The sequence below is a fragment of the Lycium barbarum genome, chromosome 2 (assembly GCF_019175385.1).
Source record: "Lycium barbarum isolate Lr01 chromosome 2, ASM1917538v2, whole genome shotgun sequence".
NCBI classification, from domain to species: domain Eukaryota; kingdom Viridiplantae; phylum Streptophyta; class Magnoliopsida; order Solanales; family Solanaceae; genus Lycium; species Lycium barbarum.
This window is the reverse complement of record NC_083338.1, coordinates 35,866,741-35,938,829: the sequence shown is the minus strand read 5'-3', so window position 1 is coordinate 35,938,829 and position 72,089 is coordinate 35,866,741. Positions and strand designations below refer to the sequence as shown.

Genomic DNA, 72,089 nt, shown 5'->3' with positions numbered 1-72,089 from the left:
GGCACGATTGATTTTATATGTTGTCATCATTCATTGACATTATGCATTGCACACATTCTCATATTTCATGATACTCTGATATGAATACTTAGTGACTTATTCATGGTTGTGAACCCGTATCTCTCTGTTATTAGTTATTGACTTGTGAAGAGGAAGGAATTGATATTGATCTTGATATTGGGATATGTCTCCATGTGTGGCAAGGTTATCATTAATATACACTTGTTGGAATTGATATCATGCGTCGTCATATAATAGGATCGAGTTGCGCGCCACAACACACACACACATATATATACATATACATATACATATACATATATATACATATACATATACATATATATACATATACATATACATATATAGATATATATAGATATATATGTATATGTATATGTATATATATGTATATGTATATGTATATATATGTATATCTATATGTATATGTATATATATGTATATATATATATATATATATATATATATATATATATATATATATATATATATATATATATATATATATATATATATATATATATATATATTCCAAACACTAACTTAGATTGGGCTGTGCGCTGCAGCAGGGACACTAACTTCGCCGGTCCCCCATAGGTCATAACTGTCAGAGCGTAGGCATCATCCGCCAGAAGCGTGTGTGTATCATTGCATTGCATTCATATTTCATTCACTCATATAGACTGATATCTAGTTGTGGTTATTTATTGTAATGTACGGTGGTCGTGAACATTGACTTCTTGGTTGGTTAGTGATTTAAAATCGTCGTGTGCCTGATTATTAAATATTTGGGCTTTGATGGATTCAAGGAGTAGAGCTTTCTCCTAGGTTGAGGCTTGAGGTTACGAGGTAACATTGTTGCCAGTGCTAGTGTTTAGGGTTATTCTAAGGAATTATGAAAAAACATGGCAAAACTTGTGTTTAGGTGCTTCACCATAGGCTATGATTCAGTTATTGATCCCTATGTGCTTGATTATTATTCTTGGACTGTGTGGCATGTATTCCTGATTGTGAGCATGTCTATTCTACAGTCTCTTTCTTTATATATGTTAACTAACTGTTGTCGGCCTATGATGCCTCTAACTGTTGTCGGCCTATGATGCCTACTCAGTACGTGTTGTTTGTACTGATGCTATCATGCTACACTCCTTTCAGGGTGTAGAGTTTGAGACAGATTCCGCTTCTACTTCCGAGGTTGATTTCTGAGGCTTGGCCTGCTAGTATTGAGGATGAGCATCTGACGAGTTGCTGCCCAGAGACTTCTCTATCACTATCTTTATTTTCTTCCATTCTGACAGATGTGTTTAGCATTTGAGACTTGTATTTTCTAGACATTAAATAATTGCTCTTGTCTGAGTTAGACCTTAAATTCCACACTTGTGATTATTTATGATTCAGACGCTTACTTATTCATCTCTAGCTACTTAATTGTAGTTGAATGTATGAATTGATATAAGAGTTTGCCTACCGAGGTGGGAATGGTTGGTGCCCGCGTGACTTCGTGATTTTGGGTCGTGATAGGGAATATCTTCAGGAAAGACTTTTGGAAACTCCTTAACGATTGGTACGGACTTGAGAGTTGGGAGCTGGGCGTCTGCATCCCTGACTCAGACTAGATGATAGAAATACCCCTTAGGGATCATCTTTCTCGACTGCATCATCCTTCCATTAAAAAACTAAATGATCGGGAAACTCTAAACTTACGATCTTGGTTCTACAACCCACTGTGGCATAACATGATGCCAACCAATCCATGCCCATGATTACATCGAAGACTACCATTTCCAATTCTACTAAGTCAACTACTGTTCTATGGTAATAGACTCTAATGGGACAACCCCTATATGCACATCTTGCTATAACTAACTCTCGAACTGGGTGGACAGCTTAAAATGCCCATGAAACTTTTCTGATTCTATACCAGTTTTCTTAGCAATAAACTAGGTTACATAAGATAGGGTGGATCCGGGATCCATGAGAGCGTAAACATAAAAGGTGAAAACTGTTAGCATACCTGTGACAACATCTACATGAGCCTCTATATCCTGACGACCGGTAAGTGCATACAAGTCTCTGCCTATACTAATGGACTTTGCTACACCACACCGTGCTTCGGCTTTAGAATTGCGAGGAGCTGCTGAATTTATGGATTGAGCCACATTACCTCCAGTGTTCTATTTTGCGGATGGACAATTCCTCAAAGAGTAACCCTAGTGACTGCACCCAAAGTAACTATCCTTTCCCGAACAACACACTTCTGATTGCCTCTTACCACATGTGTTGCAAATAGAGTGTTGGAAACCCCTGTGGCCCACACTGACCTAGGACAACAAGCCTGTTGCTCTGAAATTATGGCTATTCTTATTAAACTTGGACCTTGAAACTAAGGAAATGGCTGTAGAAGGATCAAGTCTCGATGAACTATTCTTGAAGAACCGACGATTTCAACCTCCCGAAGATCCTCCTTTATTGAAGTTACCCACAAACTTAGCTCTTTTATTAAATTCCCTGTCTTTCTTTTCCTGCAATGCTTCTTCTTCCTTCATTCTGTCCTTATTACCTTTTACAAAAGCAACCATCTTGGTAATAGTCATGTCTTTATTCTGGGCATCCATATTAGCATCACCATACAATTCGGGTATAAAACCCAACACAAATCGCCTAACTTTGGTCCTCATATCGGGGACCATCTGCGGAGCATACTTGGCCAAATAAATAAATTTGAGGTATTACTCATTCACACTCATATTATTTTGCCTGAACCTCTCAAATTCGAAGGTCTATGCCTCTCTTACCTTTAGCGGCTAGAAGTGGCCAGTGAAAGCATCAACAAATTCATCCCAAGTTGTAGAAGACGCACCTTCCCGTCACCTTCCCCTCAGGACTGTTCCCCCGCCTCATAGCATATGTTAGCATGCTACAATTGATAAGTTTCCAACTCTACTACCTCTAACTCAGTAGCATGAATAACACGACAAAACCTTTTGAAGCCCATTAATGAAATTCTACGCATCCTCCACCTTATTAGATTTTGTAAACAATAGAGGCATCATATGCAAGAATTCCTGGGTTTTGGAATCCGACGACCCTCCATAAGTACATGCACTTGAAGCTGTTCCCTGACATTGAGCTTGCGTGGCAACAATTTGGGTGAGCAGCTGGATAGCTCCCCTAACATCCATGTTAGTGGAACTGGGAGAAACTGGAGTACAAACCTCTGTAGTCCTTTCAGTAATAGGTGGGGCTACAGTCGGAGGCATTGATTCCGGCACAATTCGCTGAGCACTGGTGCGAACTCCCTGAGTTTTAGAGTCCACTTCTAGGGCAGCATCAATAGTAGCCCTTTGGCTAGCGGCTGGCAATCTCTTGGTGTACTTACTTTTTATAAGTATTTTCTGAAATACGTAAAACGCACAACATAGAAGAATTCTTGAAAGTACTGCTCTAACTGCATAATCTAGATTATGAAAGAAGTGAGACAATCCTGAATGTTTTGGTGGTAAACTATTTACATATGTGGTGTGCACACATACGTAAAAGTGACCTAACTAGACATGGCTTCATAGACTCCCTAGGACACTTGAACTGCTAGTTGATATGAAGTTTTGTCACGCCCCGAAACCATGACATAGGCATAACACGACACTCGGTGCCTGACTACATTTGATCGAGCGAATCAACAGCCTAGCTGAATCAGCAAGAAGTATATATTGATGCGGAACATAACATATAAACAAACTGAGATAATGAAATGACTAACTGATAAATCATAAATGCGGAATGCTTATATAAGTCTGAAACATGACAATGTAGCTAACATGGCTCACATAAAAGCCTGCTAAATATTGACTTACTGCAACTCTAGTCCATGAAGCCTCTGAAGAGTACTAAAGGTACTGATTGTTTACCAGGATAAGGCCATCGGCACAGCGATAATGATTGTTCCATAATGTAATCGGAGGTTTGGGACTCACTAAGCAACTAATATGAGAATCCTATTGAGCAGATCCGTCGTCCTGTAAATCATTACTTGCATAGTGAGATGTAGGCCTCGGGAAAAAGGGACATCAGTACATTTGAATTGCACTAGTATGTAAAACTAATTGACAGAATAAATTGGTATGGGGTGCTTCGTGAAAAGGGCATCCCAAATCAATAAACCGCTAATGTACTAAAACTGAAACTGAAACTGAAGCTAAACATACTGATAGTTGAACTGAACAAGGGAAGTAAAGTCATAACTACTTCCTATTCTGAATATGGAATCACCAGTTTCACTAAATTAATAATCTGTGGCCTCAAGCCTAATATAAGCGCACAAATCTATGGCCTGGGTCCCAAGTATATGTATACATAAATTGTGGCCTCAGACCCAAATACAGGTGTTGAACATTCAACAATTTATAAGAAGGAACTAAGAATCATACTATAATACATAAAACTAGAATACTGAATATTACTATGCTGAGAAACGTATTCATGAATTCATTATGGAGTTTAAACCATTAACAGTCCATAGGTACTGATGGGATAACAAACAAGATTCTATTTTGATTACATTCTGAGTTCACGACATTTGGAATGGAAATCATGAACGAATTATGGAAGTTTATCATTTAGAGAATAGAATTTATGAAGCTTTGAATGAAACTACCGCTTAACTCTATTTCTGAGGCAATTCATAATAGTCGTAAAAGAAACATGTCGTGGGGAGAATCGTTAACATTCCTGTTACACTCCAAAAAATTTCGCGCTACCTAGATTATAGACAACTTATTACGAACTCAGAGAAGGGTAAAGTCATACAAGGATTAGGGATGAAGATTATATGATCTGAGTATAAGAAGATATAAATATGTATGACATTTGGAGACCATATAGGGTGAATCAGTTCATACGTTACTTGATGAAAAGCCCACGTTACTGTAAGCTAAGTGGAGCCCACAAGCCGGGGTTTTATAAAGGACACATGAAAAATTATATGAGTAGTACATGGGAAGTTGAGCAAGTCTTAAGAAGGACCCTTAAGCCAAATATGGGCATAAGCCCTCCAAAGGGATGATTTAAGGAAATGTTTTCGGATGATTTGACTTGAAGAGGCCAAAACGTCATTATAAATTTGGATTTTGGAAACACACAAAAAATGAAAGTTGTAGATAATTGAAATATATTTCCAATCATAGGTCGTGGGCTCTCATACAATATTGGCATCAGACGTTATGCGTGTTTTAAGATCGGCTGTCAGGGCAGGAAATTAACCCTGCGCGAACCCGCCAGAAGGTGGTTCGAACGTGCAGGGCAGGACCCTGTGACTCAGCTCGAACGTGCCACGTGGCAGCGCGATCGCGCTGAGCAAATTTTAAGTCGGTCCAGACAAAACCTGGACCGTTATATAAAGGGGCTACCCTCTCATTTCTTTAGCTCAAACACACCCAAACTCCCTCTAATCTTCTAGAAATTTGCCCAACATTCCAAAATCAAATTTTTAGCCTACATCAGGTATAATTCCTAAATTCCGGTCCAGACGGCGTAGAGTTACTACTACAAAATCATATAGCGGCGCGTTGTGGCTTAAGCTCAAGGTGGAGAAGTGAAGATATAACGATATTATCGAGATAAAGGCATGAATCTCTTGTTATTAAAGTGAATCTTGGTTTATTTACAGAGATGGAGCTGTTAAATAGTTATAAAATAATTCTATGGTGGAAATATGGGAAAAACAACATATGGGATGTTTATGAAGTATTTTGGTATTGGAAATATTATGGTTAATGTTGGTATTGTTGTTGTTGTGGTTGTTGGTTGCTGAGTTGGGATTCCGGATTAGGCATATAAATAGAGGAGATGCTGTCGAAGTTTCAGAAGATTTTAGGAAGACTTATTTGAAGGCATAGGATAAGTATATAACAACGGGCCTAATCATAGTATGAATGGTCTTATATGTAGACTTGTGGGATCGGACGGATAAGCATAGGTAGTTGGAGGTTGAACAGGTATGTTAAGACTTGTCCCCTTCTTTCAAAGGCATGATTCCTCTGTTTGATTCCATAAATGTTTCCATAACCTCCCTATTTCTAAAATTTAGAAGTTCATGATTCAAGGCATGACTCCTTTTTTGATAATCCATAAATGTTTTCCAAAATGTCCATATTTTTTTCCAAACTAGAGATTTATGATTTGGTAAGCTCTGGTAACAACAATGAGGGACATGTTTTTATCATGATGACGATAATGCCAAAGATGAGAATATTTCTATGATGATTATGATGAGAATGATTTAATGTTTAAAGGTTCCAAGCTTATGGTTTCAATGTGAATATGAGAATGTTGAGCTATTTCTTGATTTCTAAAATTTTATTCATGGATGATGACTCTATTTCTAAAGATTCCAAAGTATATGAACTGACGCTTTGTGAGATTTATGATCTTATTCTATGCTTCCCCTTAATGTTATTCTTCATTGATAGTCTCACCTCATAATGCTAGTTCCTTCAAGGTGAGACATGACGATCATTATTATTCCATAATATAATCAGAGGTTATCGACCTTACGTCACTTCGATAGAGTTCTAGCTTTCTTTGGGCTCTCATGCATATATATATATATATATATATATATATATATATATATATATATATATATATATATATATATATATATATATATATATATATATATATATATATATATATATATATATATATATATATATATATATATATATATATATATACATATATGGGGTCATGGGAAAAGGGCGAGGCGTTATATACGCATAGCCACCTGATCAGTTGGTATATTATGATATCGTCCCGGATGCGGGATACCCGGACGCGGGATATATGGTTAAATTGATTGGGCCGTTCGTTCCTCGACACTATAATATATTTATGGATCGGGTTGCACGTTCCGCAACAATAGTATATACGTATATGTGGATCGAGCTGCACGTTCCGCAGGAATAATTGTTACACCTCGGAAATTTCCCGTTGGTACGCAAGTAAATGAACTAATGATGTGTGCGAGGAGTGCGAGTGTATAATGTTTCATGGGAAATGTATGTAAAGGGATGTGGATGATTAGAATGAAAAGTCGAGAAATGAGAAAAAAATTAAAAGTTGGCAAAACTGCCCAGTGGTCGTATATTGCAAAATACGGACCGTAAAGTGCAATACGGTCCGTAAACTGCCAGGTCGTAAACTGGCATGCCAAACTTCAACTTTCTGCCAGCTGAGGAAAAGGTATAATACGACCTGGTGGACGGACCGTAAAGTGATTTACGGCCCGTAAACCATGGTCATAAATCACCATGCATGCAGGCCAAAGTCTCTGGTCCTGCTTAAGCTTAAAGACGACCACGAGGGACGGTCCGTAAAGTGGAATACGGACCGTAAACCTCCATGGACGACCACTGTTCACCCAGCACAGATTTTCCAATTCATTAAATATGAGGATCAAGACTTGTCTTATTTCATTTCCACATTACACCACTTCTCTCTAAAACATCTCTCTACATTTATTATATGAGTTTTCAAGGATTATAAGCCATCAATAACATTAAGACAAGTAAATCAAGGGTAAGGGAATCATCAAGGATCATCCAAGTCAAGAAATCCAAATGGAGAAAAACTAGGGTTTTGCTCAAAGAGGAGTATTATCAACCAAAGCTTGTTCCTGCAACTTCTAAGGTACGATTCATGATTTTTACAAGATGTTTAAGGTATTGCAGAGTTAAAATACATGGATTGTATAAAATGTGGTCAACTAGGTCATGAATGATGAATAGTGACATTTTGAGAAATAGTTTGAATTGAGTTATGAATGTTGTTGTGTTGTGATATGAATGTGTTATAAATGGTATTAAGATCATGAACTAAACACTTTAGACGAATGGACGAAGTTGGGTGTTATGACCATGAGTGTGGGTGAATTAGAGGAAAATTGAGGAATCTAGATAATGTGGGTAATGTGAATGATTAATGGCCATTGTTATGATATTAATGAAGGTATAAACGCTAGCTTTGGAAGGGAACGTGCAAGTGTAGAATAGTTCGACGGAAAGGTATGTAAGGCTAACCCTTCTTTCATAAGGCATGTTCTTGGCCAAATTCCTAATTCCTCTATATCAGTATGTTGTCTTCACATGGTTGACATTCCGAGCTCATAAGCTCACGACCCTTGATATGTACTATGATTATACTATGTTCCTCGTATGACGAGTAAGTCTATAATGTAAATGTAACGATAATGAGGAGGATAGTAATGATGATGAGAGTAAAATGAGACTAGAGATGCTTACGAGCTATGATATATGTATATGTATGCTTATAAAGGGCTATGATAAGACCCCGAGCTTATGATGCCGGGTAAGACTATATGTATATAACTATGTATAAAGTATGTATATGATTACGTAACGCGCGCGCACTTCTGCAGAAGGTACGGATAACCTTGATGCCTTGGTAGGTCCAGGTATGCATGATCTTGAGCCTTGGTTGGCCAAGTATATATATAAAACACCGATCCTATAAGGTCGGGTATGCTATGTCAATGCTATGTATATGAAATGACTATGTATATAATATGAATATGAATGTGATAAGACTATGTATAAGAATACGAATAAGGACATGTATACGAATATGAGCACAAGTATGGTACGAGTATTATTATGGGATACGAACGACGATGTATGCAATTAAGCGACATGATGATGATGATATTACTATCTCCCCTCCTATTCTATTTCATATGATATCTATTATGCTTCTATATTGATGTTGATCATGCTTTACATACTCAGTACATTCTTCGTACTGACGTCCTTTTGTTTGTGGACGCTGCGTCATACCCGCAGGTGCACAGGGAGACAGACTTGATCCATAGCTGCTTATTCAGTGATTGCATAGCAGAGGTCCATTTCTTTCGGAGCCGTAGATTTTGGGTACTTATTCTTTTGTGTATATAACTATGGGCATAACGGGGTCCTGTCCCGCTCATACGATATGTCATACTCTTAGATGCTCGTAGTCATGTGTATGTGGGTAGAGATGTTAGGCCATGTCGACCCATGTTTTGTATATCTTTTGTTGGCCTCGTCGGCCTTGTACTTATGATGTGGCATAGATGCCTATGATATGTTAAATGATGATGATCGTCTAATGGGATCAATATGATTAACGATAAGAAAAGCACGAATTGACTTATGGTTCACCTAGATGTTATGTTATGTACGATACGGGGGTGCTCGAGTGGGGTAGCCTCGGGTGCTCGTCGCGGCCCCCTAGCCGGGTCGTGACAATAATATATATCTATCTATGAATCGGGCTGCACATTTCACAGCACTATTATGACATATACGTATGATAAAGATTTTATGAAAAGCTAAGCATGCATGATATCCGTCTTAGGAGGCTATCATATGTATAGGTTATTCCCTTATCTCATGTTATCCTCCATATTGTTTCCTTTTGTTATTCTTAATGTTTGGTATCTCTTACTATGTTACTATTCATATCTTACATACTCAGTACTCCTTTCGTACTGACGTTCTTTCTTGTGGACGCTGCATTCATGCCCGTAGGATCAGGCAGCCAGCTGAGCGAGCCCTACCAGTAGGGCCTCTTTCCAGTTCCAGCCAGCAAGCTCTAATTGGACCGGAGCTACACCCCTTTGGTATGCTATTCTGTTATGTACATATTTGGGTATGGCAGGGCCTTGTCCTGTCTCTTCTACAGTCTGTATCTTATAGAGGTCTATAGACAGTGATAGGTAGTCATAATGTTATGCACCCTCGTCGGCGCTTATTTTGTTGTAGAGTATATATAGTGGCCAAATCAGTTTACGCTGTTACTCTCAGTATTTATATTTGTATGTATGCGTTGGCCGTGAGTTCTAGAGACGGTGTTTCTGGTGTTGATCATTCAGGAGACAGTACATCTCACTTATGGATTGTATATGGGCCCAGGTTAATCAGTGAAAAGTAAATGCAAGCAGGAGTGCTTGGCCAGTAGTGGTCGGGCACTCGTCACGGCTCATCGGTTGGGTTGTGACAAAAGTGGTATCAGAGCAGTTCGTCCTAGGGATTGTCTACAGACCGTGTCCGGTAGAGTCCTGTTTATAGGTGTGAAGCCGGCCACACTTATAAATAGGAGGCTGCAGGGCATTTAGGAATCATTAACCTTTCTTTCTATCTTAGATCGTGCAATAGAGCCAGAGTCTAGGAGAGATCGTTTCTGACCCCTTTTTCCTGTAGGTAAGTACACACTGACGAAAGATAACGAGATCAGCCTCAGACAGTGGTGGTGCTAAGAAGGCCCCCAGAGTAGATCCAGGACCCCAGGCTCCAGGACTGTGCAGGAGGAGCCGCAGTTATTCCATTGAGACTGATCCCTCGGAGGACCTAGCGACGATTGCTCCAGAGTTTTTGACTTCCAAAGAGGAGGACCCCTTAGGGGACAATTATGACACGGACCCGTTTGTCGGTTCGTCTGGGACACCGGAGGAAGAGATCCCCTAGATCATACTAGTTGCTCCTGTGGTAGAGCACTACGTTAGACCAGCTACCCCAGTGAGTGTTACGGAATACTCTAGCCCTCTATCCTGGCCGTAGGTAAAGCAAGAGTTGCCCGACTAGCCATATCCCTCGGACTCAGATGAGAGAGATGATGAAGGCCAGACGAGCACAGATGATGGGTACACAATGACAAAGAGCACACTTCACTTGATAGTCCACCAGATTAGACTAAGGACCGATCAACTATAAGTATATGAGACTTTATTGGAATTTCCTATGTATGTGCAGTTGCTGTAGATTATTACTTAATAGCGGCGAGCGGAAATCCTAAGGGACCGAGATAATTAAGTATTTATAAGTAACTATAATCAAGGTGCTTTCGCCACCATTGGGAATCTTGGAAATTTTGGGATGGAAAGTAGTCATACATACAAATGAAAGGTGAATATTGAGGATTAAAAAGGGAAAAATAGTATATGTGTAGTCGGAAAAATAAGATATCTTTTCTAATTAGGAGGGAGATGCATTACGAGAATGTTTTAGAATTTTTCAAAAACTTCAACTTGCTCTAGGTTATGTGATGAAGGTCATGCGGTGAGGTGTATGCGATCATACCAGCACTAACGTATCGGATTTCATCAGAGTTTCAAGGTTAAGCGTGCTGGGGTGAGAGAAATATTAGGATGGGTGACACCTGGGAAGTATACTAAGAGTCCCACAAATGCGAACATAAGAGACGGATGAGAAGCTGGAGTATCTTAAGGGAAATTGGAGTATGTGGAGTGGTTAGAAACCCAAAAAGGTCGCGAATAATGAGGCGGACTAGATCGGCAAAGAGAAGGAAGGCGCATTACCGCTCTAGAATTGGGATAAGTTCGAATAGTATTTGGAAATACTTTGTAAGCGAGGCGTTAGTAAATATATATATAAGTGTATGACATTCCATATATGGCTGCGCCAACCGATATGTGTGTCCCAGCAACCGATGTTGCTATATACTGAAGGCATTAATCAAACAAGGTAATGAAGTTCAAATGGCAAAAGTGAGTCCGAGTTACAACATTTGTACAAATGTTACAAGGTAAGTCGATGTTATTTTACTACTGGTTAGAGTTGAAAAGTCCTAATGCAATAAGATCAGGGAAAAGAAGAAAGTGAGTATATAGAAAGTAAAGAGATTAGAATGCCTTGAGAAAAGGAAAAAGAGAAAAAGAAAAAAAGAGAGGAGTAAGAAACAAGGGTGAGTGAAGCTTCCAAGAGGGACGACGGGCAAGGCAAGGGGCTATTTGGATAAAATTTGAAAGTAGGTATGTGAAAGGAATAGGGTATGGTAGCACGGACAAGAGATGGACGTGCAGGATTATAAGAACAAATATTGGTAAATGGGACTGAAGGGAAGTAACCACGAATAGGAAGGGGAAGTGAGGAAGAATAAGTAGGTTCGGTAACAATGTTAAGGGATTCCCAATTCTTGAGAGGTAATCGAAGAAATAAAGGCACGGCCAAGCAGACATAATCACCTTGGAAAGGGAGAAAGCTCTCCTAAAAGGTGATTTGGAAATAAAACGGATCTGTAACTATAAAAGGATATTCTATGAACCTCAGGGTTGATACTGTAAATAATAAGAGGAGAAGGGCGCTCGAGGAGGAAGGAATCCAAGGAAGGTTAAGGATGAAAGTGGGGAAGGTATGCTAATGGGATGATTGAAGGAAGAGAAGAGCATTTAGGAGTAAAGTAACTGGAAATCTTTAACAACGGGAGTAAGTAGGATACTTTAACAATTTAGTTGTAGGAAACCGATCAATGACCAAGATAAGAACATGGATGATGGGTCGACACAATTGATTAGAAAATTAATGACATGGAACAAGAATTCCTGTAAAGACCAAGAGATTCGATCATAGAGGAAATAGAATGAAATGTAAGGAATGTGCACGGAAGAAAACCTGGCCGTAGCATCAGAAAGATGGATAAAGGCTCGATGAACGAGGATGGAGAGAGTTTAACCTGTAAAAATTCCGTGCTAAGAGCAAGAAGTAGCAGGACTCTAGGAAAAGTTGATGTACAACTACAACGCAAACACATAGTTAAGAAGAATTACGAATAAATGAGCTAAACGGATGAAAGGACTAGTAGTGGATGGAAGGGTATGGAATAGCGATGGGATGATATTGTATAGACATAAATGGAAGGAGAACTCAGGGTAAGGAGAATTTTAGATATGTTATAAATAGAGTTGGGAAGAAGGATGAGAGATAACAGAGTAAGGTATAATTAAACACTTCATAAAGGATGCAGTGAATCCCAATGTCCCTGTTAACTTATCGGTCCAGCAAATCATTATTCATAAAATACAGAGGTATGGAAAGATTGAAAAGAAGGCATCAGAATTAGATCTGACCCTTATAAGTATTCCGATTGAATACAAGATTGAAACTAGCAAAAGATAGATAAGTCAAACCGTACGATAAAGTAACTCCGTCCTTAAGAAGATCGTGAAGAGCGGCAGATAATTATCGAAGACGATGAATACTCGAAGGCTATTGGTGTATAAGGACCTCCTTAAAAAGGGGGGAAGAGCATATGAGACTTGAAGGGAATTATGACATACCCAAGCTCAAGAAGAAGAAAATTAGCTTGAGGCCAAAGTTCGAGGCGTATTGACATATCAAGAAGGTATCAGTAAGAAGCAGAAACAAATTGAAAATAAGTGTGCCATGAGGCAGGTATAGGAAGAAAGTATGGAAAACAACCCAAGAGAGCGCTTCACGCCAACATGAGCTAGGACATTTCTAGACCATGGTTTGAATCCCTCGTATCGGGAAAAATTACGTCACACCTAAGTATGCAGTGACATGTCCTAATTGGTAATAAAGAGAGCAAGAAAGGTTTCCAAGTTAAATTCATAGAGGATGACGAACTCAAAAGATACTTGGGATGACGACAAAAGGGAATTTCAGCGCCGGAAGGGATAACAATTACAGCAAAAGGAACAATGATTGATAGTTTGGCAATTTCTGAAGGAAGGAAGAACGCTTCTCTTATGAATGGAAAGAGAGTCGTACCACCAGATATTAGAAAACATCTCACGGATCACTAATTATACTGAACATGACAGCATATACTATGGAATTATATGAACTCTTAACGTAAAGTTATGCCTAGCTTTAGTTGCAAGAAAGCCAATAAAGAATTACGACTGACGAAGTGGTCGCCGGTACAAGGAAATCGAAGATAAATGTACTGACATTGCAAGAGAGTCATAATGGAGTAAGAATTGTTGTAGTCGTATGCTTCTGGGTGTCACGACACGTCTAGAGGGCCGCGACGAGCGCCCGGTGCTAGCTCACCTGGGCACCCCTTGGCTTACACTTACACTTACATCTAGGTGAGCCACATAATTAAACATACATTTCTATTCATCAGTCATACTAGTCCCATAGGACAACAATGCTTTTATATCATCGTTGGCATCCATACCACGTCAATGCACATGAGCTGACAAGGCTAACAAAATGATATATAAAATATAGGCCGACAAGGCCAGACATACCTAACCACATACACATGTCTACGAGCCTCTAAGGAGAGTATAACATATCACATAAGCGGGACAGGACCCCACTATGCCCATAATTATGTACACAAAAGAATAAGTACCCAAAAGTTATGGCTCCGAATGAAATAGAGCTCTGCTATGTAGTCCCTGAGAATGTAGCTATGGATCAAGTGTGTCTCCCTGTGCACCTGCGGGCATGACGCAGCGTCCCCAAACAAAAGGACGTCAGTACGAAGAATGTACTGAGTATGTAAAGCATGATCAATATCAACATAGAAGAATAATATACAACACAAGGGATAACATAGGATGGGAGATTGTAATGTCATCGACATAAGCACTTACTTACCTCTCGTAGGAACATTCCGTTTCTAATGCATATTTGTGTACATACATCCATATCCGTATCCATAATCATATACGTATCCATTTACGTATCCTTATTCACATTCATATCATGTACATACTCTTATGCGTAATCGTATCATATTCGTATTCCTTCACATATCTATATCATATACATCATCATATCATATAATTGCATTTACATAGCATACCCGACCATGAAGGATCGGTGTTTCATACATACTTGGCCAACCAAGGCTCAAGGTTGCACATACCTGGCCCTACCAAGGCTTCAGGGTTACATCTACCTGGCCCTACCAAGGCGTCAGGGTTATCCGTACCATCTGCAGAGGTGTGCGCGCGTTACATAATCATATACATACTTATTTACATATCCTACCCGGCCTTATAAGCTTGGGGTTCAATAATAGTCATACATAGATACATATACATATACATAATAGCTCATAAGCATCCCTACTATTAATGTCATTATCATCATCGTCATTATTATCGTCATCGATATCATTATCACTATTATCGTCATTCATCACATCTATCTTTATAGGCTTGCTCGTCATATGAGGAACTTAGTACAATCGTAGCATATCAAGAATCGTAAGCTTACTAGCTCGGAAAATCAATTCATTTGAAGGATATCATAGTCTTATAGATGATTTAGACGTTTGGCCAAAGAACCATGCCTTATGAAAGAAGGGTTAGCCTTACATACCTTTCCGTTCAATTATTCTACACTTGTGCGTTCTCCTCAAATGCTAGCGTTTTTACATTCATTAAAGTCATACTATCATTAGAATCGATAGTTAGAATGCATGACTAAAACTAATGAAAATCGGACATCATCTCCTTTATTTATACGACATTCCTCCATAGCGTATATCAACTCTGAAGCGTCAATAACACATTCACAATACTATAACGATAGTCAGTATTCATCCACATTATCCATATTTCTCAATTCACATTCAACTACCCATATCCATGGTCATAACACACAACTATGTTCATTCACATACATTGCCTATCCAATGTTCTTAACATCATTTATAACATATTTATATCACAACACATCAAGAATCATGACTCAATTCAAGCGATCACTCAAAATGACACTATTCCACATTCATGACCCATCTTTCTACATCCTTCTACAATCCAAGTATTTTAACTCTTAAATACCTTAAACAACATAGAAATACCATAAATCATACCTTAGATGTTGTAGGAACGAGCTTTAGTTGATAATACTCCACTTGAGAAAAAACCCTAGTTTATCTCCAATGAGATTTCTTGACTTGAATAATCTTTAATGGGTTTCCTTACACTTGATTCCTAGGTTTATGTTGTTGATCACTAAAAATCCTTAAATTCTTGTGGAATAAATGTAGAGAGATGTTTTAGAGAGAAGGGGTGTCATGTAGAAGTGAAATGAAATATAACTTGGTCCCTTTATTTAATGATCCAAAATTTGTCCCGAGCGTATATACGGACCAACATACGGTCTGTATAATTTATACGGGCCGTATATTTGGTCGTATATTTGGTCCAGAAACGTTTACCATTCTGGGCTGATTATACGGTCCCAAACATACGGACCGTATAATTTATACGGCCTGTATGTTTGGCCGTATAATCCCCAGTGGTTTCGAAGTTCGTTTCGTTGATTTGTTTGATCTCCAATCCTTATGGAACCTTCTTAACACTTGTTAAACATTTCAATACCAATCTAAGGGACGTTATCACTCTTCTCCAAGACATCATTAAAGCCTCGTTAACTCGTTACTCGTATATCCTTTCCAAAACCTATTGTATGCCTCGCCTTCTCTTGGCTAACTTTCTCGTCTAACATTGGATGCCTTTGAAATCTCATTTAGGCTCATCAAATGTCATTTCTTACTCATGGAAATATCGTATACTCGTACTCTTCACTAGTCCATTCGCTTGTGCATCAACGGAAGATTTTCTGAGGTGTAACATTCTCCCCCCCTTAAGAACATTCGTCCTCGAATGTTAAAGTCTGCGGGGATTCTTTAAAAAATTTCGCCAGAGTCTCCCCTATAATATGGCACTACCATCCTGTCACAACAACTCATAATATGGATGCCTCACAGGGCCACAACATAATAGCATTAAAATTTGGCCACACACGACCAAAAAGCATAAAAGGGAAAACATAAGTACCTTATGATCTTGACGTCTCATCTTGTATCTCTTCTAGGGGCTGAAACAAATGTGGGTATCTGGATCGCATACTTTCTTCCACTTCCCATGTCATTTCCTCTCATTTACTGCTTCTCCATAGAACCTTAACTGAGGCCACCTCTTTGTTTCTAAGCCTCCGTACTTGCCTATCTAGTATGGCAATGGGTACCTATTCATAAGTCAACTTCTCTGTCAGTTGTACATCACTTAATGGCACGATCTTCGTAGGATCTCCAACACATTTTCGAAGCATCGAGACTTGGAAAACTGGATGGACTGACTCCAATTCCGGAGGTAGATCTAATTCATAGGCCACTTTGCCTACTCTGCGCACAATCTCATAAGGCCTAATATACCGGGGACTAGGCTTCCCTTTTTTGCCAAATCTCATTACACCCTTCATCGGTGACACTTTCAAGAATACCTAATCTTTCACTTGAAACTCTAAGTCTCTTCGACGATTATCCGCATAGGACTTTTGACGACTTTGAGCTGCTAACAACCGATCTTGTATGAGCTTAACCTTCTCTATGGCTTGTTGGACCAAGTCTGGCCCTATCAATTTAGTCTCTCCTATCTCAAACCACCCAATTGGGGATCTACACTTTCGCCCATATAAAAGCTTCATACGGTGCCATCTGAATGCTAGAATGATAACTATTATTGTAAGCAAATTCAATGAGTGGAAAATGATCATCCCAATTACCTCCAAAATCTATCATACATGCCCGTAACATATCTTCAAGAGTCTGAATGGTATACTCAGCTTGTCCATCAGTCTGCGGATGAAATGTCGTGCTAAGGCTCACTTGGGTCCCTAAACCCTCTTGGAAAGACTTCCAAAAATTAGCTGTAAACTGAGTTCCTCTGTTTGAGATAATAGATGCTGGAACACCATGGAGTCGCACTATCTCTTTAACATAGAGTCTTGCATAATCTTCTGCCACATATGTCGTTCTGACTGGTAAGAAATGAGCTGACTTTGTGAGTCTATCCACAATCACCCATATAGAATCATACTTACGCCGAGAACGCGGTAAGCCTGTAATGAAGTCCATGTTAATTACTTCCCACTTCCAAGTTGGGATTTCTATAGCTTGCAATAATCCACCCGACTTTTGGTGCTCGATTTTCACTTGTTGACAGTTGGGACATTGAGTTGCGAATTCCGCTATATCTTTCTTCATCCCCTTCCACCAATATATAGACTTAAGATCATGATATATTTTCGTCGCACCGGGGTGAACAGAATAGCGGGAATGATAAGCTTCTTTCAATATCTGGTGGCGTAGACCTGCCACATCGGGAACACATAATCTGCCTCGACATCGAAGAACTCCATCTTCTGAAAGCTCAAATAATGACTCCTCCTTCTGAGGGAATGTATCTCTGTAATGCATTAGCATAGGATCTTCGTATTGTCGCTCTTTCATTTCTACTACTAGCGACGAAATTGCTGAATTCTGAATGGTGGTTCCCCTGCTACCTGAGTCAACTACTCGAACTCCTAGGCTGGCTAACTGTTGGAGCTCACGAGTCATTTCTCTCTTCTCTGGTTGTACATCACATAAACTTCCCATCGATCTACGGCTAAGAGCATCAGCCACAACATTTGCCTTTCCGGGGTGATACAAGATATCAACATCATAATCCTTTAGCAATTCCAACCATCGTCGTTGCCGCAAATTTAACTCTTTCTGCTTAAAGATATACTGAAGACTCTTATGATATGTATAAATGTTCACATGGACACCATATAAATAATGTCTCCATATCTTTAACGCATGAACCACTGCGGCCAATTCTAGATCATGGGTTGGGTAATTCTGCAGATGTTTCCGCAATTTCCTTGAAGCATACGCAATCACTTTACCATGTTGCATCAGCACACAACCTAGCCCAATGCCTGAAGCATCGCAATAAACAAAGTATCCTTCCAATCCCTCTGGAAGTGTCAAGACTGGGGCGGAAGTCAATCTATCTTTCAACTCTTGGAAACTACGTTCACAAGCATCTGTCCATTGAAACTTTGCTGATTGCTGGGTCAACTTCGTGAGCGGTGCAGAAATAGAAGGAAAACCCTCAACGAATCTCCTGTAATAACCTGCTAAGCCCAGAAAGCTACGAACCTCTGTAGGAGTTGTGGGCCTTGGCCAAGTCTTCACGGCCTCAATCTTTTGACTATCCACTCGAATATCCTCGGCTGCAACAATATGCCCTAGAAATGTCACTGAATTCAGCCAAAACTCACACTTGGAGAATTTTGCAAACAACTCTCGAGTTCGACGAACTCCAAGGACAGTACGCAAATGATCCGCATGTTCTGCCTCAGATCTAGAATACACCAAGATATCGTTGATAAATACGATTACAAATAAATCCAAGAAGGGCCTGAACACATTGTTCATCAAATCCATAAATACTGCCGGCGCATTAGTCAGCCCAAATGAAATTACCCGGAACTCGAAATGACAATATCTTGTTCTGAAGGCTGTCTTGGGGATATCTTTCTCCCTAACTCTCACTTGATGATACCCGGACCTCAAATCGATCTTTGAAAACCATTTGGCACCTTGCAATTGATAAAATAAAGCATCAATCCTCAGAAGAGGATATTTATTCTTAATCGTCACCTTATTCAATTGCCGATAATCAATACACATTCTCAAGGAGCCATCTTTCTTTCGATCGAACAATACGGGTGCTCCCCACGGGGATGAACTAGGCCTAATAAAGCCTTTTTCAAGCAAGTCTTTCAATTGCTCCTTCAATTCTTTCAATTCTGTCGGAGCCATCCTATAAGGAAGAATAGATATAGGATTAGTGCCTAGCAACACATTAATGGCAAAATCAATCTCCCGCTCGGGAGGAAGGCCTGGAAGCTCTTCCGGGAACACATCCAGAAATTCATTCACCACGGGAACTGACTGAAGAGTTGGCGAATAAGCTTCTACATCTTGAACCCGAACTAGATGATAGATACATCCCTTTGTGATCATCTTCCTTGCTTTTAGATAGGAAATAAACATACCTTTTGGTGATGCCGCATTTCCTTTCCATTCTAGAACTGGTTCTCCCGGAAATTGGAAACGAACCATTTTCATTCTACAATCAACGTTGGCGTAGCAAGAAGCCAACCAATCCATGCCCATAATAACATCAAAATCACCATCTTTAGCTCATGCAAATCAACCATGGTACGACGATCACAAATCATAATTACACAATTTCTATATACTCGGCTAGCTATTATTGATTCACCCACGGGTGTAAGCACATCAAAAGGTTTGATCGACTCCAGTTCGACTATAAATCGACCCGTAATATATGGAGTAACATATGACAATGTGGAGCCCGGATCAATCAAAGCATATACATCATGAGATAATATCGACAATATACCTGTGACCACGTCGGGAGAAGACTCAAGATCTTGGCGTCCAGCCAAAGCATAAACATGGTGCTGAGGACCGCTAGAACTAGGAACTCTCCCTCTGCCTCTACCATGGCCGACTGGCGCATGTGAACCTGGCCCCATAGGGCGTACAAATGCTGAAGATCCGGCTACCGACCCTGAAGGCTGGGTCCTACCTCTACCATGAACTGACGGGCAATCACGCATAATATGGCCTGGTCGACCACATGAATAGCAAACATCTGAACCCAATCGGCATCGACCCCAATGCAACTTCCTACACTGGGAACATCGTGGTACGGGTGGCCTTGCCTGACCCAAATCATCTCTGAACTGAGACCCCGAATTACTCTGACTCGGCCCCGAACGAGTAGATCTATCGAATATCATGCCTGAAAATCGTGGAGGTGCACTAGTCAGAGAATAACCCGAATGCCTAGAAGTCTGCTGCCTGTGCCCGCCTCTGAACTCGCTCATCGAACCCGAACATCTGGCCCTCTTGCCATGTACCCTATCATGCTCACGCTCACTTCTTTGCTGTTGCAGACTTTCTTCTAAGTTCTGAGCATGGGACGGAATGTGTGCAATCTCCATATTGTCCTGAAGGGACGCAGTCAAACACCTATCCATCAAATCTGGCCCTAAGCCCTTCACAAATCGGTGCACCCGATCACCCATATCCGCTACCATTGCCGAAGCATACCTAGCCATGGAATTAAAGCGGAGACTATACTCTAGGGCACTTATGCTACCATGCTTAATGTTCAAAAATTTATTTGATCTAGCTCGCCGAACTTCTGGAGGCATATAATGACGGATAAAAGCACCAACAAACTCTTGCCATACCGGGGGAGGTGCTGTCACGACCCAGCCCCGTAGGCCGTGACTGGTGCCCTAACTGGATACCCATACAGACTTACTTACCAGATCGACATATCAGAAACTTATTCAAATTTAACATACGTTATTTATACGGATACTGAAAAACAGACATCATCTTAAGCGGTCTCCTGTAACAGAAATATCATACCAAAAGCCGGCAGACTGGCGGAATACACATCGCCCGAATATACAAACATATGGGCCGTTTTTGCCATAATAGCAAACAGGACCGCTTAAGGCACAAATCACGAACATAATCGGACAAACATGACCCATGACCCACATATATGTCTACAGGCCTCTACAAGCCATAACAGAAACATATGACGGGACAGCGCCCCGCCGTACCCCAAATAGTCATATATACAAAAGCATGTATAACAAAAGATATGTACCAAAAATATGAGCTCCGGATCAAAGGAGTACTCCAAATAGCAGAATAAGTGTCCTACACTGGCGGGTCACCAGAACGAACGTCTGTACCTGCGGGCATGAAACGCAGCCCCCGAAGAAAGAGGGTCAGTACGAAATATGTACTGAGTATGTAAAGCATGAAATACAATAATCCGAATCATAACTGAAGTGAAAGGTACATAAAATGGATACAGAATTAGTATACCAAACCCGTGCTGAAAATATAAATGATGCAAATAAAAATCATGCATAGGGCTCAGGAACGTGGTCGCCACTCCGACGCTGGCGTCACAACACATCATACTACAGAAAGTTTCAAATCTCCGTACAATCCCCGAACATATCATATCATCATAACATATCACAACATCAGAACACATCATATGCCATATCACATCATAACGCCGTATATAAGCGGTACCCGGCCCTATGGTGAGGTCTCGGGAACCGTACCACATCATACTGCTGAATATAACATAGTGCGCACGATCACAAAACAGGCCCGGGATCCGGCAAACGATATCATAGTAGTATGCACGAGCGGAGTAGTGAGGAAAACATATGCATACAAATAAATAAATTTCCGAGGCTCGGTGAACAAATATATTTACGACATCAGAAGGCTCAGAAACAAGTTTCGGGTCAATCGGAATTAGTATACGAAAGTTACGAGCTTTTGAAGCACAAAACTTTCTAGAAGCATTTCAGAAGCTCTTTTTGGAAATTCAAGTGACATTCATATTAAGGAACTTTCAACTATCGCTATAGAGCAAATCAAACGGAGCCTTAGAATCATATGTACATATCGAAATATATATCCAAAACTTTGGCCATATCAAATATTTTTCGAACAACATCCGGAAACGTATCGACTAGAACTTCGAATATCATAAATACGTATCAAACCATATGGGATAGCTTATGGAAGTCAAAGACATTGGCCATCCTAGTGGCTCTACGAGTAGGATTTTTCTTTATAAGCATACATATACATTTTTGTTTATTTCAAAAGGGTCATGCCAAAAGAAGGAAAGGTAGGCTTTACATACCTCGATCGCTCGCTAACCAAATCCCGACTCATGTCTCGGGCTGTCCAATATCTACAATAATGTTATCAATTACCAAACATTAGCTACAAGTACTTAGAAATCCAATTCTAACTAGTACTTGTCTATAGAAATTTAAAGAGCATTCTAATATTAGTAACCTTCTATCTCTACATAGCTTATCACATTCAATTCAACTACGTATTTTCAAGCCAATATCAACGCTCACATATTCATTACTAATCCAAGATCATTCAAACACAATTCAAGAACACTTTAAACAATTTGTACAATATTCAAACAATCCCACTAACACCATATTCCACCCGAAACTTCTACAAATGCGACAAGGCCACAACATCGCATTTTCTTCTTCCAATTTCATCAACAACAACAACAATTCACACTTTAGCAACTCCATTTCCATAATTACATAAAAACTATATTAAAATCACATAATTTCCTACAACAACTTACAACCAATTTTCATACCAACTTGAACGATTAGTCTTCCATTTACATCACAAAGGTCACAACAACACATTTAACATACTAAATAAAATTTAATTCATCTTCCTTCACTACACCACACCACACGGCCATACACACTCACACACACCCACAACACACAAATTTCATACTTTTCATTCATTTCCACATACTACAACATATATATAAGTCTTCCATAATATAAAAAGGATAGAATTCTTACCTTTTCTTCAATTTTCCACTTGCCACAAAAGGTATTTTCTTGCCTCAAAAATTATACCACGTTGAAGAGGGTCTTGAACTTAGTAGGAATACTAGAAAATTATGATTTTTGGATCAAAGGTTGGTGGGCTAAATATTTTTCTTTTCTCCTTGTGTTGGCTGAATTCTCCTTGCTCTCCCTCTCTATCTTTGTTTCTTGAAAGTTCTTGTCTAATGGCCCTTCTTATCTATTTATTTCATGGTTTTAATTTACATGGGCTTGGGCCTTTTTCTTTCTCCCATGGCCGGCCACCCACCTATTGGGCCTCTCCTTTCCTTTTTTTTTTTTTTTGATGTTTCTAGCCCAATTCACTTATGGTGAATATTTGTAATTCATGAACCCAATTTCCAAATTCCCAATTTTTCCCTTTGCCTTCCTCAATATTTCCGCATCAATATTTTTCATGAATAGCATATATATTAAATAAGAGCAAAATGTTGCCTTATTTCTTATTAGTCGCAATTAATTCGATTTATCCAAATGTGCGAAATTACGAGATATAACATCCTCCCCCCTCCCCCCCCTTTAGAACATTCGTCCTCGAGTGTTAAACTAGTCTTATAAGGTCTTGTACGCATTTCGGGGGAGTTTCTTTTTACGGACAGTACATATAATTTATTCACCAATCAATATAACCAGTTTAAGGAATTTAAATTACCTGTAGACATAGGAAACAAGTGAGGATACTTCTTCTTCATCTCGTCCTCCGCTTCCCAGGTCATCTCTTCTCTGTTATTGTTTCGCCACAAGACCTTAATAGAAGGTACATCTTTGGTGCGCAGTCTCCTCACCTGACGATCCAAAATAGCTATAGGTTGTTCTTCATAGAACAGTTCCTCTGTTACCTGGATGTCCTCTATAGGAAATACTCTGGAAGGATCGCCAATACACATACGGAGCATTGATACATGGAATACCAGATGTACTGCCTCCAGATCAGATGGTAAGTCTAACTCATAGGCGACCTCGCCTATTTTTCGAACAATCTGATAAGGCCCAATATATCGCGGACTGAGCTTTCCTTTTCTGCTGAATCGCATTACACCTTTCATGGGTGACACTTTCAGAAATACCCAATCGCCAATTTGGAATTCTAGAGGTCGATGTCGTTTATCTGCATATGATTTATGTCGACTCTGTGCTGCTAATAACCGCTCCCGAATGAGTTTCACCTTATCGACTGCTTGCTGCATCATATCTGGACCAATCAATTTAGTTTCACCCACATCGAACCAACCAATCGGAGATCTGCATTTTCTACCATATAAGGCTTCATACGGTGCCATCTGAATGCTGGAATGATAACTATTATTATAAGCGAATTCAATAAGCGGCAAATGATCATCCCAACTACCTCTGAAATCAATAACACAGGCCTGTAGCATATCTTCTAGCGTCTGAATAGTATGCTTGGCCTGTCCGTCGGACTGAGGGTGGAACGCCGTACTAAGACTCACCTAAATCCCCAATCCTTCCTGAAATGACATCCAGAAATTTGCTGTAAACTGAGCACCTCTGTCGGTAATAATAGATATAGGAACTCCGTGAAGTCTTACTATCTCTCTAATATACAACCGGGCATAATCCTCAGCCGAATAAGTAGTCCTGACCGGAAGAAAATGGGCTGATTTTGTCAGCCTATCAACAATAACCCATATAGAATCATACCTTCGTGGAGTACGCGGTAAGCCTGTAATGAAATCCATGTTAATTATTTCCCATTTCCAAGCTGGAATTTCCATTTCCTGTAACAATCCCCCGGGCTTCTGATGCTCGATCTTAACCTGTTGGCAATTTGGGCACTGAGCAACGAAGTCTGCGATATCTCTTTTCATACCATCCCACCAATATAAACATCTGAGATCATGGTACATTTTTGTGGATCCAGGATGAACAGAATATCGAGCATAATGTGCCTCTCCCAGAATCTGTCGCCGCAGCCCTGCAACGTCAGGTACACACAACCTGCCATTATATAATAATACCCCGTCAGGCGAAATCTCGAACTGGGTCTTCTCCTTATCAAGGGCTGCATCTCTGTACTGTACCAAAATAAGATCCTCATATTGGTGTCGTTTCACTTCTTCCATAATAGACGATTCAGCAACTTCTCGGACAGAAACCCCAATATTTCCAGAATCGGCCAAACGGACTCCAAGACTGGCTAGCTGATGAATTTCACGAACTAATTTTTCCTTTATGGTTGCACGTCGATCAAACTGCCCATGGATTTGTGGCTAAGTGCATCTGCTACAACATTGGCTTTTCCCGGATGATATAAAATGTCAACATCATAGTCTTTCAATAACTCAAGCCATCTTATTTGCCGTAAATTCAACTCCTTTTGTTTAAAAATATACTGAAGGCCTTTGTGATCTGTATAAATATCGACATGAACTCCATATAAGTAGTGCCGCCATATCTTCAAAGCATGAATTACCGCGGCTAATTCCAGATCATGAGTAGGATAATTTCTCTCGTGCGGTCTGAGCTGCCGGGAAGCATAGGCTATAACTCGACCATGTTGCATTAGTACACAACCTATCCCAATACCGGAAGCATCACAATAGATAACATATCATTCTAAACCTTCTGGAAGAGTTAAAAATGGAGCTGTAATCAATTTTTCCTTCAGCAACTGGAAGTTGTGTTCACAAGCATCGGTCCACTGAAATTTTGCTGCCTTCTGAGTTAGCTTCGTTAACGGTGCTGCAATCGAAGCAAAATTCTCCACAAATCTCCTGTAATACCTTGCTAATCCCAGACAACTGAGTACCTCCGTCGGTGTCGTAGGCCTAGGCCAATTCTGTACAGCCTCGATCTTCTGTGTATCGACCCGAATACCATCTAGTCCGACGATATGCCCTAAGAATGCCACTGAGGTTAACCAGAATTCACACTTGGAGAACTTAGCATATAATTTCTGTTGCCGAAGTGTGCCAAGTACTGTCCTCAGATGATCTGAATGCTCCTCTGCTGATCGTGAATAAACTAGAATATCATCAATAAATACGATCACGAACATATCTAGATACGGCCTGAATACTCGATTCATCAAATCCATAAACACTACTGGGGCATTGGTCAGCCCAAAAGACATCACCCTGAACTCATAATGCCCATATCGGGTCCTGAAAGCAGTCTTTGGAATGTCTGCCTCTCGTACTCGCACCTGATGATAGCCCGAGCGCAAATCTATCTTCGAAAAATATTTAGCACGCTGCAACTGGTCAAATAAATCATCAATCCAGGGGAGGGGATATTTATTCTTTATAGTCCCCTTATTCAGCTGTCTGTAATCAATGCACATCCGCAGCGACCCGTCTTTCTTTCTTACAAATAATACCGGTGCTCCCTAGGGGGACATACTGGGTCTGATGAAGCCTTTTTCTAATAGATCTTTCAGCTGTTCTTTCAATTCTTTCAATTCTGCAGGTGCCATTCTGTAAGGAGGAATAGATATAGATTGAGTATCTGGCAGCACATCTATCATAAATTCTATCTCCCGTTCAGGTGGGAGACCTGGAAGCTCATTTGGAAATACATTTAGAAATTCATTAATAGCCGGAACTGACTGGAGAGTAGGTGTTTCTGCTTTAGTATCATGCACACGGACCAAATGATAAATATACCCTTTCTGAATCATCTTCCTGGCCTTGAGGTATGAAATAAACATACCCCTCGGCGATGCTGTATTTCCTGCCCATTCTATAACTGGTTCCCCTGGAAACTGGAAACGAACTACCTTTTTCTGGCAGTCAACATTAGCATAACCAGAGGCTAACCAATCCATACCCATGATAACATCGAATTCCACCATATCTAATTCTACCAAATCGGCCTTAGTGCAATGGCAACATATAATCACCGAACAATCCTTATATACCTGCCTCGCTATAATAAAATCCCCGACCGGCGTAGCTACCTCAAACGGCTCTATAGGTTCAGGTGTTATCCAAATTTTACTAGCGACGAGGGGAGAAATATATGATAAAGTAGAACCTGGATCGATCAATGCATATACAGCTCGAGAAAAGACCAACAATGTACCTGTGACTACATTTAGCGATGCCTCCTGATCCTATCGGCTAGCCAATGCATATATGCGGTTCGAGGGACCGCTAAAATCAGAAACCCCGCCACGGCCTCTACCGCGGCCCGCCGGTGCTGGCATACCCCGCTCCGCAGGGCGCATAACTGAAAGAGTGGAAGACGAACCAGCAGCTGATCCCGTCAGCTGAGCTGCACCACCAGAACCACCCGCCAACGGACAATCTCTCATAATATGGCCCTGGCGGTCACAAGAAAAATAGGCACCTGTAGCTCGATAGCACTCTCCTGGGTGAGGCCTCCCACAATAAGAACATCGAGGCACAGGTGGCCTCGCCTGGCTGGAACCTCGGCTCACCTGCGAACCTGAAGCCCTGGAGCTCTAGCCCGCTCCTGAGTGCCCTGCACCTTCAAATCGTCTGCCTGTAGACTGTGGGCGTGTACTCTGGCCTGACTGAGGAGGATATCTGCTATACTGCTGCTGAGGCTGCTCGCCTCGAGACTCCCCTGAATAACTGGTTGATCTAGCCCTCTTGGGCTGCCTCCTGTCACGATCTCTATCAGGCTGGCGCCCTCTGTGCCGGTCCTCCATACCCTGCGCGTAGGCCTGTAACCGGGCAATGTCCATCCCAGTCTGCGACACCATCATCATACAGCTATCCACCAAATAATGATCCAGCCCTATCACGTATCGATGCATCCTGTCAGCCATATCAGCCACAATGGTAGGTGCATATCTGGCTAGAAAATCAAACTCCAAGTTGTACTCTCGGACACTCCTGCCTCTCTGCCTCAGCTGTAAAAATTTGTCAACTCTCGCCCGCCGCAACTCTGGGGGCAAAAAGTGGCTGAGAAAAGCTACTGTAAACTCATCCCACACGGCTAGGGGAGCATCCTCGCCTCTGGACAGCTCCCAAGACTCATACCAATTAGTCGCTACATCTCGCAATCTATGTGAATCCAGCTCGACAGACTCAGTCTCGGAAGCCCTGACCAGTCTCAGTGTGCTCTGCATCTGTCAAATGAAATCCTGGGGGTCCTCTTTGGGCTTAGACCCGTAGAACTCTAGGGTATTACAGCTCAAGAAATCACGGACCCTCAAACCGTCGCGTCTGTCATCATCATCACCCCCTAGCCCGCATCTGCGAGCCTGTCCTGCTACCAATCTCGTCAATAACTGTATCGCATCTCTCATCGCCCTGTCCTCTGCCCCTGGCTGAGGAGCTGGAGGCTCTGGCGCTGGAGCCTTTGGAGCTACTGGTGGAGCCGCTCCAGGCTCCTATGATGGTGATGGTGTAGCAGAACCTGCTGAATGGGGCGCAATATCGGGCATAGTCTGAGTACGAGCCCGAGTAACTCTCTGTATCTGACTGGTCTCTCCTGCCACTGCTTTGCCCTTCTGGGCAGCCGTTGCCTTCTTCTGAGGCATCACTGTAAACATAGCAATTGGTCAGAAAGAAATCATCCTAATAACACAGCTCTATCGCACGATCTAAGAACCAAAGAAAGGTAACACCCTAAATGTCCTGTTGCCTCTTGTTTATAGATGTGGTGCACAACAAACCGATAAACAAGACTCTACTAGACACGGCCTGTAGACATTCCGATGACAAACCGCTCTGATACCACTTTTGTCACGACCCAGCCCCGTGGGCCGTGACTGGTGCCCTAACTGGACACCCATAAAGACTTACTTACCAGATCGACATATCAGAAACTTATTCAAATTTAACATACGTTATTTATACGGATACTGAAAAACAGACATCATCTTAAGCGGTCTCCTGTAACCGAAATATCATACCAAAAGCAGGCAGACTGGCGGAATACACATCGCCCGAATATACAAACATAGGGGCCGTTTTGGCCATAATAGCAAACAGGACCGCTTAAGGCACAAATCACGAACATAATCGGACAAACATGACCCATGACCCACATATATGTCTACAGGCATCTACAAACCATAACAGAAACATATGACGGGACAGGGCCCCGCCGTACCCCAGATAGTCATATATACAGAAGCATGTATAACAAAAGATATGTACCAAAAATATGAGTTCCGGATCAAAGGAGTACTCCAAATATCAGAATAAGTGTCCTACACTGGCGGGTCACCTGAACGAACGTCTTTACCTGCGGCCATGAAACGCAGCCCCCGAAGAAAGGGGGTCAGTACGAAATATGTACCGAGTATGTAAAGCATGAAATACAGTAATTCGAATCATAACTGAAGTTAAAGGTACAGAAAATGGATACAGAATTAGTATATCAAACCCGTGCTGAAAATATAAATGATGCAAATAAAAATCATGCATAGGGCTCAGGAACGTGGTCGCCACTCCGACGCTGGCGTCACAACACATCATACTCCAGAAAGTTTCAAATCTCCGTACAATCCCCGAACATATCGTATCATCATAACATATCACAATATCAAAACACATCATATGCCATATCACATCATAACGCCATATATAAGCGGTACCCGGCCTTATGGCGAGGTCTCGGGAACCGTACCACATCATACTGCCGAATATAACATAGTGCGCACGATCACAAAACCGGCCCGGGATCCGGCGAACGATATCATAGTAGTATGCACGAGCGGAGTAGTGAGGAAACCATATGCTTACAAATAAATAAATTTTCGAGACTCGGTGAACAAATATATTTACGACATCAGAAGGCTGAGAAACAAGTTTCGGGTCAATCGGAATTAGTATACGAAAGTTACGAGCTTTTGAAGTACAGAACTTTCTAGAAGCGTTTCAGAAGCTCTTTTTGGAAATTCAAGTGACATTCATATTAAGGAACTTTCAACTATCGCTATGTAGCAAATCAAACGGAGCCTTAGAATCATATGTACATATCGAAATACATATCCAAAACTTTGGCCATATCAAATATTTTTCGAACAACATCCGGAAACGTATCGACTAGAACTTCGAACATCATAAATACGTATCAAACCATATGGGATAGCTTATGGAAGTCAAAGACATGGGTCATCCTAGTGGCTCTACGAGTAGGATTTTTCTTTAAAAGCATACATATACATTTTTGTTTATTTCAAAAGGGTCATGCCAAAAGAAGGAACGGTAGGCTTTACATACCTCGATCGCTCGCTAACCAAATCCCGACTCCAGTCTCGGGCTGTCCAATATCTACAATAACGTTATCAATTACCAAACATTAGCTACAACTACTTAGAAATCCAATTCTAACTAGTACTTGTCTACAGAAATTTCGGCAGCACCTCCCCTGTAAATTCAACATCCCCGAGAATTTAACTCGGCCAAATTCATCAACAACCATACTAACAATACCAACAACCATACCAATAACATCAAGAATCAATTTAAAGCGCATTCTAATATTAGTAACCTTCTATCTCTACGTATCTTATCACATTCAATTCAACTACGTATTTTCAAGCAAATATCAACGCTCACATATTCATTACTAATCCAAGATCATTGAAACATAATTCAAGAATACTTTAAACAATTTGTACAATATTCAAACAATCCCACTAACACCATATTCCACCCGAAACTTCTACAAATGCGACAAGGCTACAACGTCGCATTTTCTTCTTCCAATTTCATCAACAACAACAACAATTCACACTTTATCAACTCCATTTCCATAATTACATAAAAACTATATTAAAATCACATAATTTCCAACAACAACTTACAACCAATTTTCATGCCAACATGAACCATTAGTCTTCCATTTACATCACAAAGGTCACAACAACACATTTAACATACTAAATAAAATTTAATTCATCTTCCTTCACTACACCACACCACACGGCAATACACACTCACTCACACCCACACGGCTACACCCACAACACACAAATTTCATACTTTTCATTCATTTCCACATACTACAACATATATATAAGTCTTCCATAACATAAAAAAGGATAGAATTCTTACCTTTTCTTCAATTTTCCACTTGCCACAAAAGGTATTTTCTTGCCTCAAAAATTATACCACGTTGAAGAGGGTCTTGAACTTAGTAGGAATACTAGAAAATTATTATTTTTGGATCAAAGGTTGGTGGGCTAATTTTTTTTCTTTTCTCCTTGTGTTGGTCGAATTCTCCTTGCTCTCCCTCTCTCTCTTTGTTTCTTGAAAGTTCTTGTCTAATGGCCCTTCTTATCTATTTATTTCATGGTTTTAATTTACATGGGCTTGGGCCTTTTTCTTTCTCCCATGGCCGGCCACCCACCTTTAATTCATGAACCCAATTTCCAAATTCCCAATTTTGCCCTTTGCCTTCCTCAATATTTTCGCATCAATATTTTCATGAATAACATATATATTAAATAAGATCAAAATGTTATCTTATTTCTTATTAGTCGCAATTAATTCGATTTATCCAAATGTGCGAAATTACGGGATATAACAGGTGCATTGGCTCCCCGTGAAGCCATCCAAACCGTGTACCATTGGATCGAGACATCTCTCAATCTATACGACGCTAACTCCACCGATTCGGTGTCCGAAGCATGTATCAAACGAAGCGTCCTCAACATACCATCAATAAAATCCTGAGGGTCCTCCTCCGACTTTGATCCAAAGAATTCCGGAGGGTTTAAAGTAATGAAGTCACGGGCCCTTGCACTAACAGCCCTATCACCTTGCCCTGCACTTTGCCGTTGAGTCTGAGCAGCAACAAACTGAGTAAGCAAATTATGGCCTCCTTTACATCTTGGTCTGAAGCATCCGGTGGAGGAGCTTGAGGTGCTGGAGCTGGGGCTGAGGCTCCATCACGCTCCTCTAATATAGGTACTGAACGGGAAGACTGAGATTGAGCCGCACTTTGGGACTCACATTTCTCTACTATCGGTGGCGGTGCTCTTTCAGCCTGCTTTTCTGCCACCGTGTTGCCCTTTTGGGTTGCTGTAGCCTTTCTCTTTACAGGCATTTCTGAAATACGCAACACACGGTTAAGGAAAACCAATTTCTTATATCATAGCTCTATCGCACAATTCTTATGAAGAAAGAAGGTCATTTATTCCTAAAATGTCCGCAGCTTTTTGTTTATAAGTCTGGCGTGCAACACACCCATAACCAAGACTCTACTAGACAAGGCTCGTAGACACACCCTAGGACTGAAATGCTCTGATACCACTTTTGTCACGACCCGTCTAGAGGGCCGCGACGAGCGCCCGGTGCTAGCCCACCCGGGCACCCCTTGGCTTACACTTTCACTTACATCTAGGTGAGCCACATAATTAAACATACATTTCTATTCATCAGTCATACTAGTCCCATAGGACAATAATGCTTTTATATCATCGTTGGCATCTATACCACGTCAATGTACATGAGCCAACAAGGCTAACAAAATGATATACAAAATATAGGCCGACAAGGCCAGACATACCTAACCACATACACATGTCTACGAGCCACTAAGGAGAGTATAATATATCACATAAGCGGGACAGGACCCCGCTATGCCCATAATTGTGTACACAAAAGAATAAGTACCCAAAAGCTATGGCTCCGAATGAAATGGAGCTCTGCTATGTAGTCCCTGAAAATGTAGCTATGGATCAAGTTTGTCTCCCTGTGCACCTGTGGGCATGACGCAACGTCTACAAACAAAAGGACGTCAGTACGAAGAATGTACTGAGTATGTAAAGCATGATCAATATCAACATAGAAGCATAATATACAACACAAGGGATAACATAGAATGGGAGATTGCAATGTCGTCGACATAAGCACTTACTTACCTCTCGTAGGAACTTTCCATTTCTAATGCATATTTGTGTACATACATCCATATCCGTATCCATAATCGTATCCTTATCCATTTACGTATCCTTATTCACATTCATATCATGTACATACTCTTATTCGTAATCGTATCATATTCGTATTCCTTCACATATCTATATCATAGAAATCATCATATCATATACATAGCATTTACATAGCATACCCGACCATGAAGGATCGGTGTTTCATACATACTTGGCCAACCAAGGCTCAAGGTTGCACATACCTGGCCCTACCGAGGCTACAGGGTTACATCTACCTGGCCCTACCAAGGCGTCAGGGTTATCCGTACTATCTGCAGAAGTGTGCGCGTTACGTAATCATATACATACTTATTTACATATGCTACCCAGCCTCATAAGCTCAGGGTTCCATAATAGTCATACATAGATACATATACATATACATAATAGCTCATAAACATCCCTACTTTTAACGTTATTATCATCATCATCATTATTATCATCATCGATATCATTATCACTATTATCGTCATTCATCAAATCTATCTTTATAGGCTTACTCGTCATATAAGGAACTTAGTACAATCGTAGCATATCAAGAATCGTGAGCTTACTAGCTCGGAAGATCAACTCATTTGAAGGATATCATAGTCTTATAGATGATTTAGACGTTTGGCCCAAGAACCATGCCTTATGAAAGAAGGGTTAGCCTTACATACCTTTCCGTTCAATTATTCTACACTTGCGCGTCCTCCTCCAACGCTAGCGTTTCTACCTTCATTAAAGTCATACTATCATTAGAATCGATAGCTAGCATGCATGACTAAAACTAGAGAAGATCGGACAGCATCTTCTTTATTTATAGGACATTCCTCCATAGCGTATATCAACTCCCAAGCGTCAATAACACATCACAATACTATAACGAAAGTCATTATTCATCCATATTATCCATATTTCTCAATTCAGTTTAAACTACCCATATCCATGGTCATAACACACAACTACGTTAATTCACATACATTGCCTATCCCATGTTGTCAACATCATTTATATCACAACACATCAAGAATCATGACTCAATTCAAGCTATCACTCAAAATGACACTATTCCACATTCATGACCCATCTTTCTACATCCTTCTACAATCCAAGTATTTCAACTCTTAAATACCTTAAACAACATAGAAATACCATAAATCTTACCTTAGATGTTGTAGGAACGAGCCTTAGTTGATAATACTCCACTTGAGAAAAAACCCTAGTTTATCTCCAATGAGATTTCTTAACTTGAATGATCTTTAATGGGTTTCCTTAAACTTGATTCACTTGGTTTATGTTGTTGATCACTAAAAATCCTTGAATTCTTGTGGAATAAATGTAGAGAGATGTTTTAGAGAGAAGGGGTGTCATGTAGAAGTGACATGAAATATAACTTGGTCCCTTTATTTAATGATCCAAAATCTGTCCCGACCGTATATACGGACCAACATACGGTCCGTATAATTTATATGGGCCGTATGTTTGGCCGTATATTTGGTCCAGAAACTTTTGTCATTCTGGGCTGATTATACGGTCCCAAACATACGGACCGTATAATTTATACGGCCAGTATGTTTGGCCGTATAATCCCCAGTGGTTTTGAAGTTCGTTTCGTCGATTCGTTTGATCTTCAATCCTTATGGAACCTTCTTAACACTTGTTCAACACTTCAATACCAATCTAAGGGACGTTATAACTCTTCTCCAATGCATCATTAAAGCCTCGTTAACTCGTTACTCATATATCCTTTCCAAACCCTATCGTATGCCTCGCCTTCTCTTGGCTAACTTTCTCGTCTAGCATTGGATGATTTTGAAATCTCACTTAGGGTCATCAAACGTCATTTCTTACTCATGGAAATATCGTATAGTTGTACTCTTCACTAGTCCATTCGCTTGTGCATCAACAGATGATTTTCTGAGGTGTAACACTGGATTGTATCGCGAGATGTAAGGGAAGGAAGTTAAAGAAAAAGTTTTGGCAGGAGATCAAAGATGTTGTGAGCTATGAAATTAGTTTGAACTCGGATTATGAGTGTTATATCCCGTGTTTTCACACCTTTGGAAAATTGGAAATAATTTGGACTTGTATGAAATAAGGTCGTAATTGAATTTATGTAACCCTTGAGTTGTTATGAAAGAATATTAATATGGAAGTGTCGAGGAACGCTAAGGGAAAATTTGGGATTTCGAAAATTAGTTTCGGAAATTACAAAACGGGAATTATAATCCATTGGGCCCAAATAATTGAAAGAAAAATTAGGCCCAATGATGAAGGGTGGCCGGCCAACTTAGTGGCCCAAGCCCATGTTTTATTAATTTTTCCATGTGTAAAAATTAACTAAGGGACCATAGTGTATATATCACATATTATACCATCTTCATCCCTTAGAAGATTCATGAAAGAACAAAGCAAAAACAAGAGAAAAAAAGGGGAGGGTTCGGCTTGGCCATAGAAAATTTGCCACCAAAAATCTTGCTTCTAAAATTTTGTTCTTGTTGGATTCCTACTAAAGTGAGTGCCCTTTTCAACTTGGTGTAGTTGGTTTGGAGAAAGGAGACCTTATTTCATCAAAGTGAACACAAGTTCAAGTGAAGAAGACTTGAGGAAAAGGTGAGAATTTATTCCTTATTCTTGTGTTATAAAGTCTTGTTTGTGTTGTAGCCTATAGAAATGTGTTGATTGTATGGAAAAATGGAAGTTTGTAAAGTCTGTTTGGAATATGATGTGTAGCCGTGTGTATGTATGAATTGTATAGCTATAATGTGTTGAATTCATGTTATATTCTAGTTATGGTTGTGATGAATTGCATATGGGAATTGGAAGTGAAATGAATTTGGTTGAAGTTGATGAATGGAGCATATGGCCGTAGGATATGTGGACTTGGAATGGTAATGAATTAAGTTGTTTAGTATGTTAGTGTGTTATTGTGATGTTTACAATGTAAATGAAGATAGAATGATATAAGTTAGTATTGAAATGGAATGTAGAAGTTTATGTCGTTTTAGAACGATTTTACGACATTATGAAAATGAAGTTATTAAGTTGCAAATTATGATGAGTATTGATGAATTTGGAAGCTAGAAACATATTATGAATATGTATGCCAAAGATTAGAAGTTTTGAATGAGTTACGACTTTGGCGGAAAGTTTGTATATTATGTATATCGTGTGCATAATTTAAGGAAACCATATGAAACGCTTCTAAACTATGTTGGGATGATCTAGTTGGGTAATGCATGTGAAATCATTGAAATTGGTTTGGAAATTGAAGTTGAAATGAAGGTTATGGCATTATGTCGGCAAGTAGAACTAGTTGTGCCATATTGTGTTTCTAGTGTTTGTTGTTGATGTTGATGTTGTTGTTTGGGTTGTTGTTGATGATTGTGAGCCGAGTTGAATTCTCGGGGGTGCTATATGTATAGGGGAAGTGCTGCCGAAATTTCGGTAGACAAATAAGAGTTGAATTGAATTTGTAGCATCTATAACTTACAATTGGTAAACTTGACCATTTGCAGATTTTTGACGAAATGGGAAGTGAGTTTGGAAAGGCGTAAGGAGCTTGAAAGGTATGTAAAGCTACCCCGATCCTTCTTTTGGCATGTCTAAGTGTTTTAGGATCGGATTCGGGCCTCAAAAGACCTTCTTGGCCATCGGAATCCGCAAGAGAAAATCTCAGTTTTTCCTTCAGTAGAATTGAACCATTTTGATATGCTTTTCCTGAAATTATGTAAACTTTCTCTAAACTCCTTGAAAAGCTATAGAATGTCCGTAGAACCTTTATAGGTGACCCCATAAGCTTAAAGGGCGTAATTTGAGCCCACCGCCTTGCTTGTTCCGAGGTGGGCCCGATATTCCCGGTTTTGCCATTAATGTACTAAAGTCTCCTTTTCGAACGATTTTTTAAAGAAACGTTTCGACTACCCTTTTAATTACCTAACGAATATGGTTTTAAATATTCCATTAAGTCTGATAAATTGTTTTGATACTCGAAACTCATTTACTATGATTCCTTCCGACTTTATTGGATCGGTTTGTCTTTGATATGCCCCATCGAGTCTATGGAAACATTCATGATATTTTACTTGCATTAGTCTCTCACTACTCCATTCGTGGATGCCCCAATGTTTCCCACACTGAGCCCGGGCCAGGATATGTTGTCAAGTGTGATCCTTTGCATTGTTCGCCGTGCCTCGATGTGAAGGGGCAGGTATACGCGTACATGGGTTTGTGGAGTATGTTGTGCCATGTACGCTTGTTCTGATATGATTTACTATGGCCATCTGATATGACATATTATGTTACGGGGCTATGCCCCTATTCTGATTCTTCTGTGTTGTGGCACCAGCGTCGGGAGGGTGGCCACGTTCTGTCTGCCGAGTCCCTTGGCAGGGGCCAGGTTTGATATGACATATGTTTCTGTACACACTCCGCATGTTTTGAAAATATATATCTGATACTTTGTATTTTCTGTTTACTTTCTGTACGTTCTATACCAGTTATGATTTTGTTTCTACAACTCAGGCTTTACATATTCAGTACATATTTCGTACTGACCCCCTTTCCTCGGGGGCTGCGTTTTCATGCCGCGTAGGTACCGATGACAGGTTTGCTGATCCGTCCGCTTAGGATCTCATTCTGCTATTTTTGGAGCGCTCTTTTATTCAGAGCCATCTTTTGGTATAGTCTGTCACTTCTATATATGTATATTCTCGTTCATGGGTACGGCGGGGCCCTGTCCCGTCATATGATTCTGTCGGTCTGTTTAGAGGTCTGTGGACATGTTGGTGGGTTGGGATCTTTCTGTACAGCTGTGTGTATATGTTGTGTTTGGGCGATCCCATTCGCCGCGGCGGCCGGTCCGCATATATTTAAATGTTACTCTGTTGGCCCTGTGTGGCCTTTGTTGGTATTTTCTGCGTGCAGGGTATATGGGATAGTCCGTAAAACAAAGGAAACTCTGCCGAAATTTTTCTGGAAATTAGCTAAATTTGAAATAAAGCCTCGTCGGCTTCTGCTGTATATTAGAATGGGTTTGAGTGCCCAGATAGGGCTCTAGTCACGGCCTACGGGGTTGGGTCGTGACAATGAGTTGCCATAAGTGTAACTGTACTGTGAAGGATAATAAATAGTGAAGAACCATTATGTATATACGTATTTTGGATTGATATAACTGGTTTTGGAAAGGAACTGGGAGAATAGTCTAAGGAACATAACCATTATGCTCACTAGCAACAAAGTAAAGTTGGATAAGAAATTGGAATGTAAGGGTAAAAGAGATAGTGACAAGGATGCAAAATATTAGAGAGCCTGACTAATGAACTACAAGGAGTCGGTACATTTTATATCTAAGATCAACGGGTATAAAAAGGATAGCCCGAGATGGCACTGAAGGAGTAAACGCAAAGAGGGCGCCGTAAATGAGAAAGGTAGTTGCCCACTAACAGGGAAACAAGGAGTGAGAAAAAGGGAGTACTCGCACAACGACGAGTAGTTATGGCATGGTAAGGAAAAGCTATGATAATTGAAACTGAACGAGAACGGGATATTAGTTAATTTATGATCATGTACATGATGACAAAGAAGTGAAAGAAGCTGACTGAATGTAATAAAAGAGTTAAGGAAGAACGAGGAGAGACTGACCCAATTTATAGTTTAAACACATGGTAATCAGACGCTAAGGGGAGGATAACCGCTCTAGGGAATTAAAGATGATGTCTTGTGTTTACAAACTACGACATTCGAGGACGAATGTTTTAAGGAGGGAAAAATGTTACACCCCGAAAAATTTCGCGCTATCAAGATTGTAGACGGCTTATTACGAGCTCATAGAAGAGTAAAGTCATACAAGGATTAAGGGTGAAGATTATATGATCAGAGTATAAGAATATATAAATATGTATGACATTTGGAGAGCATATGGGGTGAATCAGTTCATACGTTACTTGATGAAAAGCCCTCGTTACTGTAAGCTAAGTGGGGCCCACACGCTGGGGTTTTATAAAGGACATATGAAAAATTATATGAGTAGTACATGGGAAGTTGAGCAAGTCTTAAGAAGGACCCTTAAGCCAAATATGGGCATAAGCCACCCAAAGGGATGATTTAATGATATGTTTTCGGATGATTTGACTTGAAGAGGCCAACACATAATTATGAGTTTGGAGTTTGGAAACACACCAAAAATGAAAGTCGTAGATAATTGAAATAGCTTTCCAACCATAGGTCGTGGGCTCTTATACGATATCGGCATCAAACGTTATTCCCATTTTAAAATCGGCTATCAGGGCAGGAAATTAACCCTGCGCGAACGTGCCAGAAGGTGGCACGAATGAGCAGGGCATGACCCTGAGTGTCACGACCTAACTCCGTAGGCCGCGACTGGTGTCCGAGCTGGACACCCGTACGCACCCAATAACCCAAACTAGCATGTAAACGAATTATACACATATAAGGGGCAAATGGTATTTCTAACTGTCGCATATGCATGGATATAGCGAACGGAAGCCGATAAGGCTGTCACAAAATACATAATCCCAGAACATATACACAACCCACATGTGTGTCTACAGACCCCTACGAGTAACAACAGAATCATAAGACGGGACAGGGCCCCGTCATACCCCTGAATAAACATATACATATACAACAGAAAAGTCTTTACCAAAATGTGGGCTCCGGACAAAGGAGCACTCCAAAACGGCAGAACAGATGTCCTAAGCGGGTGGATCAGCGAATCGAGCGTATGTACCTGCGGGCATGAAACGCAGCCCCCGAAGAAAGGGGGTCAGTACGGAATATGTAAAGCGTGAAGTACAATAGACAAAATCATGACCGGAACAGAAAGTACAGAAAATGAATGCAATGTCCAGAATATCAAAATGCATATTTACAAAACATAGATAATGCATGCCAAAACATATTCCAAATCCGGCCCCAATATGGGACTCGGTGAACAGAACATGGTCGCCACCCCGTCACTGGCGCCATAACACATCATACTCCAGAGTAGAGAATGACTCCATAACATATCATAGCATATCAGATGGCCATATCATATCATCAAATATCATAATATATGCACATGGCACATCATACTCCAGACCCATGTACATGTCATACGTGCCCCCTCACATCGAGGCACGGCAAACAATGCAGTGGATTACGCCTGATAGCATATCCTGGCCCGGGCTCAGTGAAGGAAGCATTGAGGCATCCACGAGTAGAGTAGTGAGAAACTATATGCATCATAAAATATTTACAAAGACTCAATAGAATAATACGAACGATAGGTCTTCTAGAAAAGAATTCGGACGATAGTCATAGCACGTACCTTTCGGATGTTACGACGGATTATGTCAAAGAAAAACTTCGGACATCGTTTGTACATATCAAAATATATCACAGGACTCAATGGACTAGTTAAAACAACTATCATTTAGTAACCGGAACAATAGCCGAAAGTTTCCTTTAAGTGTCGTACGGAAATAAGTCAAATAGAACAATACAAGAAGGTCTCGGGAATTGTGAGCCCACCTCGGGTCGAATCGAGGTGGCGAACACACATTACGAACATTAGGCCTTATGGGGTCACCCACGAAGGTTTCAGAGCAATTTGGTTCCGTGCATGAAAGTTACAGATGCTTTACGATACAAAACTCTTTTAGGAGCAAAAAGGTGTTTAAGCTATTTTTCATTCAAGCATATCAAAGTACAAAGTTCATAATTCAATTGCATTGAAATGAATAAGGGTCATACTCACGCTCGAATTTCTAGGAATAGAGTTTTCCCCGAGACTCGTATCATAGCCTAGTATGATTAAGACATGCCAAAAGAAAGAAAGGTGAAGCTTTACATGCCTTATTCACTTCTTAAGCTGCTCCTAACTCAAGTTCCGGATTTTCCAAAATATACAATATGTCCATAGATACCAACATTAGCTATAGGCACTTAGGAATTTAATCTTAAGTTAACATTTGTCTACAGAAATTTCGGCAGCATCTCCCCTGTAAATTCAACGTCCCCGAGAATTTAACTCGGCCAAAACATCAACAACAATACCATCAACCATACTAATAACATCAACAATCAATTCAAATTTCATTCTAATCATTAGTAACCTTCTTCTCCACATAGTTTATCAACATACAATTCAACTACATACATTCAAGCTAATATCAACGCTCACACATTCATTACTAATCCGAGATCACTCAAACACAATTCAAGAACATCCCAAACAATCTATACAATATTCAAACAATTCCACAAACATGCCATACTCCACCCGAAAACTCCCCAATTTCCCTAGGAACAGTTTCAATGCATTTCTTGCTTCCAAATTCATGAACTATCCCAACAACACACATATTATCAACATTACTCTTACAATTAAAGAAACGACACCAATGTCACGTTGGCTTCCAAATCAGCCCGTAACAATTCCAACATCAATTTGAATCATCAAATTCTCATTTTCATCATAAAATACATATCAACAACAACCAAATTACTACATAAAAATTAGTTCATCTTTTTACACCATACACACATGCATGGCCAAGCCTCCAACATGCATAGTTTCATGATTTTCATCCATTTCCACATACTACAATATATATAAACCATTTATAACATATAAAAGAGGATTAAATCTTAGCTTTTCTTCTCAACTTCTCAACTTAGCTAGAGTTGTGATTTTGCAACAAAAAGTGGTTTTCTTGTTTCAACAATTATACCACGTTGAAGAGGACCCTTGAATTAGTAAGAATACTAGAAATTATAATTTTTTTGATCAAGATTGAAGGCTCCAAAAAACAAAAATCTTTTCTTTCTCTCTTCTTTCTCTTGGCCGAATGGCCCTTCTTTTTTTTCTCAAGTTTCTTTCCTCTTTTTTTCTTGAAGGTTCTTGAATAATAATGGCCCCCTTCTCTTTTTATTTACTTAATTTGGCCCTACATGGGCCTTGGCCCATCCGGCCACCTTGGGCCTTTTTACTCTTTTTTTTTCATTCCAAGCCCATTTTACTTCATGACTATTTCTTGTGATTCATGGAACTATTTTTCCAAATTTCCAATTTTGCCCTTAGCCTTCCTCAATATTTTCGCATCAATATTTTTTATGAACAACTTATGCATTAAACTAGATCAAAATATAGCCTTATCTTTAACTTGTCGCAATTGTCTCAAATTATCCGAATGCACAAAATGCGGGATATAACACTGAGACTCAGCGCAAATGCGCCACGTGGTAGCGTGATCATGTTGAGCAAATTTTAAGTCGGTCCAGGCAGAACCTGGACCATTATATAGAGTCCCTCACTGTTTCAGCTCAAACACACCCAAACTCCCTCTAATCGTCTGGAAATTTCCCCAACATTCCAATATCAACTATGTAGCCTCAATCAGGTATAATTCTCAAATTCCGGTCCAGACGACGTATAGTTGCGACTACAAAATCATATAGCGGCGCGTTGTGGCTTAAGCTCAAGGTGGAGAAGTGAAGATATAGCGATATTATCGAGAGAAAGGTATGAATCTCTTGTTATTAATGTTAATCTTGGTTTATTTATAGAGATGGAGCTGTTAAATAGTTATAAAATAATTCTGTGGTGGAAATATGGGGCAAACACCATATGAGATGTTTATGAAATATTTTGGTATTGAAAATATTATGGTTAATGTTGGTATTGTTGTTTTTGTTGTTGGTTGCTGAGTTGGGATTCCGGGCTAGGCATATAAACAGAGGAGATGCTGCCGAAATTTTGGCAGTTTTAGAAAGGCTTATTTGAAGACTTAGGATATGTATATAAAAACGGGCCTAATCATAGTATGAATGGTCTTATATGTAGACTTGCAGAATTAGACGGATAAGCGTAGGTAGTTGGAGGCTGAACAGGTATGTTAAGGCTCGTCCCCTTCTTTCAAAGGCATGATTCCTTTGTTTGATTCCATAAATGTTTCCATTACCTCCCTGTTTCTAAAAGTTAGAAGTTCATGATTCAAGGCATGACTCCTTTTCTGATAATCCATAAATGTTTTACAAAATGTCCGTATTTTTTTCCAAACCAGAGATTTATAATTTGGTAAGCTCTTATGACAACAATGAGGGACATGTTTTTATCATGATGACGATGATGCCAAAGATGAGAATATTTGTACAATGATTATGATGAGAATGCTTTCATGTTTAAAGGTTCCAAGCTTATGGTTTCAATGTGAATATGAGAATGTTGAGCTATTTCTTGATTTCTCAATTTTATTCCTGGATGATGACTCTATTTCTATAGATTCCAAAGTATATAAACTGATTCTCTGTGAGATTTATGATCTTATTCTATGCTTCCCCTTAATGTTATTCTTCGTTGATAGTCTCACCTCATAATGCTAGTTCCTTCAAGGTGAGATATGAGGATCATGATTATTCCATAATATAATCGGAGGTTATCGACCTTACGTCACTCCAATAGAGTTATAGCATTCTTTGGGCTCTCATGCATGCCACTCATATTATATATATATATATAGACCGGGTCATTCGTTCCTTGGCACTATAATATATTTATGGATCGGGCTGCACGTTCCGCAACAATACTATATAAATATATATGGATTGGGCTGCGGAACTACAATATATTTATGAATCGGGCAGCACGTTCCGCAATAGTAGTATATATGTATATATGGATCGGGCTGCACGTTCCGCAGCACTATTATGACACATACGTATGAGAAAGATTTTATTAAAAGCTAAGAAGGCATGACATCCGCCTTAGGAGGCAATCATATGTACAAGTTTTCCCATATCTCAAGTTATGCTCCATTTTTTCCTTATGTTATTCTCCATGTTCGGTATCTCTTACTATGTTACTATTCATGACTTACATACTAAGTACTCCGTTCATACTAACTGATGTGGCATGATTTTACGCCACAAATCGATGCTTTTCTGATATAAGTTTTACTTGTTTTTAAGCAAGTCCATGTGATTTTACATGGTTTTTAGTGTTTTTCAGGAGAAGGAACAGATTTGGCATGACAGCAGTTGAAGAGGCAAAACCAGGTCATAAACTCAATTTACGGTCCGTAAAGTACAATACGGGCCGTATTCCACGGTCTTATTAAAAGATACCAGAAATAGAAAGGCAAGTTGAGAATATGGTGATTTACGAGCTCCGTTTACGGACCGTATTTCAGTTTACGGTCCGTATTCCAACATGTATTTAACCATTCGAGCAATTGGCAGAAAGTCTGAATTGTGGAAGTTGAAGGACGACCAAGCAGTTTACGGGCCGTAAACCACTTTATGGTCCGTATTTCAAAAGATGGAATTTTGCTCACAACTGAAGGACGACTGGGTCGTAAACTGACTTTACGGTCCGTAAATCACTTTACGGACTGTATTTCGTAACGACGGGACCAAAGTGCAAATTTGTAACTTTTATATTTCCAAAACCTATAGATAGTCATTGTAGGGTTTTTAATAGTTATCAGTTCTTATATTTTTCTCTCTTGACTTAGAACATTAAATACTCTCTAGTTTTTGAAGATTCAAACATCAATTCAAGTATTATAAATTCATCTTTCATTCCAAAGTAAGCAATTATGAATTCTTCAATTTCTTATTTCTTGTTCTTTGTCATGAGTAGCTAAATTCCCTTACTAGGGTTGTGAACCCAATGATGGGTGTTTTGTGATTGGGTTTGTAATTGTTATACAAATAATGGATTATTAGGGTTTAGTTATTCTTCATTCTTCATTCATAATTAATGGTTGCAAACATTGATTAAAGCCATAAACCTTGATTTATTTGGGAAAATAATTAGGGCTGGTAAGAATAACTAACAAGAACTCAAAGCTTTAAACTTTGTATAATAAATTCACTTAGGAATAAGAAGAATTTACTTGGCATAATTAATCGTTCTTCGTGGTTACTTTCTTATATTTGGGAAAATCATAGAAAGACATAATCTCTATTTATTGGGAAATAGTAGAGATTCACATAGAGATTAATTGCATTCATATAATGATCCATTATAAGTATATCAAGATCAATATCCCTGATCATACACCCTATCTAACGGGGACACAACCTTAGTTTCTTTTACCATAAATTTCCACCAAAGCAATAGTTTAGCAATTAGTTATAGAAAAACCAAATTTTACCAAAATCATCGGATTAAGACATTAGACCTAGAACTTAGCATCTACGACTTTAGTAACCTTTTCACACCACATTCCCTGTGGGATTCGACCCCAACCTTGTTGGGTTACTATATTTGACAACGTCTGCATTATACCATTAATAGGTGTAATTTGAGCGTATCAACTTTTGGCACCGTTGTCGGGGAATACAGTTTTGAAATTACTAAATAGTGTTTGCTTTGATTAAAGTCTTTTGCTTATTCCATCACACCTTGTTTGCTACTTTGTGTAAACCAGGTGAACATGAATCAAAATCAGCGTGCTGGTAATCAGGGTAATCAGTTGAACAATCAGGCGAATGAATCTGATGATGAGAATATTTTCGCTGATCTTGTTCCAGAGGAGGACTATGCATCTGCTATTGTTTAGCCTCGAGTTGGAGCTGCTACTGTGAAAATTGACTCTTCTCTATACCAGCTGTTGAAGCTTGAGGTGTACTTTCGGTATTCTACCGAGAATGACCCTCAAAGTCATTTGCTGAATTTTGTGGATGTGTGTGATAATCACATCCAGAACAACGTTCCAAAAGATACTATTCGGTTGAGGTTATTCAAATATTCCTTAGCTGGAGAGGCAAGATCATGGTTCGAGAAGCTGACAAGAAATTCGATTACTTCGTGGGCAAAGATGGTGACTGCTTTTCTCACAAAGTAGTACCCCCTTAGCAAGAAGGCTGAGATTCATGACAAGATATATGAATTTTAGCAGCGACCGGGGGAACAGCTATATGAAGCCTGGGACAGATTCAAGGAGTATTTGCAGAAGAGCCCAAATCATGGTTTTTCGGAAAATATACTGATGGAGAAGTTCTACCGAGGGTTAGATCCAGTGACACAGTCAGTAGCTAACAATGCAGCTGATGGGTGTTTTATGAACAAGACCTTTCGATAAGTGACCACCATACTTAACAAGCTGACAACTCATAATCAGGCTTGGCACTGAAACAATGCTGATGTGGTACCGTATGGTAGTGCTATGATCCAGAATATAGTGAAGGAGAATCAAGACACCCAGCAAACATTGGCAGAACTTGCAAAAAATATTTCCTTGCTGACGAAGAAGTTTGATGAATCTCAAATCAAAAAGGTAAATGTTTGTGAGGATGATACAGTTTTGCCAAAAGGGATGTACCATGCTCAAGATGGTCCATTCCTTGATGGGCTACCTATGCAGGTTGAGGATGCAAATTATGTTAATAACTCTCAAGGGGGTTTTCAAAGACCAAATTACTAAGGTGGCTATCAGAATCAGAATCAATGGAGACCTCAGTAAGGTCAAGGTGCTTACAATAACTCTGGGAACTACAATAATAATTATGGTGGTGCGAACCAAGGGAGCTACAACAACAGCAACAATTTTGGGACCAAGAGCTCCAATCCTTATATACCACCGAAAGGGCAGTCAAGAGAGCAGGGTAGTTCGAAGGTTGAAGCAATGCTTGAGAAGATTCTGCAAATCAATCTAAGTCTGAAAGGACTTTATCTGGGCTGACAAAAACAGTAGGTTCCCATACAGTGGCTATTCAAAAGCTTGAGTCGCAGATGAGGGATATTTCTAGAGAGCAGCACCCTCCGAAAAAGGGAGGACTTCTAAGTGACACTATTCCAAATCCCAAGAATGAGGGAGGCGGTGCAGATCGTGTGTTTGCCATCACTACTAGAAGTGGTAAAACAATACAGGGGGATGCTGAGAAGGTAATTGGTCTTGAGCCGATAGATGAAGAGAATGAGGTGCAGTCTGAAGCACCCATTATTGCTGATGAGATTCCTACTGACAAGAAGGTTTCTGATATTCCAGAGATGGTGAGGGAAGCTGATAACACAAGCAAGCAGGCTGTAAAAGGGGCTCTCCGCCCTTTAACGCAGCTTTTCAAATCTAAACCTCCTTATCCTCAGAGGATGGTAAAGAAGAAGGAAGATGCTAAGTTTGAGAATTTTTATGATCAGCTGAAGCAGTTATCTCTGAATTTTCCCTTCTTGGAAGCTGTCATGGAGATGCCCGATTTTGCGAAATAGTTGAAGGATCTGCTGACCAAGAAGAAAACGGTGCAGCATGAAACTGTGAGTTTGACTCACACTGTGAGTTCTATCATTTCAACTACAATTGTGCAGAAAAAGGGAGATCCTGGGGCATTCACCAGTCCTTGTTCTATTGGGTACCATGATTTTGCTCGTGCCTTGTGTGATAATGGGGCGAGTATAAATTTGATGCCCCTTGCTATATATAAACAATCCGGTTTGGGGATGCCAAGGCCGACTACAATGAGATTGCAGATGGCTGATAGGTCTATCAAAAGACCTGTTTGGGTGGTTGATGATGTAATTATGCGGGTTGGTGATTTTATGTTGCCCGCAGATTTTGTGATTCTTGACTGTGCTGTTGATCGGGACATTCCTATCATTCTGGGGAGACCTTTCCTTGCTACAGGGAGGACTCTGATGGATTCGGAGAAAAATGAAATAAAGTTCCGAGTCAATAATGAAGAAGTGACTTTTCAGGCTAGCAAAGGCATGAAGTTACCAAGTGCTTACGAGAGTATTTCGGTAATTGATTCACTCGATGTTGTTGATGAAGCAGTGGAGTTCAAGATGGAAGAAGAGAGTTTGGGTGAGGCTTTAGCTGGTATTCTTATGAATTTCGATGCTGAAGACATGGAAGGCTATGTGGAGACAGTTAATTCACTTGTTGGGTTGGGCTCATACACATACCACCCAAAGAAGCTGAATCTTGATCTGGAAAATAGAACAACTCCTCCAGCAAAGCCTTCGATCATTGAGCCACCTAAGTTGGAGCTTAAGCAGCTCCCATCATATCTGAGATATGAGTTCCTTGGTCCGGACAATATATTACCGGTGATTGTTTCAGCCTTATTAACTGAGGAGCAGATTTTGCAGCTTTTGGAGGTGTTGAGGGAGTATAGGCGTGCTATTGGTTGGACCATAGCAGACATTCGAGGTATTCCATCTGGGATCTGTGAGCACAAAATTCAGTTGGAGGTGGGTAGCAAACCGAGTGTAGAGCATCAAAGGTGACTGAACGAAAATATGCAAGAGGTCGTCAAGAAAGAGATCATCAAATGGATGGATGTGGGTGTGGTTTACCCAATTGCTGATAGTAAATGGGTGAGCCCGGTCCAATGTGTTCCTAAGAAGGGCGGCATCACTGTTGTACCGAATGCAACCCGACCAGAACTGTCACCGGATGGAGAGTTTGCATGGACTATCGCAAGCTTAGTACAGCCACTTGCAAGGACCATTTCCCTATGTCCTTCATTGATCAGATGCTTGATAGGTTAGCAGGGCGTTTCTACTATTGTTTCCTTGATGGTTATTCGGGCTACAATCTGATCAACATCGCTTTGGAGGATCAGGAGAAGACCACTTTTACTTGTCCTTATGGGACATTTGCATTCAATCGGATGCCGTTTGGTTTCTGTAATGCACCAGCCACTTTTCAGATGTGTATGATGTCAATCTTTTCTGACATGGTAGAGGATTTCTTGGAGGTGTTCATGGACGACTTTTCTATGGTGGGTGATTCATTTGAAGATTGCCTTTGCCATCTGGGTCAAGTGCTAAAAAGGTGTGAGGAGACCAATCTGGTACTAAACTGGGAGAAGTGCCATTTTATGGTAAAGGAAGGAATCGTCCTCGGTCACAAAATCTCTGAAAAGGGAATCAAGGTCGATCAAGCAAAAATTGATGTGATTGCAAAACTTCCTCCACCTATCTCAGTCAAGGGTGTCCAAAGTTTCTTGGGACATGCTGGGTTCTACAGACGCTTCATCAAAGATTTCTCAAAAATTGCCAATCCATTGTGCAAGCTTCTTGAAAAAGAGGCTAAATTTGTGTTTGATGATAAGTGCCAGAAGGCGTTTGAGGAGTTAAAAGAGCGTCTCACTACTGCTCCTATTATTGTTGCTCCTGACTGGTCCCTGCCATTTGAACTGCTGTGTGATGCTAGTGGTTTTGCAATAGGTGCTGTGCTTGGGTAGAGGCACAATAAAATTATGCACCCAATCTATTATGCTAGCAGAACACTGAATGCTGCACAGATGAATTACACAGTGACGGAGCAAGAGCTGCTTGCCATTGTGTTTGCTTTTGAGAAATTTCGGGCCTACTTGTTGGGGTCCAAAGTAGTGGTTTACACTGATCATGCAGCCTTGAGATACCTCATGGCAAATAAGGAAGCAAAGCCGCGACTGATCAGATGGGTCCTATTGCTGCAAGAGTTTGATTTTGAGGTGAAGGACCGCAAGGGTACTGAAAACCAGGTTGCTGACCATCTCTCTCGGCTTAAAGAGGCTGGGAGACCTTCTGATGAGCTTGATATAGATGATGCTTTTCCAGATGAGATGGTGTTGGCTGTGTCAAATGAGGTGGCCCCGTGGTATGCTGACATTGCCAATTATTTGGTAACAGGCATAGGTCCAGAAGATATCAAAGCCCACCAAAAGAAGAAATTCTTGCGGGATGCTTGACAGTACTATTGGGAGGAGCCTTATTTGTTCCGAACATGCGTTGACAACATCATTCGGCATTGTTTTCCGGAAAGTGAAGTGATGGCGATTCAAAAAGCATGCCATGACTCTCCTGTTGGGGGTCATCATAGCGGAAATCGGACTGCAGCTAAGGTACTTGAGTGCGGCTACTACTGGCCGACTATATTTCACGATGTTAATATATTGGTGCGGTCCTGTGATCAATGTCAGAGGCAACGGAATATCGACAGAAGGCGAGAGATGCCTATGAATTTTGTTATGGAGGTGGAAGTGTTCGATGTCTGGGGGATTGACTTTATGGGACCCTTTGTGAGTTCGGGTGGCATGAAATACATCTTGATTGCTGTGGACTATGTGTCAAAATGGGTAGAAGCGGTGGCCTTACCTAATAATGAGGCCAAGAGTGTTATGGGTTTCCTCAAGAAGAACATATTTACTCGTTTTGGTACTCCGAGCGCTATAATCAGCGATGGTGGATCCCATTTTTGTAATAGAGCTTTCGCGGGACTGATGGAGAAAAATGGTGTAAAGCATAGGGTGGCAACGCCTTATCACACTCAGACAAGTGGACAGGTTGAAGTGTCCAATAGGGAGATCAAGAGTATTCTAGCGAAAACAGTGAATGCAAATAGAACTGATTTGGCCCACAAGCTCGATGATGCTCTATAGGCATACCGGACTGCTTTCAAGACTCCGATTGGGACTTCACCCTTCAAGCTTGTATTCGGGAAAGCTTGTCACTTGCCGGTTGAACTTGAGCACAAAGCTATGTTGGCGCTGAAGAAACTGAATATGGATTGGGAGGAGGCAACCAAGCTCAGGTTAGTCCAACTAAATGAGATGGATGAGTTTTGGTACCAGGCATATGAGAGTGCATCACTTTATAAAGAAAGGATGAAGCAATACCATGACAAGAAGATTCTGAAGCGAGAGTTCTACAAGGGTGACTCTGTATTACTGTTTAACTCTCGGCTGAAGTTACTACCGGGTAAGCTTAAATCCAGGTGGTCTGGTCTGTTTGAGGTGGTAGGTGCTTCACCCCATGGAGTGGTTGAGTTGAAGTCCGGAGATGGTACTCGGACATTTAAGGTGAATGGGCAGAGATTGAAGCACTATCACAGAATGATTTCGGAGGATATGATTGTTGATCGCTACAGGTTGAAACACCTCGGAATGAACAATGATCTGGTGTACCAAGATAAGGAGTGAATGGTCACCACCGTCGTGCCGCGACGTTAATTCAAGCGCTTCTTGGGAGGAAACCCAAGTGTAATGTTTATTTTTATTTTGTTTTTTATATATAGGGTAATGGTTGTTTTGGTGCAGGAATACATTTCAAAAAATATTTGCTGAAAATCAGGTAAGTTCAGTTGTAAGAAACTGTCTCGCAACATTGCAAAATACGCCTGAATTTTACGGACCATATTTCACAATACGGCTCGTAAACCAGGGCGTATTTAAAAATGTTACGAAACAATAAGCACTGTAATGTAACATGCTAGTTTACGACCATGGAGGACGGACCGTATTTCACAATACGGTCCGTAAATCAGATGGTAAACTGACATGAGAAAATACAGTGTACTGCCCACTACAACATCTCTAAATACGGGTCATAAATCAATTTACGGACCATATTTAGAGATTTAAAAAAAAATTAAAGCAGCGATTTAAATCCAAGGGCAGAAGAACATCAACACAGCCAATTTCCCACCATAAACACACGATTTCCCACCATAAACATTCCCACCATAACCTTTCAACTGAAACGATCCCTCTTTAACTCCCATTCACCCCCACGATCTCCCACCATAAACCCTTCACCTTCCATCTTCCTAACCACCATAAATACACAACTCACACCCACCAACAAACCAATCTCACCAAAAATATGTATCCTCTCTGTCCTAGGTTTAAAATTGTTTGTGATTCAAGTTGTGTTCTCTCAACATCTGTGCTTATAGTGCTCTGTGGGTCATCATTGAAAGGTAGGATTTACACTCCCCATTCTTTTTCTACATCTGTGAATTTGAACTTGGTGGTAAGTGATTGTTTGGGCTTGGTTTTGTGAAATTAAGTTTTTGTTTACCTTGGTTGATGATCTTGTGAGGGGATAGATGTGTTAAATTCTTTCGAATTCTCGTGGGTCATTGTTAATAAAACCCAAATAGGTTGGAGGGCATTCCATACTTTAAAATTCAAATTTTGATGTTTTGGTATGCCTACCAATAGCTTGACTCTTGCGGGAATTATGAAAATTGGTAGAAAAATAGGTGAAGTCTGAGTAGCCTAAACCCCAAAACAATGTGAAACCGAGATGTGAAATGAAATCCTAAAATTAGAACATGTCTCTGTCTGTGATGCGAAACACGGTCGTACTTTACGGACTGTATTTCAGTTTATGGTTCGTATTTAAGCATATTACAAAGGGACAGAATGTCCTTCAAAGAAAATAGCAGTTTACGATCGCACTTTACGGACCGTAAATCAATTTACGGTCCGTCTTTTGAGTTTACGACCACAGACAGAACATACATTCTGTGCACAGTGAAGTTGTCTTATCTTTGATTGGATGTTCCATGGTTACTAATATGCTGTGTCTTTTGTAGGAATGGGTAAGAAAAGGAATGCAAAGAAAGCGGGGGCCCAAAGCACGGGCAAAAGAAAGAAAGCGCGCTCAGATTCAAGGTTAATAGATGAACCTTCCAATTCAGAAGGGGAACAATCAGGATCCGAGTACGCGGAGGTTATACCGCCACCAAAAGTCAGGGGGACCACCACGCAAGACACAGTGGTAACCACATCACAGCCCTCAACTATGACCCCGTCCAAGTCTGCGTCGGAAGCCTCCCAGTCTAAAGAGGGGGATTCTGACGTGGAAGCATCAAGCAGGGGGGCTGCCACCCAAACTCCACCAGAGAGTGACTCAGCAGGGCTTAGTGATGATAATGATTCGGATGATGGTACGCCACCTAAGGGTCGAAAACTGGCCGTCAGGACCAAACGGCTGGAGGAAGAAAAGCTGCGGTTCTCGGTAAAAGGGTCAAAGAAATTGTATGAAAAATGGATGGCCGGGACAGCCGCCGCGGAAAATATTTGAAGAACAGCGGCTGATTTTCGATGGTATTTCAGCTCATCCACAGCTGGATGATACCATCAAAGGGTACAAGTTAGATGCGTTCACTCATGAGCCGGGAGAGTATGCTCCGCATATTGTGCGGGAGTTCTATGCATCATATGGGGCCATCTTGTTGTCGATGAAGAAATCGAGTCGTGTTTGGCATCAGATTCCCATGGTGGAGAATGTGACAGTCCGGAACTCACTGGTTGATATTTCCTCCAAAGCCATCAACAGGGTCTTGTTTGGTGATGATTTTGTGGCTCCTACTGATCTGAGCCTGTTCCTAGACAAACGAGACAGGAAGGACAAGAAATCCGTCAGGGAATGGACTGCGGCAATTATCACATCTGCGCCACATGACCAAAAATGGACTACTGATGGGAAAGTCAAGATCACTAAAAGTTGTTTGTCCACAGAGGCTAAATTTTGGTGGACGTTGCTGCGGTACAGGATCACTCCAACCCAGGTAGATAATACCCTTTCCACCATTTAGGCAGTCACCATTGCCTCGTTGATGTCAAGGTACCCGATGGATATTGGGGAGCTAATAGCTGAGGAGCTACATGTGCGAGCACACAAGCCTAACCAGAACATGGTATTTCCGTGTCTTATCACGAAATTGTGTCGACGGGCAAGGATATTTCAGCTCACAGATTGGGACGGTACCATCACAGCTGCTCATATAGGGGATTGGCGAAAAAATAAGGTGATAAGCAAAAAGGATCGGGAGGCAGATCAGTCCGGTGATGATGACGACACTCAGCTAGAGTTGAGTCTGAGCCGTGCTTATAGGACTGATCCAGTGGGGTCCGACATTGGTGCTGCTACTATTGGGCCTGCGGCTCCCACGACAGGTGTTCCAGATACTGTCGATACACATGTTGCTGCAGCCACACGGGGTATTTCTGAGGCCGACCTCCACCACCACCTCCGGCCACACAGGGCCCTCCTTCGGGGTCTGCCACTGCCGCTGCGACATCCGAGCCTGTTGATCCAGAGCTGGGGTTGTTGCACTTCAGCCATGCTAACTACAGCCAGATTGCAGTCAAAATGGTGCGGACCGAAAGGCAAGTAGACAAAATTTTGCAACAATTCAGGCCGAAAGTGGTGAAAATAGTGCAGCAGTTGGTGACAGAGGAGACCACCAAAATCCGTGCAGAGTTTGAGAAAAGCACGAGGTGTATCAGGCTCAACTGGATAGTTTTGAGGCGAAATTGTTGACTCGAGAGCAGACCACACCCGGTGGATAGTCTGTCTCGTTGAGGAGTAAGTTGGATCAGCTGAAGAAAGAGCTTGAGGCACTCAAAGTGCAAGGTATGGTAGCCGCACCAGTGCCAGCACCACGTGCCATTTTTCCTAGTACATTTAAGGTGCTGGATCTGTTAGATTCTGAGGAGGAGACGGAGGATACCGAACCCTCTGTTCGCGGTACTGGAAAGAGGGTCCGTGAATCATCTGAGGACCCGGAGGAATTGGCCATGAGATTAAAGAAGACATAAAAGAAGGAACTGCAGCAGGCGATCATTCAGTCATTAGTTGAACTGCAGCGCCAACCAGGAGAGTCGTCAAGTTAACCGCCGGATGCGGCGGGCCAGTTATGAGATGCTCCCAGCACCAAGGTACCAATTTTTTTTCCCCTCATTCTTATAAGTGAAGCACTGGGGCAGTGCTTGATTCTTTAGTTGGGGGTGGGCCTAGTTGAAAGTAGTGTAGTATAAATATGTGTTTAGGAACCCCCTCGGCTTTTCTTTACCGAAGTTCTTTTCCTGAGGGGGGTTTATTTTGTTGAAACTGGCATGTTTAGGGTGTTGCTTAGGTTGAGTAGAATAATTTTTACTTATTTGGTGTTACTTTGTAACTGATGGCATGTGTCGTGGTTTGATAAAAATTTTGGACCCCTCAGAATTTTTGAAAAATGCATACTTAGAACAGTTATTGTTTTACATGATTGATTCTCTATATGACATTGTGGCTAGTGGGGTATTGTGTGTGATGAATCACTACTTAGGAGGTCACAAGTGTAATAAAATGATTGTCCTTATGCCGATGTGTGTGTGAGTTTTTAGTTTAATTCTGTTCATGCATGTACAATCTAGAACTTGCCTGGTTGGTCTTGTTTGAAATCCGAAAGTTAGTTTGGTTGTGAAATGATCTTAGGCTTTCTTTGTGTAAATAGTCACTGTGCCTAAATAAGCCTTACTAAAAGCTGAAAATATCACTAGTTTCCCTTTTTGACCTTTTTCTTGGCTAGCTGAATGAAACCTCACCCGTTGTGAAATTTATCCATCTTCGCACCCGTTCCCTCCTTGATGCTACTAGATAGACGAGGCAAAGCGCTTAAGTTGGGGGTGAATTAAATGTAATGTAGATGTTGAGAACAAATGTTGGGGGTGGTGGAGTTTGCTAGTAGAGAATCGATGTGGTGGTTGCATATAATTCAAAAAAAAAAAAAAAATTGGAACACAAAAAAGAACTGCTAGTTGGATAGGAATAAAACCACATCGAGGTCGAAAACGTGAAAGAAAATAAAGGAGTTGGAAAGAAAAGAGGCAATCAAGGTAAAGAGATGTTGTAGTGTCAAGGAGGGTGAGTCACTAATACCCAAAAAGTATCCTACCCGTCCCCAAGCCTACATTACAAGCCGAAACAAGTCCTAATGTGATCACAACCGAACGAGCCTAGGATGAGAACAGAGAAAATAAGTGCAAGCCTATGGTATTTGCATGTGTAGATATGAATTCTTTGTGAGTGTGTGTGTTTTTCTCTTCTCTTTCATCTTCGTCCCATTCTTGTTTTATATATGTGTGTTGGGACATTCTTTGGTCTATGTGAGGGCATAAGGATGAGAATTGAGCAAAATAAAGTGACCGCCGAAAGTAGCGTTTGTGTGCATCATAATATGTCGATAACGCAATGTCATGTATTGAAGCTTTATTGTTAGTCATAACTTTCTTGAGTTGTGTATGTTGCCTTGAATTAGAAAATTGGGTTGGTCCTTTGAAGAAAAACATGCATGCCGGTGGTTCAGAGTCAAAACCGATGTAGACACTGTTATTCTGTGATATCTAGGTGTTAGTTTGAGTCGTTGATTTGTATGACTTGCTTGAGGACAAGCAAAGACTTTAAGTTGGGGGTGTTGATGTGGCGTGATTTTACGCCACAAATCGATGCTTTTCTGCTATAAGTTTTACTTGTTTTTAAGCAAGTTCATGTGATTTTACATGGTTTTTAATGTTTTTCAGGAGAAGGAACAGATTTGGCATGGCAGCAGTTGAAGAGGCAAAACCAGGTCGTAAACTCAGTTTACGGTCCGTAAAGTACATTACGGGCCGTATTCCATGGTCGTATTAAAGGATACCAGAAACAGAAAGGCAAGTTGAGAAGATGGTGATTTACGAGCTCAGTTTACGGACCGTATTTCAGTTTACGGTCCGTATTCCAACACGTATTTAACCATTCGAGCAATTGGCAGAAAGTCTGAATTGTGGAAGTTGAAGGACGACCAAGCAGTTTACGGGCCGTAAACCACTTTATGGTCCGTATTTCAAAAGATGGAATTTTGCTCACAACTGAAGGACGACTGGGTCGTAAACTGACTTTACGGTCCGTAAATCACTTTACGGACTGTATTTCGTAACGACGGGACCAAAGTGCAAATCTGTAACTTTTATATTTCCAAAACCTATAAATAGTCATTGTAGGGTTTTTAATTGTTATCAGTTCTTATATTTTTCTCTCTTGACTTAGAACATTAAATACTCTCTAGTTTTTGAAGATTCAAACATCAATTCAAGTATTATCAATTCATCTTTCATTCCAAAGTAAGCAATTGTGAATTCTTCAATTTCTTATTTCTTGTCCTTTGTCATGAGTAGCTAAATTCCCTTACTAGGGTTGTGAACCCAATGATGGGTGTTTTGTGATTGGGTTTGTAATTGTTATACAAATAATGGATTGTTAGGGTTTAGTTATTCTTCATTCTTCATTCATAATTAATGGTTGCAAACATTGATTAAAGCCATAAACCTTGATTTATTTGGGAAAATAATTAGGGCTGGTAAGAATAACTAACAAGAACTCAAAGCTTTAAACTTTGTATAATAAATTCACTTAGGAATAAGAAGAATTTACTTGGCATAATTAATCGTTCTTCGTGGTTACTTTCTTATATTTGGGAAAATCATAGAAAGACATAATCTCTATTTATTGGGAAATAGTAGAGATTCACATAGAGATTAATTGCATTCATATAATGATCCATTATAAGTATATCAAGATCAATACCCCTGATCATACACCCTATCTAACGGGGACACAACCTTAGTTTCTTTTACCATAAATTTCCACCAAAGCAATAGTTTAGCAATTAGTTATAGAAAAAACAACTTTTACCAAAATCATCGAATTAAGACATTAGACCTAGAACTTAGCATCTACGACTTTAGTAACCTTTTCACACCATATTCGATGTGGGATTCGACCCCAACCTTGTTGGGTTACTATATTTGACAACGTTCGCGTTATACAATTAATAGCTGTAATTTGAGCGTATCACTGACGTCCCTTCTTGTGGACGTTGTGTTGACGTCCGCAGGATCAGATAGCCAGCCGAGTGAGCTAGACCAGTAGGGCCTCTTTCCAGTTCCAGCCAGTAAGCTCCATTTGGACCGGAGCTACACCCTGTGGTATGCTATTCTGCTGTGTACATATTTGGGTATACAGGGCCTTGTCCTGTCTCTTCTACTGTCTGTATCTTATTGATATCTGTATACAGTGATAGGTAGTCGTGATGTTATGCACCCTCGTCAGCGTTTACTTTGGTGTACAGTATATATAGCGGCCAAATCGGTTTGCGCTGTTACTCTCAGTATTTATGTTTATATGTATGCGTTGGCCTTGAGTTCTCAAGACGGTGTTTCTGGTGTTGATCATTCAGGAGACAGTACAGCTCACTTGTGGATTGTATATGGCCCAGGTTAATCAGTGAAATGTAAATGCAAGTAGGAGTGCTTGGCCAGTAGTGGTTGGGCACTCGTCAATGCTCATCGGTTGGGTCGTGACAATTCTACATGCATAGATTCAGCCTCATATACTTTAATTCAGACCTTTAAGTGTAATACAACGTTACTCACTCCTTTCAACTTCAGTCTATAGCAATAAGTCAAAGGGAATCATTATTACTAAGAATACTCATGTTTTGGTCATCTAGGCATTTTATCAAACACCGTGTGGGCATAAAGTTCCTCAACCCTCATTATGGTGTTTCTTCACCAAATTACCCATCCTTTTAACTCTAGGTGGTTCTACTATCTCAATTAGATATAATTAACATCATTCTTCATCACCCACATTATTACAACCACCCTAATTCAACAATCCAAACCGTAAAATAGTTCATACATTTTATTCTATCAAACCCATCAACTTATTGTCTAAGAACTTAAAGTCTAATCATCAACATGAAGCCATCATAGATTAGAGGGTGAAGGTCTTACTTTATTGGCATTCAATACTCTTGAATTTGGATTATGAGGTTTTCTCTCCCAACAATGATGGCTTAATTGATGATCTATGAATTTGAAGGGTTTCGTCAGGTTAGCAAGGTATTAGAGACTTGAAATCAACTTAGAAACATCATTAAAACTTACCTTGAATGGTTTTTGATGCATGATACTAGTTTTATCTGTTTCTAGGGTGTTTTTCGTGTTTGGAGGAGTTAGGGAAATAAATCCCGAGCTTAAATACATATAAATACATGAAATTAGGAAAAACCTAAACCGCGCGCGTCATGTGTACATCATGCAGCATGCAACTACTGTCGGCTTCTATGTAGCGTCTTCGTAACGCGCATAACTTCTTGCATCGGGATCCATTTGGCCTGATCTTTATATGGATGGAAAGGTATTTCAGGGAATCAAGGGTTTATAGATTCTTTAAGTAGGCCATTCATCCATTCGCTCGAAACTCTGTAACTTTATATATTTAGTTAAACTCCCGTAGCACAAGTCGAGCCTTAGTCTGAAAAGTCGAGATGCTACATTAGAGGTAGAAAATTAGCTCATGAAAACATGATCCACCCAACTTGTAAAGACCAGCCCATTTATTAGCTTAGCCCATTTTAGCACAACTCATTTCAGCCGATAAAAATTGAGTTGATATCTGACCCAAATTGACGTATGAGAAATCTTATTGAAATAACTTTAAAAAGACATTTTTAATTGATATTCTATTTATCGGCATACAAAATTATTTTTACCCGTACTAAAAGATTATAAAGCAACAAACTACGAAATTACAACTTAGTGAGAATTGAGCGGATTGGGTTATGACCCACTTTTTAGCCCATTTCAGCCCAAGTCATATGACACGCCCATTTATTAGCTTAACCATTTTGACACGTCCAAATTGAGTTCAACCTGCCCATTTGTCACCCTTAACTAAAAATAAATATCACTGCGGGCATTCCAGTCCCCCTTAACCCACCACCCTTAACCAACTATTTATCTCAACTTCCTCAATCGAACCAACATCAAAGCCAAGTAATATCATATCCAAAAATTTATCCTCCTCAGAACACATACAATCACCATCACTTTCTTCCTCACAAGTCACAAGCAATAAGGAAGCGGTCAGTGCGCTCCATTGGTTCGGAGCTGCAACCTATTTTTGGCATGTTGTTTTGCTATGTAGATATGTGGGTACGGCAGGGTCTTGTCCTTTCTTTTCTACAGCGTATATTCCTTAGATGTCTGTAGACAGTTGTATAAAGTGGAAACATTATGTAGCTTTGCGGTCTCATATTTTCTGTAAAGTGCATGTAGTGGCCATGTCGGACTGTGTTTTCATCCGTTGCACGTATGCCTATATGTACATATCCACGTGTATAAATTATGAATTTTTTGAGACAGAGTTTATTACATAAATTTTGCAGCAGATGCTATCTCTTAGATATGAGTTAGAAATGGGCCACCAAGTTATTCAGCATATGGCAAGTACGAGTTTAGAGGTGCTTGCTCAGCAGTGATCGGGCGCTCGTCACTGTCCATGGGTTTGGGTCGTGACAAAGTGGTATCAGAGCGGTTAGTCCTAGGGTTGTCTACAGACAATGTCCAGTAGAGTCCTGTTTATGGGTGTAAAGTCGGCCACACTTATAAACAGGAGGCTGCGGGGCATTTAGGAATCATTGACGCTTCCTTCTATCTTAGATCGTATGATAGAGCCAGAGTCTAGGAAAGATCGTTTTGAACCTATTTTCCTGTACGTAGGTGCAGTTTGACAAGAGATGAAGAGATCGGCCTCAGATAGTGGAGGTGCCAGGAAGGTCCCTAAGATGGATTCGGGACCCCAGATTCCTGGACCGAGCAGGAGGAGTCTTATCTATTCTATTGAGATAAACCCTTCCGAGGACCCCGAGACGATCCCCCCAGAGTTTGTGACTTCGATGGAGGAGTACCCGTCGGAAGATAGTTATGAAACGGACCCGTCTGAGGGTTCATATAATACACCGGTGGAGGACGCTCCCGAGGCTGTACCAGAGTTGACCCCTCCAGCTTCTCATGTGGTTGAGCATTATGTTAGGGCAACTACCTCTGTGAGTGTTACCGATTATTCTAGCCTTTTGTCTTGTCCTTCGGTAAATCAGGAGTTTCTAGGGTATTCGTACCCCTCTGATTCGGATGGGGGAGATGAGGAGGGATGAACTAATAGATGGCGAGAGGATGCGGAGGAGGATACTTCACTTTACATCCCTCCAGACCAAAAGTAGGACAGGCGGGCTACATGTATATGGGTCTTTTATTGAAATTTCTTATGTGTGTACAATTATTGCAGGATCTCATTAATAGGTGACAAATGGGTGTTTTGGAGGAATCGATAAGCAAAGTACTTATGGATAACTGCGACTATGATGTTTTGGTCCCTACTAGGAATCTTAAATTTAGGAATGAAAGACAGTCGTGTGTTGATCGATGGTTTTTATTGAGAGTTCCGAAGGCTAAAACAAAATTTGCTCGGTCAGGAAAGTAAGAGACCTTTCCAATCCGGAGGGAGATGCATTACAAGAATTTTATTGGGATCCGTTAGAACTTCAAATTGTTCTAGGTCACGCAATAGGATGGATGCGATCGTACCGGCACTAACGCACCGGATCCCATCAGGACTCCAAAGTTAAGCGTGCTAGGGTGAGAGTAATACTAGGATGGGTGACCCTCTAGGAAGTGTACTAAAAGTCCTACAAATTCTGACATAACAGAAGGATGAGGGACTACAATAGCTCGAGGGAAATTAGAAGCTGTAAAACTCACAGTTGGAAACTCCAGATGATTGTGAGGGACAATGCGGACCAGCTTGGCAAAGAGAGAGAAGACGTATTACAGCTACAGAACTAGGATGAGTTTAAAATAGTATTGGGGATATTTTGCAAGTAAGGTGCTAGGCGAGGTATGTAAGATATTTTATATGCGTTCAATCAGTTTGCGTGCCCCGATAATCGACGTTGCGATGTGTTAAAGGTACTGATTGAACAAGATATTGAAGTTCAAGAGGCAAGTGTCACAGGGCAAGGCGACATTAGACTCTCTAAATTTAGAGCAGGATAAGACTGATGCAATAACACCAGGGAAAAGAATAAAGCGGGTATACAAGAGTGAGAAGATTAGGATGCCCTGAGAAAATGAGGAGTCTGAGCAAGGAAAGTATGATGTTAACAAAGTTCACGTGAAGCCTTCGAGAGAGAGAGAGTTAGGACGACGGTAGAGGTAAAGGACCATTTGAACGAATTTCAAAAGTAAGAATATGGAGAGAATTGAGTATGATAGTGTGGAACAAAAGGACGAATGTATAGGGCCCGAAAACAAATTTTGATAAATGGGATTGAAGGCCAGTAATAACGAATAGGGATGTGAATTGGGAAAGAATAAGCAGGATTTTGCGAAGATGCTAAAGATTTTCTGACTCTTGAGGGGCATTGGAAGAGATAAATGTGCAGTCATATTGACACGATTACCTCGGAAATGAAGAGCCCTTCCAAAAGATAACTTAGAGGTAGAATGGATTTGCACTTCTGAAAGAATATTCCACAAACTTCAGGATCAATACTATAAAATGGCAAGTGGAGAATAGCACTTAGGAGTAGAAAGACTCAAGACCCCTGAGGACGAAAGTACGAAAGGTACACTAAGGGGTTGGCTGAAGGATTACCGAGCAATCACCAAGGACAAGAGAGAGGATAGTAAGTTAACAAAGCTGACCATGAGGCTATATATTAGAAACATGAGGTAAGAACCTCTGTAAAGAGTATAGGGATTCGATCATAAAGGAAATAATGATATACGGGGGACACATATAAATATGAACTAGCCTTAGTAACGAAAAGAAAGAGGAAGGCTTGACCAAAGGAAGAAGGAAAAGAGTGCACTTTGTAAGGATTTAATGATAAAAACAAGAAGCAGCAGGACACTGGAAGAACTACGATGCAAAGTCGTGATGCTGACAAGTAGTTAAAGAGAGTTACGGGACAAATGTGCTAAGCAAATGAAAGGATGAGTCGTGGGAATGGATGGTGTGGAATATTAACCTTTAATGGTAATACAGACATAAATCAGAATTGGGAACTCAGAGCAAGAAGAATTTCAAGGATGTTAAGAAAATAGTCGTGGAAAATGTCTGGGGTGGAAGGATCGAGGTATAATTTGACACTCGACAAAGGGGTTTAATGAACTCCGCCGTCCCCATTAATTCACTAGCCCAGGAAATTACTAGTCATAAAAGGTAGAAATGGAAAGACAACAAAAGAGGCACCTGCATGGGATCGGATATGTATAAACATTTGAAATAATACCAGATTTCAACTAACATAAAGGGAAATAAGTCGAACCATGCGACGAAAGAAACTCCGGCATTATAAGGAACCGAGAAGTGGGAGGATCGTTAAGGTAGACAAGGTGATTATCAACGATAATTAATATTCAAAGGTTACTAGTGTATAAGAATATCCTCAAAAAGAGGAGAAGCGCAGACTTAGCCCTGAAATGAATTACAACATTCCTAAAATTCCAAAGAAAGAAGTGTATTAGAAGAAGTGAGAATCCTAACAGAAAGGGTAATTATAGGCAGTGCGCCAATTTCCAAAAGATAAAGGTTGTGGGCTTAGGAGTAGTAAGACAGCAGTATCGCCGAGGATTAGAAAGTATATCACATGTTTTTAGCTATGCCGAATATGAGAGCATGTATGATAGAATTATATGAACTATTGTCACGAAGAAATGGACAATAACTGTTTATTGAATGATCACAGGTATATGAAACTCAAGAATAAGGTACTCATGTTGGAAGGAAGTTGTAGTAAAGCGGGAGTTTACCTTAGCTCTATGCTGGTAAGTACAATGCGAGATTTGTGGAAAAGAAATTAAAGGAAAAGTCTTAATATGAGTTTGAAGATATTTGAGTTATGAGGTAGTTTGAACTATGGATATTAGTTTATCATAGGTGTCACCCTACTGCGAGAAAAATTAGATGTGTGCGTAATTTAGAGATTGTGTGAGAGTATGGTTATAGTTAATCTTGGAAAGGAATTGGAATGGATAGCCGAGGTCAACAACTGTTAACAGTAGCGATTCATCGGCAATAAAAATACTATTGTGAAAGTAACTATGATGAGATTGTGAGGAATCAAGGGGTCTGATCAATAGACCACAAAGAGATGATGTGGTACGTATGAAAGATCGGCGAGTATAAAAAGGGATGGCCTGAATTAGTACCAAAAAAGTAAGCAAAGGAAGGCTCCGCGGTTGAATAAGAGAGTTGTCCACCAGCAAGTAGGAAGAGGTACTTACAAATCAATAGTTCCCATAGAATTTGCGGGTCAGGACCACCGTAACGGAAGGAAAACAATAACCAAGTGTTAGTTGATTTCTGATTTCATACATAACAACAGAAGATTAAAGAATTTACAGAATAGTGCAATAAAGAGTTGAGAGGGAATGAGAAAAAGGCTGATCAACTGATAATATAAAGCTAAGATGACAGGAGTACAGGAGAAGGGAAATCATTCACGAAATCAATGAATGTGTCATGGAATTTTAACCACAACATTCGGGGACGAATTTATTTAGAGGGGTGGGAGAGTGTTACACCCCGTAGTTTTGTATGTTGAGATTCAAGCTACCTTTCAAGAGGCATATGAGAGTATACATGTCTATCTTATGATTATGAGGGTTTAGGTTCATATAATAAGCTATGGAAGGATTGAAGGGCAAGTGAATCAAGGAAATTAATTTTGTTGGAACTTTGAAGAAAATATGAGGGGAAATTTTGGCCCAACTTGGGGGAAGAATATCTTTTAGTATATGAGGAGTTTTGGGGTAAAGCAAAAGCTAAATTGAAGTTCAGGAAGTCTAGTTTCCAACGCAATAAACCATTCGTCAATTGGACATCGAAGTAGAGAGTTATGGATGTTACAAGTTAGGCGGGTGGAGCAGGTGATTACCCTACGTGAACGCGAAGCTACAATGTGCGAACACGCCGAGGAAAATTCTAGGTCCGTGCAACCGACCTCTAGAAGTTATTTAAGGGAAAAATCTGACCCTAAACCTCATTTTCTCCACTCCTCTTCATCCAAAAACAAATGAGGGCTTCCAAGAAATATATAGAGGTAATTAGTGATTGGGTTTAAGTGATGGGACTATATACGAGGCTCGGGAAACGTGTAACGGTGAGTGTAGTCCGGTTTTACGGTGGATTTTGGCTTGGATTCAAAGTTAATATTGAAGATATTGATACTACAGCAAGAATAAGGTATGAATCTCACCTTGTTAATATTAATTCCGGTTTATTTACGGAGATAAAGTTGTTAAATAGTCGTATTACAAGTTGGCTAGTTGAGAAATTTGGAAAATATCATGTGGGATGTTTTAGGGAATATATTGGTATTTATAATGATGTTGTTGATGTTGGTATTGGTATTGTTGTTGTTGGTTTTTGATATTATGGTTTCGGGGTAGACATATAAGCAGGGGAGATGCAGCCCAAATTTTGGCAGATTCTAAATGGATTTAAATTGAAGCCTCAAGATAAGCATGTGACAATGAACCTAACAATAGTATGAATGGTTTACATGTAGGCTTACAAGCTTGGAAGGATAAACGTTGAGAAGTTAAGGATACTAAAAGGTGTGTTAAGGTTATTCCCTTTCTTTCCAAAGGCATGATTCCTTTCTTGTGAACCCATAAATGTTTCCTAAAATGTCCTTATTCTCAAAGGCCAGAGATTTATGATTCTAAAAGCTCTTATGACGATAAAGATGAGTATGTTTTTATAATGATAATGACGATGTTGATGACCTAATTTCCAGAAATTCCAAAGCTTATGGATTTGATGCTATTATGAGATTATTGAGCTTATTTCATGATTTCCTTGACTTTATTCATATTGTTGATCTCACCTTATGATAATTGTTCTTTCAAGGTGAGATATAGCGATGATGATTGTTCCATAATATAAATCGGAGGTTACTAACCTTACGTAACTTTAATAGAGTTGTAATTTTTGATTGGGCTTTTATGCATGCTTATGTTATGTATGATTATACCGAGCCTAGTTGGCCGAGCATGACACCATTTCGGTGGGCGGCTGATGGATAATGATAACACCGGGCCTAGTTGGCCAGACATGACACCACTGGTGGGCGGCGTCAGACGTTTACCCCGGACGCGAGAGGCCCGGACCCGGGCTAATGATTATGTTATGTATATGTATATGAGAAATGTTTTCTTTAACGTTAAGCATGCATGGTATCTGCCTTATAAGGCAAATCAGATGCATAGGTTTTCTCTTTATCTCATGTTACATTCCATACCTCTTATTATGTTGTTATTCATGTCTTACATACTCAGTACACTGTTCATACTGATGTCCTTCCTTATGGACGCTGTGTTCATGCCCGCAGGATTAGGTAGCCAGTCGGATGATCTATATCAGTAGGACCTTCCCCCAGCCGCGGTCAGAGTACTCCATTGGTCCAGAGCTACAGCCTCTTTTTGGTATGCTATTTTGCTATGTAGATATGTGGGTACGGCAGGGCCTTATCCTGTCTTTGCTACAGCTTATATTCCTTAGAGGTATGGAGACAGTTGTATATGGTGGAAACATTATGTAGCTTTGTGATCTCCTATTTTCTGTGCACTGCATGTAGTGGCCATGTTAGACTGTGTTGTCTTCCATTGTACGTATGCCTATATATACATATCCACGTGTATAAATTATGAATTTTTTGAGACAGAGTTTATTAAATAAAATTTTTGGCAGATGCTATTGCTCAGATATGAGTTAGAAATAGGCCACCAGGTTATTTAGCATATTGCAAGTACGAGTTTAGAGGTGCTTGGTTAGCATTGATAGGGCGCTCGTCACGGTCCATGGGTTTGGGTTGAGGCACAATCGAATAATATCTCGGATATAGATCTTAGCCAACTTCTCGGCATTGTAAGTCATCTAAACTGGAATGAACTGCGCAGACTTAGTCAACCTATCCACAATAACCAAAATCAAGTCAAACTTGCCCAAGGTCTTCGGAAATCCAACCACAAAATCCATGGCCATCCTCTCGCACTTCCACTCTGGAATGGGCATCCTCTGAAGCATACCCCCCGGTCACTTATGCTCTGACTTGACCTGCTGGCAATTCAAACATTGTTAAATGAACTTAACGATATCACACTTCATCCTACCCCACTAATAGTACTGTCTCAAATCACGATACATCTTGATAGCACCAAAGGTGTATAGAATGTCTAGGACGTTAGCCTCCTGTAAATTCAAATTGATTAAGCCACCAACCTGAGGAAATCAAATACGCCCCTTAATCCTCAAAACCCCCTAACTATCCAAAATTGCTTCCTTGGCCTCTCCACTCATCACTTTATCACGAATCTTGTACAACATAGCATCCTCGAATTGATATTCCCTAGTTTCATCCAAATGCGACGACCTCACCTCAACACAAGCCAAAACTCTAGCTGAATCTAGAATGTCAAGTTCTTACCATCCCGTTTGCAAAAGTATGAATATCCCTAGCCAAAAGTCTCTCCTCAGATACAAATATGGCTAAACTAGCCATGCTCACCACCTTTCAGCTCAAAGCATCCGCCACCACACTGTCCTAACTCGGGTGATACAAAATAGTCAAATCATAATCTTTGACCAACTCTATCCATTTTCATTGTCTGGAGTTCAAATCCTTTGGATTGAACACATGCTGAAAACTATGGTGATCCGTGAAAACCTCATAATGAACCCCATACAAGTAGTGCCTCGAAATCTTCAAAGAAAAACTAGCCGCCAACTCCAAGTTATGAGTGGGGCAGTTCTTCTCGTTGACCTTCGACTGCCTCGAAGCATAGGCAATAACCTTACCATCATGCATCAAATCACAACTCAAACCTATACGGGAAGCATCACAATAGACTGTAAAATTATCTCCCTAGATTGGTAGAGATAAAATAGGAGCAAAAATTAACAAATTCTTGAGCTTTTGAAAGCTCTCCTCACACTCATCGGACCACTGAAAGGAAACATTCTTTTGAGTCAAATGATTTAAATGGGAAGCAATCGAAGAAAACACCTTCACAAACCGATAATAATAACCGGTGAGACTCATAAAACTCTGGATCTCGGTCACTGAAGTGGCCCTAGCCAAATCTCAAACTATCGCAATATTCTTGGGATCCACCATAATCCTGTCCTTAGACACGACATGCCCCAAGAATGCTACAGAATCGACCCAAAACTCACACTTAGAAAACTTATAATAAAGTTCCTTTCCTTTCAACAATCCAAGTACAATTCTCACGTTTTTCTCATGATCTTCCTTGTTTCACGATATACCTAGATGTCACAATGAAAACTATGATGAAAGAATCTAAGTAAGGCTTCAAAATGCCATTCATCAGGTCCATGAAAGCTGCCAGGGAATTGGTAAGCCCAAAAGACATAACGAGGAACTCATAATGACCAAAATGAGTCCTAAAGGCACTCTCGAAAATATCCTCAGCCCTAATCTTTAACTAGTGATAGTCAGACCACAAATCAATCTTGAAAAACACTGACGAGCCACAAAGCTTGTCAAACATATCCTCGATGCAGGGAATAGGATACTTATTCTGAATGGTGACTTTGTTCAACTGGAAGTAATCAATGCACATCCGCATCGACCCATCCTTCTTATTCACAAAAAGAATGGGAGCGCCCGAAGGGGTGACACTCGATCTAATGAAACCTTTGCTAAGAAGATCTTGCAACTGCTCCTTTAACTCTCTCAAATCATCTGGTGCCATCCGATATGGCGAAATAAAAATAGGGTCAGTGTCCAGCTCACGATCAACGTAGAAGTCAATATCACAATCGGGTGGCATACCTAAAGTCCAACGGAATAACCTCTGTGAACTCACTCTCAACAGGAACATGCTCAAGTGCCAGAGTGTCAGCATTGATACCACGAATATGGGCCAGGTAAGCTAAACATCCTCTATCAACTAACTTCCTAGCTTAAAGGAAAGAGATAATCTTCTTTAGGGAGAGACTAGGAGTACCCAGCTCGAGTCTAGGAATATATGGCATGGCAAGCGTGATTGTCTTGGCGTGACAGTCCAGAATTTCATGGTACGAAGATAACCAACTCATACCTAACATAACATCAAAATCTACCATATCAAGAATCACCAAGTCTATCCATGTACCACAAGCCATAAACGTAACTGAACAAGATCGATCAACTCGATCTACTATGATAGAATCTCCGATCGGAGTAGATACATGAATAGGCATGTCAAGTAGATCACAAACCATATCCCAACAAATAGAGAAATATGTAGACACATAAGAGAAAGTGGAACTCGGGTTGAGCAACACTGAAGCCGCCCGATGACAGATTGAGATATTACCTGTGATGACAACATCTGAAGCCTTGGCCTCTGGCCTGCCAGGGAATGCATAATAATGAACTTGTCCGCCATCAACCTACGAACCACTACAACCACTCTGACCTGACTGAGCCCCGCCCCTATCAGGCTGATGTCCACCTCTGCCGGACTGAGTTCCGCCTCTTGACACCCAATTTTTGCCCTCCAAAATTTCAAATTAACTAGTCAAGCTTCTTTAATTGAAAACAACGTAAAATAATTGTTCCGAAAATCAAAAATACGTTCTAAAATAGCTTTAGTGTTATTTTTCCATTTCATTGGCAAAAATACCCTAATAAATATTACGTATATTATTATGTGTTACTTTAAATATAAATTATGTCAATTTTATCAATTCGAAAATAAATTTGCACAAAAATAAGACTTTTTATTGAATAGATATTTTTAATGGTCAAATTAAAGTCTTATTTTACTATGGTAAAATCAAGAAACTTAATTAATTAATTGAATTTTATTTCATCTCAGTTTTAATTCAATCTAGTTCAGTACTAAAGTCGGTTTGATTTTGTAAAGGATTGAATTCCAATTTTTAGCAATTTGGCTATTTGAGAAAGATTTTGGATGTGTTTCAAATCCAATTAAAGCCACTTCTTCATCTCATTAAATCAGCTCAATTTTCCACCAAAATCCGTCCAGCCCAACAACTTGACCCGACCCAACCTTCAATTAATACTCCCTTTTAATCTCTCATTTCCTCTTAAACCAAAAACATACAGAAAAACCAAACAAACCCAAATTCCCAAATGAGCCCTAGCCTTCAATGTAAATCCAACTTGCTATGAGCTATTTTTCGACCAAATCTATTATTGCTTCAATGCAATTTCACCTTGACAGCCTTGGCTTCACCATTTTGGGCAATGGAAATTAAGGAAGCTTGTCTTTTTTCTCTGCAACGAGTCAATTCAAACAATAACTCTAGACATTTTCTCTATTTTCAATTTTCATTTGAGTCCAGTGTCCTGCAAGATACGAAATTTCAAATAGTTATTCAGCAACGTTCAAAAATTCAAGAGTCCCGCATTGAATTTTAACAAAAAAAAAATATGAGCATGTTGTCCCCTTTAAATAGAACTCCTTCCTCACTTCACAAAAACAAGTTTGAACACCTGAAGTTCTGAAACATTCAATTACTTAGCTTCATATAAGAAATTTTCTCTTCTAAGCCTAATTCTTGAATTATCGGAACCAGTTAAATAATTTTTTCAAGTTCGAGTTAGTTGTTGTGTTGTTTTGAAAGTTATCAACTCAACTGTTGTCGCCTTCATCGCTGCTCATCAAAAAGGTAGTCCTCTATCTTTTTCATTTTTATTTCCTACTTAAATTTCATAATGAAGTAATTCTAGTCCTGTGTGGAGTAGTTCTTAGATTTCTCTTTTGTTGGGGTTGAATTTCATGTAGTAGTTTGGATGAATATTCTAGTTAATATAAGAAACATGATTATTGTATGCATTCCTTTGAAGTTCTGTGACGACGCATGAGTTGTTTAATCTCAATTCAGAATTTGTTCCCCTGTCGTTTCTATCATTGGTGCTCTTTTCGACTTAAGCAAGTTTGTAGGAGTTGAGAATTGGTTTTGGTAGAGTAATGAACACAATGTCTATACTCACGAATGTACGATGCCTGACGGATATCTTTCTGTTTTTAAAATCCGTTGTGTTCCCTCTCTATCTCCCTTTCTTTCTTTTGTTGTTTTAAGCATCCTTTCCCTTTGTCTTGCCTGTGTAAAAGTCAATATGTGGGTTAAAAGCCTCGCGCTTATGTGCTCACTAGATTTGCATATCTAAACATAGTTTTTCCTTATAAGAATTGCCACTATCTTTTTCATGATCTCCCTATGTATAAGTTGAGGTATCTACTATTTTAAATAATACTCAAATATCATTAATTTCATCCATTTCTTTAGGTTAATGTGGATGTGAGAACTCAGTTATAAAGCAGGTACTTTAGTTCAAAGTATTTACTGTTTAAGCATAGCTGTGTAAGTAGTCATTTTCAATTTCTTATTCCATATACAAAAAACTTTAATTTATGGATTAATAATGTCTTAATTTAAATTAAAGTATTGTCATGTTAGAGGTTTAATTTTATTATGGTTGAACTCAAGTTAACAGTTACATAGAGTTTACGTGTTGGTTAGTACACACCCTTGGATCTTTGTTTGTTAGGCTGCATGAGGAACATATAATTTCTGCTTTCCTTTTTTTTTTTAGAATACATGAAATGGAACTATTTTGAGTTAAGATCTGTTGGAGATTTGGGTTAAAATCAAGAATTCAACTAGGTTAGGGTGATTAAATGCTTCAATAATTTTCAAGCAGTCCTTTAAGGTGTTTATATGCCTTGCAAATATTGAGATACATATGGTTTAAACTTGATAAATATTTTTTTGTATTTTGTCTCTTGTTTCCTTTTATATGACAAGTTAAACCTCTCTTGTGGAATTAAAAGAATAGTTTTAAACCAGTAGTGGTGTTGAATCTCTAAGATAAGACTCAGCTTCTGTTAGTTTTGGGTGAGAATCAGACCTTCTCCTTTTCCTTTCTCAATACTTTAAATTTTTTTTTTTTTGGGCATTAAGGAGTATTGTCTGTTTCTTAGAATCTAAGATTTATATGATGCTTTTCTCTTAATCTTCTTGTGAAAGTTATGTTAAGCTGGTCATCCATATCTTCATAACCCCCTTCTCCTTTCAAACTATCACTCATTTCAATTAGCATGTGAAAATGATTACAAATGAGCTAAAAGATCCCTACGAATTATTGAGTTCATTTCAGTCCAACTTATGTTTTTCTGAAGGGAAAACTCCTTTGAATTCAACCTGCTTGATTATCTACATATGTTATATAATGACTGAGATGTGACTAAATCTAAAAACTTTCTAGTAATGTGGTATATGTTTGAGTTTGTGGAAAATTTTGTGTCCGGGATGTTAAGTTTCAAATATTGACATTAGTTTAATCTTTCTAGAAAGTCCAAAATCTTCTTTAAACAAGTCTGATGCTATACTTAAATTGATGTATGTTTGTATGCATTAAAAGTAACATGTCCTCCCAAGTAATTATATTAATTTCTGCAGCAAACTTATGTAATCTGAAATGTTTAGTTTAACTTCATGACAATCCTTACTTATGTAATGGTTTTCCTTTTAAAGATTTAATGTTCTCTTCTTGTGCTTGTTCCAGGACAATAATTGTAACTTTAAGTGTTTGTTTGTGGGCCGACTGGTTAATTAAAGAGTAGAATGA

At 40.0% G+C, this 72,089-nt stretch overlaps 1 non-coding gene and 1 pseudogene across 1 annotated transcript; one reads left to right on the top strand and one right to left on the bottom strand.

The window, feature by feature from the left end:
* Positions 1-45,921: 45,921 nt before the first annotated feature.
* Positions 45,922-46,027, bottom strand: LOC132629532 (small nucleolar RNA R71). Its single transcript, XR_009578303.1, has one exon. It is a non-coding gene; the product is annotated as a small nucleolar RNA R71 (small nucleolar RNA).
* A 14,958-nt stretch (positions 46,028-60,985) lies between these two features.
* On the top strand, positions 60,986-61,105 carry LOC132629678 (5S ribosomal RNA; annotated as a pseudogene).
* Positions 61,106-72,089: the final 10,984 nt, after the last annotated feature.